Below are 61,203 nucleotides of genomic sequence, written 5' to 3'. Positions count from 1 at the left end.
CGAACCCAAGGACCAGCAAAAAGTCTGTTAGGGTGGACCACTTGTGTCCCGTCTTACGGGGCATTTTTGCATTTTTTTTGCTCCGATTTTTTAATACATTTCTCCCGTTTTTCCCTGTTTACTTGAATTTTTACTTTTTGCTGAAGTTGTGAATAAAAAGTGTTTTCGTAATATATATAAGGATATATTACGAATTATGGCAACATATGTAGTAAATATATTGCCATAATTTTATTATTATAGCAAAAAAATATAAATATTCATCTGATGTTTGTCAGGTTCAACGTTTTTTTTTCCGCAGTTTTTCAGCAATTTTGATAACAATTGGTGATTGTGCCTTCTTCTGACAGCGTTTTTGACAACAATTGGCGATGCCCTGTCCTGTTTAAAATCCCGTTGAATGCATTTTTCTGAATGTAATATAGTGATCTGATCATTTGAATATTTTTCCGTGAAATCAATTCTTTTGTCACTGCGATTTGTTGCAGACCTTTATTTCCCAACACCATTCGGTAATTTCAACAGTAGTAATTACCGAATTGCCTTTTGGGCAATAAATTTGCATTTTTGTGGTAAAATTTAGTAATATCCTGTATTTAAGATCGCATTACCCTCGATGATGTATGGTGAACCTAAGTAAAAAGGTGTAATTTTTTTTGAGCCCCTACCGTTACTACTAATATCAATTACAATGGTCGAATAATTTTTCATTTCGTTCGAATTAAATTATCAAGTGCCCCTTGCGGACCACCTATGACATCGCCGCAGACCACTTCTGGTTCACGGACCATAGGTTGAGAAACGTTGTGTTAGGTAAATGTGATATATCCATATAAGTTATGCATAATCACCAACCATTTTTTTAAGTTTGATCAATTTCCCCAAATTTATCACTTTTACCGATTATGTCATGCGTAGCCTAATACCATAAAAAAGCTCCGGTAGTATACATAAACATGACAAATCTAACTAAATTCATCGCATTTGTTGGTTATCATGCATAATCTCCATTTCGTATCGATGAATATGATAAATTGGTCTTTTATTGCAGTGATAAGATGAATCATTGAGATAGCCGATCTTGTGAGCCAGAATAGCGCCAGAGCGTCCGAACCGTACACAACGAACTCTTGTTAAACGAATTTTTCTGAACATAACTCCGGTTTGACGAATTGTGAAACCGGACCACGATATAACGAACTCCTATTTAACAAATTTCACTATTGTACCCCGAGATAATGAACTCCCATTCACAATAAAATCCGTGACCGTACCCCGATATTACGAACTCGTATTCAACAAATTCTTCGACTTAAATGAATTTTTACAATGGTTATTCAAAAGATTCGCACAGTGTTTCGAAAAACAAAATTGTTAAATATGAGTTCGTTACATCGGGGTCCGACTATATTTATCAAACATACTATCCAGGCTCATTTCGGAATTTTTTAATGTTTCAGAATTTATCAAATTTCCCAATTACACAACTTTATCGCACATTCTCGGTCACTCATTCTGCTGCTAGCCCGGACTAGAACGCCAATTCTATCACACGGTCATTCACATACTAGCCCTGATTCATTCTGTTACTAGCCCTGACTAGGTCACTGATTCTGTTGCTATCCCCGACTAGGTCACTGATTCTGTTGCTATCCCCGACTAGGCCACTCATTCTGTTGCTAGCCCTGGCTGGTCACTGATTCTGTTGCTATCCCCGACTAGGTCACTCATTCTGTTGCTAGCCCGGACTAGAACTCTCACTTTGTCACACGCTCATTCCCATACTTGGCCACTCATTATGTTGCTATCCCTCACTAGGTCACTCGTTCTATCACTAACTCACCAGTTCTTCCACTCTGTCAATCACTAACTCACCAGTTCTTCCACTCTGTCAATCACTAACTCACCAGTTCTTCCACTCTGTCAATCACTAACTCACCAGTTCTTCCACTCTGTCAATCACTAACCAAGTTGTCTGTCCGCTCACTATCTTGGTCACTAGGTCACTTACTCTATCTCTAGGTCCCTCACTTTGTCACTCCCTCAGTCATTAATTTGCTCACTCACCAACCGTAACCGGTCTGTCACTCACTCAACTAATTACTATATCATTACTGTTTCACTCACTTGGTCATTCCTCGCTCACTTACCGCCTCACGTGTCGAACTGTTCTCGGTGAATTCCCCAATTATTGCTAAACCAGTTAAGAAAGTTACCCGTCATAGAATGAAAAGCAGTGAGCGAAACGGTGAACCTCTCCGCTAATCCTACGAAGTACAGATGACTGGATACGATACCAAGCGAAGATAATTGGGAAGAAAAGTCACATTCTTCTGTGGGGGTAGAGCACGCGCCCGGAAAATGCAAGGTTGGTGGTTCGATTCCCCACAGAGGAATGTGACTTTTGGATTACCTTCGCTTGGTATCCAGTCATTCGTACTCCGTTAAAAGCAGTGACTTAGAATGTGCATTTTACGGAAAAAAAATGAACGTTGCAAATACCAGGCGATACAAAAGTAACAGAGAAAGTAAAAATTTAATAATTTTTCAAAAGCAAAGACGATGTAGTTTTCACAGAAATTCATAGAAAGACGAGATATTTTATTTATTTTTAATAATGTGAAACCTCCACTGCCAAAAAATAAAATAAAATTCATTAGAAAAAAAACAGTTATGAAACAATCACGAGGAAAATATTCGTCATAACGGGCCTCCCGTTATAAGCGAATTTCTATTATTTGCTCTCTGTCAGGTTATAAAATTGTAGGGAATGGCTGCTTTTTATCAGCATTAAACAAACTCGCATTTACGCCTGTGAATTTTGTCTCCCTTCTCTATTTTAGTCTAATTTTCTTGACTACTTTTTCCTTGAATTCGCCACCCGTTTTACTGTAACCCGTTTAGCCTTTCACCCCCCCTCCCCACACTCTTACAAGTTCAAATACAAATACCACGCCACAACAGGCAAAATGCCCAACAAGGTGGCTGAGAAAAAGATGCCCATAACAAATATGGATGTCATATATTATCAAAAATACAGCAACCCAATTAGAAATGCAATTAACAAAAATTATAAACAATATATACACATGATAAAATATTATACAATGCCCATAAAGAATACTTGTGGTTGTCTTATTCTAAGTATGGATCGAGCTTCTCGATTCACCCCAACATGTTTATCGTATTTCTTTTTAAACGTGTCAATTGTGTTACAATTTACTACCTCCGGGGGTAAGCTATTCCATTTATTAACAACCCTATTAGAGAAAAATTCCCTGCGATACCATAGCCTTGCATTGTCCCTCACCAATAGATACTGGTGTCCCCTTGTAAAAGCAGTCGATTGGCGGTGTACTAAAAGTTCATGGTCCATCCTATCCATCCCACTGAAAATTTTGAACACTTCGATCATATCTCCTCGACACCTACGTTCATCCAATGCAAACATATTCAAAAAATGAAGTGTCTCTTCATAACTCAAGCCCCGTGTGCCAATAAGGACACGCGTAGCTCTTCTCTGCACCCCTTCAACCAAGTCAAAGTCCCTCTGTAGGGGTACGCGAAGAGACCTTTTTGAAAATGAGACCAAGCATTCTATTCGATTTTTTGACCACCGCTGAACAATGTTCAGAAAACCTAAGCCGCTCGTCAATGAGAATTCCCAAATCGGTGACCCTAGTTGCATCCGGGATAGTGACACCATTCAACTCGTAAAAGAACCGTGGGTTGTTCGAACCAAAATGAGCGACCATGCATTTATCAACGATAAATGTCATGCTCCATTCATTTGCCCATGCTGCAATCCTGTTTAGATTGGTCTGGGGCAACTCCCTATCGCTTTCCTTCCCGATTACCCCCATTAGCTTCACATCATCTGCGAATTTGCTAGTAATCCCATCGATACCCTGATCGAGTTTATCGATAAAAAGTGAAAAAAGTATGGGGCCAAGGACACTTCCCTGAGGAACTCCACTTGTGACGTCTGTCCAACCAGAGAATTCCCCGTTCACCATAACTCGTTGCGACCTATCTCTTAACCACGATTCTATCCAATTCAGCAAGTTTCCCCCAATTCCAGTCTCGTGTAAACGCTGTTCACATGTGACTTTAAAATTACTTTTTTAGTCATTCACATGGTTTCCCACTGTTTTCGTCACTCATAGGCAGGCGCAGATCTATAGGGGGGAGGGCCATCGAAATGCGAATATGATAACATTGCACTCAATAAATCCGTGGCAAATTACTTGTATCAACGAAATTTTGATTAAATAACGAATTAAAGAAAACTTCGACTAAAAACAGAAAAAAAACCGGGACTGTCCGGGAAAATACAGGGCGAAATGAGGGACGTATGATCACTCGATCCACAGCAGTTTGTGAAATCACCCCTCCCAACAGCGAGCTCTACATTCGCCCCTGCTCACAGGCTCTAGAATTACCACAGTTATCCAAGTAACGTGGTACGATCTAAGGAACCATAACTGATTTAATGAGCCATTCGCGGTTTCACTTTGTTAAAGCCTGTACTTGGACATGCATGGCTTAATCTTTGAGACAAGCATATGACTACTGGCAGGATCAACCAGGTATCGGTACTCGGATTTTTCCTCCCCCGAGCGGCGCGCGATGGCCGCGTCGTGTTCGGCACATCTCCCTCCGGTCTTCTCGTTCCGATCACCACAACCAAAATCGTCCGCCACAACGGTCCGTGTTTCATTCTCTCCGGGGCTCCTAGGAATCCCGGGCTAGTTCGGTAGGGATGTTGGAATCCCCTACCTTGCGGCCACGCAACCCGTCACTTCGGTCCGCGTCCGCCTTGTTCGGCGCTTCGGTTACCCAAGCCGAGCACCGCGGGACCCGAAACCGACCATGGCCCCCGCTCTGTCCCCATAGGGGATATAAGCTGGTCACCCAGAGGGTTTGGGCCATGGTGGAAGAGCGATGCAATATCCGGAGTACTAAGCACCCAAAGACCACCAGCGGATAAGAAGACAAAAAGTTGAGGTTACATGGGCAGGTGCATACGCACGTCGCCAGCAGGCCACGAAGGGGGCCCACAAATAACTATAGACACACATATATAAGATACATAAACATATATATACAAGCATATAAACACTCATATATATATAATATATACAAGACAGGCGACATTGTCCATTGACAGCAACGGGAATCAAGGAACTTCATTGTCTATCAGAAGTCGCGCACAAAGACACCGTGAGACAATCCCAAAATATCGCATTTCATGCCAGAGGATCATAGTCTGAGTCTGATGAAGGGTTGTTATCAGCTTGTGAGGGAGCTGAAACATTCGTACTTTGGCACTGTTTCGTGACTGTTAATTTGTCTTCGTTTGAAATGACGTATCTAATAAGGCGCTTAATTCTTTCGATTCTGGATTGTTTTCTCAGTAACTGTTTCTTCCAAGTGGTGTAATTCTGTGGCGTAGTAGAGCCAAAATGAAAGTCCTTGGTATACTCGCATGCCGTAGCATAGTGAAAGACGGTTCCCTCCCCTCCACATTTACACATGCTTGAAAACCTACTCTTATGAAAACGATGAAGATAGGAGGGGAAGGGGCCATGCTCTGAAAAAAATAAAATAGCCTCTCTAGACCAGCCATAACTAGAGCATTTAACTTGTGGGAGAACTTCATATATCTTACGACCTGTTTTCGTGTCATTTGACCATCGCGATTGCCATTTCTGTAACAGATCATTTTGCAACTTCTTCATCGCCCACGACTTTGGAAGAAGGATAGAGAAATCTGTTCCTGGTCTTTCGGTCGCTCTTTTGGCTAACCGATCAGCTGCTTCATTCCCAGTATTTTCACTATGCGCTTTGATCCACGAGATATAGATATGTCTATTTGGCAGTAACAGGTCTCTAATTTTCCGAGCCATCATGTGGCGTGATAGGGGGTCTAGAACCGCATATAATGAAGAAAGTGAATCAGAAAGAATGTGTGTTTCTTTCTTGCTAGCGCTTGCCTGTTGCGTAGCTGTGAGCAGCGCAAACAGCTCCGCCTGAAATACCGTATTTAGATCATTGAGTTTATTGCTCCAGTTACTTATCTCCAAGTCATCCTGAAAGGTAACCATGGCCGAAGCCACTCCATGCTCAGTTTTGGAGCCATCAGTGTAGATCTTATATTCAGCCTGTGGGTGTATTTCTCCTTTTAGGTCAATGCGGCATTCCTCCACAGATTGTGAAGGATGCTGGGACCATCCTGTGATTTTCCTTTCCATCTGGACGTAGGAAAGTGTCTCGCCATTCCCCAGCGTAACAGGAGTTTTCAGACGGGTCAAGAGGCTAAATTTGGCTTCACATTCTACCAGGAGACTGAGTGGGGGCAATCCCAGTATGACTTGTAGTGCATTTGTGGGCGTAGTTGAGTAGGCCTTAGAGATATATAGCAGATATCCCCTCTGAATTGAGTCAAGGCGCTTCTGTAGGGATACGGTAGCATTGGCTCCCCATATGGCGGCTCCATACACCAAAATACGTTGTGCGACCGTGATGTAAAGAGTCCTGCGCATCCTAGTGTTGATTCCCCAATTCCTGCCTGCTATGCAGTGAAGCCTCGTGAGTAGTTGATTGGATCTTGTGTTCAGCTCTGTGATATGGTCTTTCCAGTCCAATTTGTCGTTAAAATGGATACCTAGAATTTTAATTTTGCGGAGTCTCTTGATGAAGTTGTTTGACGAACGAATTTGTGGCGGACGTTTCCCTTTGGGGGAGACCCATAGGAAGTTTGTTTTGTTGGTGGCTAATTTAAGGCCGTTCTCAGTTAGCCAGTTGCTGATATCAGCCAGGACGCTGGAGGCGTTTTTACCAACTCCCTCCACCGTGGGGCCCGAGACCAATACGATAATGTCATCCGCATAGGCCTGGACCAGCACGTTATTTGGCCACTTGAGCTGGAAGATGTTGTTAAGTACCAGATTCCAATATAGTGGGCCAGAGCAGGACCCCTGTGGGCAACCTTGAGTTAATTGTTTCGACACTGCTCCACTGCCAGTAACTATTGAAACTGTACGGTTAGAAAGGATGTCTTCGGCTATTTTCTTTAGCTGGGAGGAAATTGGAGCCTCATTTAATCTGCTGCGAATAACTGGATATTTAACAGAGTCGAAAGCCCCTTGAACGTCAAGAGTTATGATTGCCATGTCGTGCTTTTTCTTTTTCTGTGTATTAATTTCTTGCTGAATGGCAACCAGAGCGTGTTCAGTGGAGACACCATGTCTGAAACCAAATTGGTGGTCATTGATCCAATTAACTTTGTCTAACTCGAATACAATTCGTTGTGCAATTATCTTTTCAAATATTTTTCCTACAGTCGACAGGAGATGTATAGGCCTATATGACTCAGGTAGGCTAGGATTTTTATCTTTTTTCAAAAACAGTAATACTTTACTGTTTTTGAAGTGTGTAGGAAACAGCAGAAGTCGGAAGCATCGGTTGTACATTACGTACAAAAATTCAGGGAACGTCCTGTTGATTCTTTTGATCAGGATATTGTTGATCATGTCTATTCCAGGCGCTTTTTTGTCATTTAGATGACTAATGACTCTTTTGATTTCGCTAGAAGTAATTTCTGGTTCAACAAAACAAATGCGCTCGCAGTCAGCTGTCTGGGAAGACTGACCTATTTCATTTCCTTCATCAGGAAAAATGTCGGAAAGTAATTGCTGTGCTTGCACGCGTTGGCTTTCATTGTCTGGGTTATATGAGAATATTTGAGGCGTAATTTTTTTTTGCCTTATAGCTGCCTTGAAGACCTTGCCAAATGGATTAGTAGAAGCCTCACAAAATTGTTTCCACGCTTGGTGTTTGGTCTTTTTGATAAGCTTATTATGCAAAGCCCTTCTTCGATGGAAAATCTCTTTCAATACACCTCTATTCTGATCGGTGGCCGCGTAGAATTTTCGCTTGCTAGACCGTAGAGCTTTTCTCGACACCTCCAGTTCTTTGTTCCACCAGGGTGCAGCTTCTTTGGTGGTTGTGGTTATTTTGAGCCACCTATTGCCTATTGATGATATTAAATTAAATGAATTTGAAATAGAGTTGTCTAGCTCTTCTCTATTTCTCGCATGATGTAAGTCACTAATGATATCAGGCATTTGTCTACCGAGAGTTTGAAGAAAATTTCTAACTCTTCTTTCAGAATTTGAATACTTGGCGATGGTTTGTAAATTAGCTTTTTCGGTCAGAGCTAGATGTATATAGAAGTGGGGACTCAAGCTGTCTTCATCAGAAATGCTCCAGTGGGTTCTCCGAAAGATGTCTACATCGTTCGTTAGCGTGACGTCAGGGCTGCCCGAAGCATCCTCCCAACTATAGGTGCAGCTGCCATCATTGAGAAGTGAAAGATGTTGAGCCCTGAGTAGATCTAAAAGTTTACGTCCCCTGCTGTCGATGTTCTTGTAACCCCAATGTATATGGTGAGCATTCATATCGGCACCGATGATTGAAGAAGTTTTGCCAGTTGTCTGGGAAATAATATTAAGTTCAGTGATAGTGTCTTCTATTTTTTGGGATGGGGAGGCGTAAGCTGATGTCAGAACAAGCTCTTTATTTGTCAAACAAATTTTTACGGATACACTGTTTCTGAATGTCAAGAAACTTGATGCAATTATTCTGTTATTCGGAATTATTATAGCTGCTTTACAATTTTGTGAATTAAATTTCATCCACATACCAGGAAGGCCCTTAAGCATTCCTCTATACTGCCACGGTTCCTGGATTAAGGCTATATCTATTTTTTTCTCAGAAATATGGTGCACCATAGTATAAGTGGCAGTTTCACTCCTGTTCAAGTTAATCTGAAGTATTTTAAGGTTTGTGAACATTAGTACTGTTATAGGCTAGAATACGTAAGTTGCGGCACCCTTTGCCGATAGATGATATTTTAATTTGAAGTTATTTCCAACAGCGACACTGATGACCTTAGCCGCTAATGAGTGGGCGCATTTCACTACTATGTCGTTTTTCCTGGGTATAATATCATATATATAGTCAGATAGTTGCTCATATTCCATTTGTTCATAGAAGTCATTTAAGATGATTTTTCGATTGATGTAATCATCTTCAAAGAATTTCAAATGCAGAGGGAAATTGTTTATATTTTCCAATGCATCAGCATATGAGACCGTCCTCTTCGGATAGGAGAGTGTGGTGCCATTTGTCAGCTGACGTTTAGGTATCATCCCACCTGCAGTTTTTGACGATGAATAGGATGTTATCGTGCCACGGCCAGAAACTGACGTCCAAATTCTTGGTTGTTTCCTGCTGGCTTGACATCCTTGTTTTTCAAAGGATCCTTGATTTTGTTGTGTCGCTCTTCGACCCTGTTTCACTGAATTAGGTCGTGGCAGATGATCATCTGGAATTACGACAAAATAAAGTTGCCTCAGGATTTTGTCATTTAAAATCCACCGCTTAAGTTCCAGACGATCGTTCTGGTTTAAACAGTCTATTGCAGTTCCACCTTTGATATTCCTGATGTTACTGATTTTGCTGTTGAAAATATGAAGGGAAGTTATATTACTAGTGGCTTGTAGATTTTTCATAATTTTATTCCTATACAACAGCAGGGGGAAGGTTTTACCACTTGTGGTTTCATTTGCTGTGGTCCGTTGCTTTCGCTTTTGTCTTTTGTTCAGTACTTCGGTGAATGTACCACTCTCGAGGTCATCTTCTGTATCTTTGCCATGGTTTTCCAAATTTCTCCCGGTTTTTGATGTTTGTTGCAGGGACATGTTATACAGCCTTTTCTGTATATTAGTTCTATGTGGATGAGTCTTCTCATCCATAGTTTCTCTTGTATAATCCACTTCTTCGACGGTAACATACTGGCTAGTATCACTGTCATCTTCTGTATCCCTTCTTTGGTCCAATGCTTGTATTGACGTTGGCGTGTGGTTATTGGGAGTTGTCTTATGCGTGATATGCATTGGCACCTTATCCTCAGTGGTGTGTAGATAGTTGTTTTGTTTATTCGTTGAGCCGTCCTTACATTTCCACTGTTTTGTCTTGTTATTCATTTGCCTCAGTGGTTGGGACTTTTCCTTACTGCCTGTGAGTTCATTGTTTTTGTTAATGCCAAAGACTTCCTCGATCTCCCTCTGCGATTTCTTGTAACATTCTTCAGTTTGTGTGATTATGTCAACTCCAGTGGGATGATTCCAGTCATGCCTTTCGTCAGTTTGCTGTGTTTGGGTGGCTCTTGTTGTAAGAGTCTTCTCTTGGTCACCCAACCACAGTAATAGGATATCAAGCCTCTTCTTCGCTTTTTTCCGGTGCGTCGCTGGTATCCCATATTTGAAATTCTTACCCACTCCCGTAGTGTAATTTATGATTTGAAACAAGTCCTTGATGATGTCATCTACCTTGAAAGTTTTTCGTGCGTTAATAGGAAGCACTTGAGGATTCATTTTGGCGTTGCAGGATTTGTCAGTCCGTTCATGAATAGTTCTCCCAGCTGAGCTAGGTGATATCTCATTTGCTTCTGAGGATTCCTTTTCATCTGTGTTCCGATTTTTGGAAATATCCATCGGATCTCTCTTGGAGTCGGGAGGTTTATTCCACTTTGGTCTGTCTCCATGTGACGATTTATCCTTAAGAAAGGGACTGAGGCTGCTACATACGGCCTCCCTTTTCTTTTGAGAAATGTTCTTTGAATTTTTAGTTTCTCTACTGGGAGAAACGATATCATCCATATCTTCTTCCTCTAATGGAGCCCTGAAGAATTTGGAGCTCAAGGATTGGTCTTTGTAATCAGAAATTGTATGGCTTCCCCTATCGCCATTTGTCTCATAATTATTTAGGGAACTATCAGCTCCTTTTCTATCGAGTATGTTCATTTGTTCTTCGGGGATCAGATCTATTAATTCATCCAACAGCTGACGAATGGAAGTGTCAAGTTCCGAAACTGTATTAATTCGGATCATGCTGTTGATCATGTCGTGAATCGAATACAGTTGTTGATCCTTTGAACTCTTGCTTGATGTTGTCAATGGACTATGTGTTGCCGTTGATTCATTTTCCTCTCCTATAATTTCTTGTGAGACACCGTCTTTGTCATCATACTGAGTCTGCCAGTCCTCTGTAGATACAATTTGTTCATCATCGTTTAGTGGGGGTGTTAACTGTGTCGAGTTCAGAAAGCTCTCCGTATCCATATACGAGTCGATCTCTAAGCTATGAAAAGTTTCAGACCCGTTTGAAATCTCTACGGTGCTGTCGGCTTGTTCCTCGTCCGACGATGAAATCATTATTTGGAGGAATCTATCGACATTTTTGTTCTTATTTTTTACCCGGGGAGTTTTCTGTTTCTTATGATGTTGTAACTCAATGGAGTCGTTGATCTTTTTATTTCTGAAATAATAGCGTCCGTCCGCAGACCTCTTTGGGGTTGACAGCACTTTTTCCGTTGGTGGGGGTGTCTTTTCCATTCTCACACTCTCGGATATTTCAGTTTCAATGAATTTTGAGAAACCAAAACGGAACGTATGACCTCAACACAGTCTGCAGCATCAATTACACTATTCGAGGAGAAAACGGTACGAATACGGGACAATTGGTCAATGAGTCATTTTGATCGGGACACATGGTCTCAAATTACAAAATTCTAATCGATATACTATATCTTTATCGTTTGGCCGCAATGTTTACATAATTGACCAGGGACTCCTGGCACAAACAACATATTTTGAAAAATCATATAAAAACTTCAATTAATCGTAGAAATTCGGTTCTTGCGACGGAACAATGCAATCAAAACAGATTATCCAGGAAAAATATTGTGCTATTTTTAAGGACAATTCGAAAAAAATTGTGTCGCTATAAAGTTACACCATGTTATACTCTCGTAGGAACCATTACGAGAAAATTTTCAAACGATTGTAAATATTTAACAACTAAAGATATTTCGATGCGGTTTGAAGAGGAGAGAAAAATACAGGTCTCTTAATAGGAAATTTTCAAAATTATGGTCAAAATAAACATAGAAAGGATTCAAAAAAATTTTCTAATAGACCCCATAGACTTAACATGTGCAAATCAAAAATTCATATCTCTAGAACAAAGTCACCGAATTCAATTCAAGTTATCTCAAATTGTTCCTCTGGTTATTACCCTTCTTATTCGCAGATTTAATTGAAGACAGCTCACCGGGAAATTTCAGGAGACCATCTTTAAAAGTCACACTCGATCAGTGACGTCATCAACGTTGTAGCTCCATTAGAAGCCACGCCGCTTCCAGTGTCAAATTTAATCGTCCGTAACTTTTTAACGCGACGTCAAAGAAACACCCGGTAAGAAATAAAACGAACCGCGCACTTTATTAAATCCAACAGCACGTTACTCACAATCAAAAATACGCTGGCACATTTCGAAAGAGATACGAACCCATCGCGGGGACCCTGGTTCGAGCCCCACCGTCAGCACAGAGGTGGTCGGCTCTGCGGGACCAGGATGCCTTAGGAGCGGGCGAACCCGAGAATCGACCCCGCTACTAGAGGGTAGCCGCAGGCACTCCCGAGTCCCATACGATTGCCGGGAACTACCCGATCTTAGCCGAACAACGAACCTTCGCACATGTAACCACAGCTACAAGTTCCAATTGATCAGCGCCAACCGTGTCCCCACCTGCTCACAGGCTGGAACCTTCGGAGGGCTCCCAGGCTAGACTTACAGTCATACGGGTCTCTACGTAGACATACGGGTCTCTGTAATTAATTTATAGCGTGAGGAAAAAAAGAGTATCGTCCCGGACTGGACCCCAGTCAGTCCCGAATTCCAAAACTATTTAATTCGGAAACTATTTCTTTTGTAAATTCTGAAATTATTTCTTTCATTAATTCTACGACGTGTAATTTGTCGTTTTTCAATGTTTTTAACCATTTCCTGAAAATGACCTGCTAGCCACACCAAAAAAAAAAAAAGAAAAGAAAAGCTCCAAGGGCCAAATGTTGCCCCACGGGCCATGCTTTGCAGACCCCGGTCCCAGAGCTTGACTCATAGGTTGCGATGCCAACAGGCCACGATTTTCTCATCAGCCTATATGGAGCACTGTCAGCCTTCTTCCTTAGGCCATATATAATTTACCTACGTAATCGAAATAACCACGTTACCCGGAGCAGGAAACGGAAAATTATTTTACAAAGATCTACAACGAGGAAACTACAACAAGTCTTGAATTATCTGGTGAATACTAAAGAAACTGGAAGCAGTGAACAAACTACTAGTGATCACTCAGCGACCCTGTCGTAAACAACCGGAGGAATAACACAAATGTTTTAGGTACATACACTGACATGACATGATTATAATTTTGTAACCATGAATATATTGTATGAGCACATAACGATAGAGAGCACTGTAGGCGGAGGCTTTGTTTCCCGTCACAGTGGATGAACTGTATATACAGGGTGGGCAAAAAGTCCGTAGAAACGTTAAAAATGAATAAAAACCGGAAAAATCACCGAAATGAAAAACGGTTTGCAGGGTTAGCATCGCTAGGCCACGGGGATTTCTTCTACGACAGGGGGAAAAAAAGAGAAGAAAAACAGCCGATAGGTGGCGCTGGTACGAGCGACTTCTTTGGAAATATGCAAATGAGACGGTTATGAGAACTTGCGCTCCTAATCCACAAGCTGTTCACCGTTGTAAACTATGTATGTAGACCTCTCTCTGCCGTTGCTGGATTTGTGACTCGCCTGCAAATGTGTTATCCCTTGTGGTGGTGAACGCCCTATGAGCCTTTCTCGGGTGCGGTGGATCACATTGTTCCTCGATAACAACTTACACCGCATACATACCAAGAAGACTGGCAGTGCATTTATTACACTTCACTCACTATGAGTTGAGAAAGAACTCATAGTTTAAAAAATTGATTGCAGGTGACAGCACTACACATAACAAGCATTACACAGAAACAAACTTCATGGAAGGTTCACTTTACGTACACACACATTCCAACATGTACCAATTCATTAGATTTTCGCAGAGGAATATGGACGAGGTACACGTCTAGTTTAGTAGTAGTGGTAGCCCTTATGGGCCACTGGGCGCAAGTGCAATTTTTCTCCCTGGTTATTGGGTTCAGCAATCCATTTTTAGTCAAATGGCTTGTACGTTGCATCGACTTGATAGATGTCTTCATAGGGAGAACGACGCGAGTGATTTGATACTTGCGAGCACGAAGCAAGAGGAGGCCACTACTATCAATCTTCGCTAATTTTTCCGACATAACCCTGCCTCTTTTGAGATAACGGGAGTAAGGTGCTTTACATCAGTGGTTCTCAACTTTTGGAAGCCCGCGGCCCGATTTAATTTATTTTTGTAAGTGGAAGACCCGGTCAATCACATGATTAACGGAATATGAATGGGGGAGAAGGAAACGGCAGATCAGTCACGGCCCGGCGGTTGAGAAACACTGCTTTACATCACTCCGGGGTTGTGAGCAGCCCTTCCCCCGAGTTAAGGTAGACTGACATAATCTATTTTGCCAAAAAACTTTTATTTTTCTTTATTTTAATTCCAATAGAATTTTATATTACACATTATATTTCTTATGAAATATATTTACGTATTATGTACTTACACAGTACACATGCTTGATGTATCGCAATGCCGCCATAATTTTTTGATTATGGATAACATCGCCTTTAAACACGTGTGATAAATGGTGTGTGTGTGTATTGGTTAATGAGCTTTGTTGAATCTCTCGCGTATCTTTCCTCAACAGATAGCGCCACAACGATGGCTCAAACTACAATAGTGTCTCTTCCGAAACGTGATACAGTATAACCTAGATTCGAAAACTGAGAAAGGAGCGCCATCATACTGACCAGAAACTGGACACCACAATAATTTTTTTTCTCTACTGAATCAAACCTCCAAAAAAAACAAAAACCAAATAACGATCGGTCTCCCTTCACTTATAATGAATTGCTCCTCACGTCTGGTCAGTTTTATTGCTTTGCGGCTTTTGTCTCAAGCATGGCGAGGTTTTCGTTGGCCAGGTATCGTTTCTTTCATTACATTTTTTTGTCATTTCTGAAAGCTTGCCTAGCCTTTAGCTTCATGAGGTTTCTTTCGGTAGCGCTGATTTCGTTAAGGAATCAGCTTTGAATGTTGTTTGCATCCTGTTTCCTTTATTTCTGAATGGGAGAAGTAACAGCATTTTCCCGCCTTACTTCAGTAAACGGCATTAGCTGTTGGTGAGCAAACAATGGTATTATCCAAATGCAGAGGCGTATTTACGGTTTTGCCGGGCTACGCGAATTTTTCAGCCCCCCCCCCTTCTCACATTCTAGTTTAATTTTCTTGACCACTCATTCCTCGAATTCGCCACCCTGTGCTACAACCCGCATGAAGCCCCCGTCCCCGTATTGTGTCACACCCCTGCTTGTGTCTCCAAGTCCTTCTTTTGGTCATTCTAATGCTTGAGTGCTCTTTTCGTCTCTCGCATGCTGGCGTACTCTTTTGTAAACACTCTATGTTTACGCATTCAACCTAGGTCTTCCCATGTTCACACACTCTCTCTAGGTCACTTTTCGCCATTTACATGCTTGCACTGTTTCGATCACTCGCACGCTTGCACACTGTTTTGGTCGCTCACATGCTTGCACATGATCTAGGTCACTCTTGCAGCCATTCGCATGCTTGCACACTGTTTTGGTCGCTCACATGCTTGCACATGATCTAGGTCACTCTTGCAGCCATTCGCATGCTTGCACACTGTTTTGGTCGCTCACATGCTTGCACATGATCTAGGTCACTCTTGCAGCCATTCGCATGCTTGCGTTCTTTTGGTCACTACTCTTGCAGCCATTCGCATGCTTGCGTTCTTTTGGTCACTACTCTTGCAGCCATTCGCATGCTTGCATTGTTTCGGTCACTCTTGCAGCCATTCGCATGCTTGCATCGTTTTGGTCACTCTTGCAGCCACTCGCATGCTTGCACTGTTTTGGCCACTCACTCGCTTGCACTTGTTTGGTCGCTCATTCGCTTGCACACTGTTTTGGTCGCTCATCCGCTTGCACACTGTTTTTGTCATTCACATGCTTGCACACTGTTTTTGTCATTCACATGCTTGCACACTGTTTTTGTCATTCACATGCTTGCACACTGTTTTTGTCATTCACATGCTTGCACACTGTTTTTGTCATTCACATGCTTGCACACTGGTTTTGCTTACTCACGTGCACTGCAAACTCTCTAAGTCACACACAGAACTAGACACTCTCTCTGTGGGCAGAGGCGGATACGTGGTTATAAAATTTTGCCATCCTTTTCCCATTATGTGCTAGTTTTCTATAAGCCACTTATTCCTAAAATTTACCAACCCTCCGAGCTTGCTGCCCAGGACTTTTTAAGCCCCCCCCCCCCCCATGGGGGATACGCCAATGTCTAAATGGACGTTGCAATTTTGTTTTTCCAGAGCAGTTTCTGTTTTAGACTACCTTTTTCCATGTTATCCTGGAGCAAGCTGAGCCATAGTTGTAATAGCAACTGCCCTGGTTGGAGGCAATTGAGCTCTTGTATTCTGGGAATTTCGATGGCGATTGGTCAAAGGGTGTGAACATGTGTGGGGGTGGAAAAAATACACACACACACAAGCATTCATTTCATTGAAGAGAGGCTATACATGTACATTTCCCGGAAAAAAAAAGGAATGAAATGTAATTCGGGAAACCTGACGACAAAACATCGGATTTTCTTAAACGTAGGGAAACGCTTGGCATGTCCTCCTGAAAAAAAAGACACCTGGTAACCCTATATAACCCCGATTTCAAAGAATCAAATAAAACCGACAGTTTAATTCGTTGCATCGAAGAAAAACGTTGTATCGAGGATGAGATCAATTCCACAACAATTTTAAAACATAAATGTTCGTGAAATCAGAGCTCTTTATATCGGGGTCCTGCGGTAGATATGTATGTCGAGTCCGAAATATTGCCATTTCATGATTTGGTCAACATTCTTGGTTAAACTCTGAAACGTAAAAGAATTCTCAAAATTATTTTCCCAGTCAGTTCCGGATTTTTCGTTTAGACGTAAAATTTACGGGGGATCCCACTTATAACGATTTTTCACAAAAAAAACCGTCAATAAAAAACGTTGTAAGCGGAAAAACGGGAAATTTTGATAGATATTAGTAAGAATTGAGAATACGAAAATAAGTTGTACTAAGCGGCGAGACGTTATAAGTGGGAATATTCTAAACGAAATGCAGTTTAAATGTAGATCCTGCTGTGGCATCGATGCGGTTTTGAAGTAATTAATTAATTATTTAAAACTTCCCCCATAGGGTTCCCCAGACTGGAGCCCTTTTGGACCACGAAACATTTTCACTTGTATTCAGAAATTATAGGGCCCCACCAATCAAGGACCCGGGACCCAATTAGCAGAATTTTTGCGGCCCAGACTGGATTTATCACGGGCTTTCACTGTTGCAAACTTTACAGTGTTAAACAACAAAAAACAATGTGATTCATCCAGTGCCCCCGAAACGAAACCTTTCAACTTTCCCACGGGGGCCCTCAACTTGGAAACTTGTCGGACATCCCCACTATGAGGGACACAATAGGGACATATATAGGGACACTGGACGCTCGACGGACATCCTCCTCTTCTGAGGGCCAAGAAAAATTTTCACTTGTATTCTTTTTAACGACGGAATAATTACCCGGGACCCAATTCGCAGATTTTTATGGGGCCTCCAGACAGGATACATCTTGGGCTTCCGCTATTGCAAATTTTTCAATGTTAAAGCAGCAAAAAAAAAAACAATGAGATCCATCAAGGGTCCCTGGAAATGAAACCCATTAACTTCCTCATGATGGTACAGTCGAACCCCTTTTTAACGAATACCGTTATAACGAAAATTTCGTTTTAACGAACACTTTCCTAATCCCCCAGATAAGTTTACGCGGGAACCATGCGAAAACCTGGGATTCCTTTGTAACGAAATTTCGTTATAACGAATTGATTTCTTTGGTCTCTTGGAGTTCGTTATAACGGTATTCGACTGTATACGTGCAATGTCTCGCCCTGGGCACCTCCAATTTGCATTAATAATGCGGCTATTGTTAAGCTGTGAATTAAGAAAAAATAGGTATTGGCTATAATGTGTTACTCAGCTATTCTAATTTCATCAAAATTACTGTTGTCGCGTTATAAAATTAGTAGTGCAGTCGAATCTCGTTATAAAGAACTCCAAGAGACCTGAGAAAACACTTCGTAATTATGAAATTTCGTTATAAAGGAATTCCAGATTTTCACACTGTTCCTACGTAAACTTATTCGGAGAGATTAAAAAAGTTTTCGTTAAAACGAAATTTTTTGATCGTTAAAACGAGATCGCTAAAACGGTATTCGTTAAAACGGGAATCGACTGTACTACAGTTTCGGAATCTACTTTCTTATTCTTGGGGCTGATTCAACGGCTAGGCCTATTACAGTTAGCCTTGAGGCTGACTTTTTCCCAACCGGGGGGAAGGGAATATCACTGATCTTACCGCTATCTGGTACACAGATCTGTACGCAGTGCTACAACTAGCCATTCCTGTGCAAGAATTTGCATTTAGGTCCCCTTCTGGCCAATTCTTGGGCCCGGAATGGCCCATTTAGGCAAATTCTGGGTTCCCCTTCCAAGTGGGGCCCTGTGCGGATGCACCTGTTGCGCCTGCCTAGTTACGGCAATGTCTATAAGCATGCCACTCATTGCTCTCAAAATTTGGTCGCTGGATGCTCAGTTTTTTTTTTCCCCTTAATCGTTCCGAAAATTTTCAATAAAATTTCGCAAAGTTGAACTAATATTCCCTTTACAAAATTCTGTCGGAAACCTTCGCTCCTTCAGTAGTGTGGCACCCTTGCCGCGTAAGTTGCCCTCACTCTCATTTACCCGATTACTTTTTTCTATATACGTTGCCATTTCCTACTCATTTTTAATAAATCTGTATTAACCCATCTATACCAGTGGTTCCCAACCTTTGCAAGTTCGCGGCCCGGTAAATGTCTTTTGTGTAAGTCAAAGGTCCGGCCATACACGCAACAAACGAGAAGTTAAAGGAGAAATGAAACTTCGATCACATTCACGGCCTGGTGTGACTAGTGTTAGGGCCCGGTACTGAGCCGCGGCCCGGCGGTTGAGAAACACTGATCTATACCGTTCACGTCTTCGGTATATTGGCATTTAGGCGCTTTACCACAGTTTTACCTTTGAATATAATCGGAATCGTGCTTTTACAGACCGCAACGGAACATGTACATACTGCCATGAGTTTTACATGTTCGTGATGCTATCTTGCCACTAAAATGGAAACTGGAGATGAATGAATGTTTTTGGGAGTAATATAGGTGAATAACATGCACAGGTAATATAACATGCAAAAAAGAATGTGAGTCTCTTACAGGACAGTAACCCTTCGGGGGATGGGTACTCTTCATATTTTAGCGAGCGCGCACGCACGTGCACACACACACGCACAATAAATCTATTATATAAAATCAATATAATGGACACATTAAGAATGTTCACCCATTTTAACTCATTTTTGACGGCTCTTCAAATTATCGACACGGAATAGTGCACAATTTTTATGTACGGCGTGATCACTTAATTCCCCCTCGCAGCATTTTACTGGCGAATCGTTGATCCTAATGTGGCCTACTTCCAATTAGAAAAATTATCCAAATAACGCGTATATAGAACTCGGATATACGTCATTCATGTGTCGCAGGGGGGGGGGGATTGTATATTGACTTCATATTGCGTTGAGTCAGCAAATAATAAAGCTTAACATCGCCATAGGTGGGCGAAGACTCGAGAATCCCACTCTTTAGGATTTCTTAAAATGTCACAACAATAAGATCTTCTGGTTGTCATTTTGACTGCTATGCACCCTCTCAGTTAAGGGGTAAGATTGAAGATGAATACTGAAAACAAGGGGAAAAACACATCGGGTCACTGAATGAATCACGTTTTCAGGGGAATAGGAAAGTCTCCTCCGCGGTGTCATGTTACAGAATTCCACGCGTGCGTAAAACTTCAGGGGCGATGAGGAACCTCAAGAAGTTTGAATTTTGAGGGGGAAAAAAAAATTAGGAATGGTATTTCTTCACATAAAGGCGTATTTTAAATTCTATTACAATGGTAATTTCGAAATTTTTTTTTTTTTTCGTTCCACCCTAATATGCAAGACTCCTAAATTTTTCAAGGGACCTATACATTTCAAGAGGTAAGTAAAATTCTAGTGGATCACAGCGAATCTCCTACATATTTAGGGAAACTTGTACTCATTACCAGAGGTACGCTTCTCACTCATACTTAGGGATACGTAAACATCATTTTTGCGAACTTTCAGAGGATACTCGAAGTTCGAAAGATCTGGAATGGCCATTGAAATTGAATCAAATAGCGATAGACATGGTTGCGGATGAACACAAAAGATCTAATAAGCTCTAATTGGGTGATGCAACAAATGCGATTAAAATTCCGACATGGAAGACTGCAAATTAGCCCCCCGTAGCACTCACTGAGTCAATACGCGCAAGTACTAAGGTGTGTGTGTGTGCACTGCCATCATAATATACCGAAGAGAGAGACATGTCTCGCATGTAACTCAACTACTATATTAAGCTAAACGAAGAAGACCGCGTAATGGACGGTTATAGTCACTTAGGCGATGCTTCCCACGTTCATAGAAAAGAAGACAACCTTTTAATCACTAAGAGCCCTTTGAGCACACACTCTCATTATCATCATTATTTTTGATCTCCTTAAACTTCTTCATCATTATCTGTCCAAAGAATTCTATAACCATCCGTCGGCAATACTTCAGGAATAATAATAACAATAACAGCCGGTCCTGTCCAGTAAAATACCGTCGTCCAATGGTAAGGCTTCTCTGCGGCCGGCCATCCAACCGCACGTGACCGTGGCACGCACACTCTCGGGGGGCCCCCCGTCCACCGACGGGTGAGGTCTCCGGCATTAAATAAATACCTATAATTATCAATATATAAAACATCCTGATTAAGGCAGGTCTTGCTTCTTTACTTGTTCCCACGGTCACGTTCCAACGTTATAGGGCTGAGGTGAGGGGGCCTACAGACGGGAGGGGGGACCGGTTATTATACACGCTCACTGGCACTATTTTTCTTTTTCCCGGATAGTAATTAATACTAATAGAGACATATCTCGAACGGGGTTCCATACTGATATTACTTTACCAAGAAGGTGCTTCGGGTAAACCTGCCCCGGCAATTGAATGCAGAAGCTACTACTACTACCAGAAGGGGGCAATTATGTGAGACGAGATATATATATACACACATACATTATTCTCTCGTGGATTGTGACATCTTTCTGGGGGGCTCGGTGGGTAAGATTGGACAGTAAAGACATGATACGTTGGAATCATATCAAAATGACAAGCGGTTCACACAAGTGGTTTGGAGCCGGATCGATTTTGATCGAGTAAGAAAATGCAGCAAAGTAGTTCCCTTCGTAGGTGGTCCCTCCCCCTGGTATCGACCCCCCTGTGCGATGTTTTTTCTGGTTCTTGATGCGTCCCAATTTTATTCTATAAGCGTTCGCGTGCATGTGTGCTATTATGCTGTCGTTTCTTGAAGGGACGGTAACCGCAGGTTATGGGATATTCGAATATCCCCATCGCCTCTTTTTTTTTTTCCTTTGGTCTGTCTGTTGTCAAACATCCCGAATTGTCAGAAATCCTCATTAGTTGATGGTCGATGCGTTTCGTTACGGGACGATCCTTATTTGTGTGTGTAGGAAAAAAAAAAATTTTGTGTGCGTGGTGCGGCTTTTTTGGTGAGATTTCTTGGCGTCAGATCGGGTGTGGTCAGTGAAAATGACCACGAATTCGTGTCCTGTAGGTCTTAGTTCTTATTTCTAGTGATATGACCAATATTCTATAAAGCTTTTCTTTCTTTCTAGTTTTTTCCCCTGATCTGTCCGTTTTTTGAATGAATTCATCATCCGACTTGTATTCATCACCCTCACTGAAATTAGCGATTTGTATATAATTTGCAGAACCGCAGTACATTTACTCATGGTTCCCAACTTCGAGACGCTAATGCAAACTTATCTCTCCGTTATAGTCTCGCCAAAGAGAGCAGCAGGAATACAACGATAAAATCTTCAATCATTACATTTCACTCATGGCTAGAAAAGGTGATGGCAGCACTACACATAACAAGCATTACGCAGAAGCAAACTACACGTACACGCACATTCCAACGCGTACCAATTCGTTAGAAGTTCCACAGAGGAATATGGACGAGGTGCATGTCTGGTTTAGTAGAAGTACATTAACTCGGGTCATTCTTTGATGATGCATTCGTTTTCCGAACTAGTCCTCCCGTTCCGAACAATGCATTCTTCTTAATGACTTTCAATTTTTATGAACTAATTATCCAAGTCCGTAAAACAAGTTTCAACTATATTCGAGCAGCTAATTTTCGAAACGGAACATTTTCACAATTATTACTAAATTTACACTAGTTGTAAAAGAACCTTATGTCTCCTGAATGGACCGCTTTACAAAAGTGCAAAATAGCCCAACAGGTCACATGTAGAAATGATAGAAGAATATTTAAAATTCTATGTTTTCTGATCAACATTCAAGGGAGTTATTTACATCTAAATTTTGAAAATTTACCGATTTGGAAGAAAATTAGTAAAAATGTTACCTTTTGATCAAAATCGGAGTTGGTTAAGTCAGAGAAAATTTCTACGTCACCCATTGATTCCAGAAGGTTTCACCTAGCCAAGGAAGATTACCCTCACTACTACTCTCTTGTGTAGAGGCCTTCCTGTGTCACTCATTAAGTGGAGGTGCCCGCCAACAGGAGTGTCCGTTATGGGAGGAATGATCGTGTTTCCTGTGTTACTCATAAGAGCAGGCATCTTCAACACTTGCTCACCGACCGATTTAGTGCTCGCGAGCACTTGATCAACGTTCGAATTAAATTCCATGTACAAATTGCGTTTTAGGATTGAAATCATCTTGATTTCATGCATTTGTGTAGAGGCTTTCAGCCTTTTCCTAGCCGCGAGCACTGCCAGTATCCATTCTCAAAAGAAGAGCACACTTTTCGACGAGTCCGACGCACAAATGCATGAATGCCCCAAACACAATTTGTACATGGAATTTAATTCGAACGTTGATCAAGTGCTCGCGAGCGCGAAATCCGTCACAAGCATCGAACACTCTGGGTGCTTCAGGGAGCACCGTGGTGCTCGCGAGCAACGGGTTGAAGATGCCTGCTCTTATGAGTAACACAGGAAACACAATCATTCCTCCCATAATGGACACTCCTTTTGGCGGGCACCTCCACTTAATGGAATTTAAAAAAATTCAAAGCTATACACAGATTTCTGTCATAAAAAGTGGACTGTGGTCCGGGCCCCAAAAGTATCCCACAGTAACGGCTACAGAGTCCTCTACAAATGATTAGTTCAAATAAATTCAAGTTGTATTAAAGGGAACAGCTCATCGAGTTTATTTGCGGGTTAATCGATTTCAATGTGAGCACTTTTAGTGTCTCTCTGCAGATGCCCAAACGGTATTCGATCTCTCGCCAAATGTTTAATAGCATTTGAGATGTTGTCATCGCTGCAGACGCTGCTTCAAATCACGTGTGATTCTTCACATCTCACTAAGTTCGTACACGGCGTTCAACACGCGTCCCTAATTAGGGGGGGGGGGAAACGTCCCTTTTTTCAGGGGTGTTTAACATGCGTCCCTAAAACAGTCACTGTATCGACTCTCTCAAGTCCCGGATTGTCAAAAGAACTTAATTTCCTTTTCAAACACGCAATTCACTTTCATAGGAAAATTCACCGACAAACAATTCACTGTCGAAAAATCAATTCCGGGAAATTCACCGACAACAGTTTGTCTACAGTGAGTGATCGAGTAAATTAGTGAATGTGTGAGGGAATGAATTGGTGAATGAGCTAGTGAATGAGCGAGTGACTGTAATGTGTTCGAGTGAGTAACCATATGGGTGACCGGGTGAGTAACCACTTGAGTGACTCACTCCCTCGGTCAATCACTTGCTCATCCACTCTTTCATTTGTTCACCTGCTCATTCACTCGCTCATTTGCTCGGCTACGCATTCACTCACTCATCTCTCCATTCACTCACTCATCTCTCCATTCACTCAGCTCATTCGCTCACTCATTTTCTCACCTGCTCATTCACTTGTTCATCTGTTCACTCACTCAGCTCATTCACTTGCTCATCTCTCTGTTTACTCCTCAGCTAATTCACTCTTTCTCATCTCTTCATTCACTCAAATTATTCACTTGCTCATCTGTTCAGTCCTCAGCTCCTTCACTCTTGCGCATCTTTTAACTCACTAATCTCATTCACTTGCTCACTCACTCACTTGCTTCCTTACTCACTTGCTTCCTTCCTCACTCTCTTGTTCACTGGCTCACTCACCTGCTCATCCACTCACTCAATACGTCACTTTATCGATGAAATGAGCATTTGTGAATTTTTGCAGCGGTAAATTTTCCTTTCGGTGAACTACATGGCGTTGAATTTTTGGCGATGGGATTTTTTCCGTGCAATGCCCAATCACTATTTTCATAAATATATTCATCGAGACGAAATGTCACGTATCCGAAAATTGTATTCAATTAATGCAACTGATTAACGTAATTGAGGGCTTAAAGGCATGTGGCGGAGACCAAAGAGTTCCCTAGGATGCGCCTCGCCGTGGTATGCACCATTGACAAATGACCGCGATCAATTAATCTACATAATTAAATCATACTGAAACTAAGTATTACACTCATGTAATAAGCAAAGTAAAGTCTGGTAATTTTTGGTTTTTTTCCCTCCCTCGATGACATTGAAAGATGACGTACGCGGGGTCCCGATGCACTGGCCACAAGTAAAAACGTTATTGAATTTATAACGTCATTGGACTAAAAATGATAACGACAACGTCCTCCCTTTTGGTGCTCATTTTTATCTCTTCTTTCCGAGTCTCCAAACTTGATATATGCTCGCTTCAAATTGAGACTTAATCACACGTTTTTTTAAGAGGAACAATGATTGATAGTATGGTTACCGGTTGGCAGATGGCGCTTTGAGCGATGTCGTCCTCCATCCATCAAGCGTTGGAATTAAGACGGCCATTAAAGGGGCAGTAATTAAGCCGTTGCAGGACAGACTTCTTCTTTATTTAATGGGATGGCTCGGGTTCAGGGCACGTGGGGTGCCTCATTACTTAAAATATATTATCACGGGTGGCCGTAACGCCCCACTGTTTCCCCCCCCCCCTTCATCCCAGGAAGACTGGAATTATATGTATCAATAATGTTAATGGGGAGGGGGGATGAAAAATTATGAATCATGAAGGCGAATGATAGTAATTTTCTCACGGTAGTCTGTTGAGGAAAAATTTTTATCACGTAAATTACATGAATTTTCATGTTGAAATGAAGTTAAAATAGCAATTTCATTTCTCGAAAAGCTACTTTCTGACGATAACTCGCCTATTAGGACGATATGTAACAATGGGTGATGAAAAAGTGATGCTTAACAATCGCTAATTAATGAAGATTCGCAATTATGATTCGTGAAAAACATGCTCAACAATGTCTGGCAAATAAGATACAGCCAATGAAATAAATGATCGAAAAACAACAATGTTTATAAATGAATAAATGACCAAAATGGCGCTTGAAAAATTAGCGTAACAATGGCTTATGGAAAATGCTAATAACGGTAATGAAAAAAATATATATTCGACAATCGTTTCTGGGGAAATATATTTTCAACAATAGTCAAGGTAGAAAAATATTCTCCATCGTAAATCATGATACGTAAAAAACGTTCAACAGTGGCTAAATGACTAATAACTATGATTCGTGAAAGATACGCTCTACAATGTCTAGCAAATAAAAGACGGCAATGAAATTATTATTAAATAACAGAGACGTTAAAAAGATGACTAAACGACGAAAATGGTTTTAAGAAGAATTAGCTTAACCGTGGCTTGTTGAAAAATGCTAAGTTATAGATGATGAAAATAGATGTTCGACAATGGGTTCTGGGGAAATATATGCTCAACAATGGCCATCATGAATTCTTCATCATGAATCATGGTATGTAAAAAACGTTCGACAGTAGCTAATCAAAACAAATAGACACTCAATAATAGATGAAAAAATTCCTAATAATGACTGGTGAAAAGAAATCCTGATAATGATTAATTAAAAAATATGCTCGACATTAGCTGATGGAAGAATATGTTGAACATTAGTTGATGAAAAATAATTCCTAATGATGACTGATGAACAAATATGCTTAACAATAGCAAATGAAAAAAAAAAAAATAATACTATCTATATATATAAAATTGATTTTCTGTGTGTGTGTACGTTCTCTATACAAATCTACAATTTTAGATCGATCGTCGCCAAATTTTGCATATATACCAAATGAGACCCGACTTGAACGATAGGCTAATTTAAAATTTCGTCAGACCAGGGCAAATGCCCCAAATGGGCAAAAAAAACTGTCCGGCAACAATGGTTTTTGGGCCACAACAATCACTTTCCGAACGTTTACTTTGGTTACCGTGGTTCCCTAGCAATGCGTTTCAGACGTGTATATGCCTTTACAACGGTTTGTCACTTCTTTAATCCTGTTAGTATATGTATAATAGTTTATGCCTTTATAATGGTTTGCCACATTTTCAATATACTCTCAGTAATGAGGCTTTTTGAATAGACGTCATAATCATCATCAGCATCGCTTTGAGAGTCAGGAAAAGGGTGATCCTCATAGAAATCAGTGCTAAACTTGTCGATTTTAATGTAGAAATGCGGGAATTTGGTGGGGTTTTCCGCCCCCATCAATAATTTTAAAAATTGTATTGAATTCTCGATTTTTGAAATATTCAGTTCGCTTAGAGATATACGAAGCCCAGGAGATTAAATATGAAGTAATTAGCCAAACCTGTACTTTTGAGTTGGATATTCGAGCAATATCATTGATTTCATTTATATCTTCTCAAGTATGAAAATTAATGTCTCCATATTGTCTCTTTTGATATTTATTTGCATAAATTCATGTGGCTTAGGATATTTTAAAATTAGTTATGAGCCCGTGAAAAGTGCATCGAAAAAATTCCACAGCTTGAACTAAGGATTTTTTGAAGCTGGAACAGGCAGATGGATAACTTGAAGTTCAGGGGGGGATCGAAATACCTAGAGCCCCTTAAAAAAAGAAAAATATATATTCATTTCTACGTTTCTGTGTAAATCTATATTTGTTTATTTCATGAATCGCGCAGGTCGCCATATTGGTTAACTTGGACACGGTTTGTATGTCCCTCAAGAAAAAGAGAGGGAGATATCACGTGATCCAAAAAAGCCTCATTGAAGAAAACCCGGGCAGCGCCGGGTATTATAGCTAGTACTATGTATAAATATTAAAATAACCCCTTTTACGTAATTAATTGTTTGTAATGCATATGGTTTGTACTTTATTGTTATAAACTGATGAAATTGTTCACAGGTTACAAATTTGCATACAATTCGTTTCAAGGTATAAGAAACAGTAGCAATCAGAGTTTAACTTGAGTAATACATATATTCGACAATATACAGTATAATGGAACATAACATTTTATATTCTTTGAATAAAATTAAATTCCGGCTGTGAATTCGGACGGACAAAAACCGTCTCGATACTTAATCCTCGTAGCGAATCCGATGAAGAATAATATCGTTCAAAGACGGACTCCGACCCATGAACGTCCATAATAGCAACTGCCCTTAGGTCAGTGTCCCTCGAGCTCGAATATCCAAAGCAGTAGCGTTCGTACTAAAGGGATTAGGAAACGTGGCCGGATCGTCCGTTTGTTATTCGAAGAATAGGATCCCTCATTTAATCCTTTTTCGGTCCTATCTTTGTGGTTAAGACCACCTGCATCTTTTGGACCACTCTTCCGTAGGTAGTCCAACCTTTGCGAATTTTATAGTCTGTATGTATCTCACGTACCATCTTTTACGGCAAAGTGACCATTGTACGCTCTGTAGCTCTTTATATACGCCATTTTGCACTTAAATTATTCTTATTTTTGCAGTAAATACTGATTTAAAAATGGTTGCTTAGTCACTAGAAACAAGCGTGTAAAATTAGGAGTAAGTGTAATAAAAACATTTCGTCAATTTCACGATTCGAACGTCCCGTATTTCCTTAGAGAACACAATATAATTGACTTCATTAACAATTTTTTTGAACTAATTTATTACATTGCATACATTTCGTTGAAAATAATTTTGTTTGATTGAGTTTTTTGGGATGGCAATCTATATGAAGATAATTTTCATGATGATACCATGACTTAACATGCAGGAACAAAATTGCTTTTCGTTCACAGTTTTTCCTGGAAAGATAAAAATGCATGAGTGAAATACTTTCAGTATAAAATTACGTCATATGCTTGTACATACAGTCGGTTTCAAGGACCAAGGCCGTCTTAAGAGCATCATGGGCCCCCGGGCCAAATGATTATTTTTGAGACCCTACCTAAAGAATTCTCGAAAATTTCACCCAATTCTTGTTTTTGATAAGGCCCCCCTCTTTTCTTGAGGCCCTCGGGCTGTGCCCGGTTGGGGCCCGTGCGTTAAGGCGGCACTGTCGAGGACACCGTGGCTAAACGTCAATAATATTACGGCTCATTCTGATAACGAACAATATCAATATGACCCTTTGCTTATAACGTCGATGAAAACGAAACGACGTTGGATATAACGGAATATTTTCGTCGTTACGGCTTCCGTTTGTTTTTTAAGACGTTATTTTCTAAGAAGCTCCTAGAATTGATTCCTCTATCGATAATTATCGGCCGAGATTTCAGAATTAATGAAACTCAATATTTCATGAAAAAATAATTTCCGAATTAAAAAAATTCATATCCAATGAAAAAACTAATTCGAAAATTAATGAGGAAATAATTTAGGTATCAATGAAAATTCATATATTTGTGTGTGTGTGATGAAAACATTATCTCAGGATAAGTAAAATTCTCCATTAATGTAGGGCCTTCCAATTTGCCTCGGAGCACTGGGGCCCCATTGGGTTTACCCGTTAGACGCTACTGCGGGAATCAAGATACCGCAGTATAACTTATTGGCCATCGGGCTTCGTGGAGTTTTTTTTTTTTTGGGCCGCGCTGTGTCTTAAATATTGAAAGCTAATTTTTTAGACCAGCTAAAAGGCCTTTTCAGTTGCTGGGCTTCGTCCCTGTAGACTCTGAAACGACACAGGCTAATGTAAGGTTTCAGAAGAGCACATGGAGAATCTTTCCGAAGAAAAAATTTCGAGTTTTAACCTTAAAAAGAGTTTCATGTTCACAAGAAATAGATTGAAACAGCATTAAAGAATTTTTTGTCAATATTTTAACATTTTATAAAAAAAAATTTTGACATGAATGTGCCTTTTAAATAGCCTGGCGATACTGGTATCATTAGCAAAAAGTGGCCTGACGAAATTCTTTGAACACTCATAAGCACGCTACGCACGTCAAAAGCAATGGTGTCGTCATACGCACATGGCAAAGGTACTCCGGTTTCAATATCTCTTCCCCCGTCTAGGCATCAGGGATGCTGCCCTGATTCGTAACAAATAGTTTTCCGCTGTATCTCGAGAAGTTTACAAAGAAAATGGATGATATGGTATCGTTTTTAACTATTCAAAAGTCGAAGCCGATGATAATGACATAATCTCATTAACGGGGGTTGGAGCGCGTAAATTTTATTAAAAGGATATTTAAAAAATTTTCAATTTTCAAATACTGTGAAATTTTCTGCGTCTAACCGTGTTCAAGGTTTTGTTATACCTGTACTGGAAATATTTTAATACAAATTGCCGGCAGGCATTATACATACACTCATTGCCATAAAAATTTGCGCACCAAGAAATAATTGTGGGATCGAAACGAAAGTTGGCCTGAAGGTACATGTCGGGCAGATATGCAAATGATTAGAAATGCAGCATGATTGCGCATTGCGTAATGCCACCAGAGGGCGTTGAACTTCGTTCTCCTTGGAGGATAAAACAGGTAAGCAGAGCTTGCTGGAGTGTATTTAATCGTTTGCAAAGGAAATGCTGAGGTAGACATGCCGTTACGCCGCCGTCGAAGACCGTATGAGCAGTTGTCAGAGTTCGATAGGGGGAAGAATCATCGGGATGATGGAAGCTGGGTGGTCAGCTCGGCGAGTAGCTCGTCAACTAGGCCGTTCTGATTTTACTGTGAGGAGGTGGTGGGACCAGTGAACAGAAGAGACGTCATTTACACGGCGACCAGGTTCAGGACGCCCTCGACAGACCAGTCGTCGAGAAGACCGTCACATCATCCGAAACGCACGCGTAGAGCCAACTGCCTCATTGGCCGCTATTCAGACACAGGCAGCAGCTTCACTACGGGCCCCTGTGTCTTCCCGAACCATCGCAAGGCGCCTGGCTGAAGGACATCTGGTATCGCGGCGCCCATTACGTGTGCTGCCAATGACACCCACCCACCAACGCCTCCGTTTGGAGTGGTGTCGAGCACGACGGGATTGGACTGCAACGGAATGGAACCAGGTCGTCTTCAGCGAAGAATCGAGATTCAACTTGAGCAGTGATGACAATCGTGTTCGTGTGTGGAGGCCCCGTGATGAACGCTTCAATCCTGCCTTCGCTTTACAGCGACACACCGCTCCCACAGCTGGTGTCATGATATGGGGTGCCATTGCTTACGATACACGGTCACCCCTAATATTGATCCATGGCACAATGACAGCCCAGCGGTACGTCCATAACATCCTTCAGCCACATGTGTTGCCACTCATGGCAGGGCTCCCAGGAGCCATTTTTCAACAAGACAATGCTAGGCCACACACAGCAAGGATGTCACAAGACTGCCTCCGCCACATTACCACCCTTCCCTGGCCTGCTCTTTCCCCAGATTTGTCACCAATCGAGCATATCTGGGATCATTTGGGACGGCAAGTTGGACACCCTACGAGGTTGGTCGAACTAGAGGCGCATTTACAGCAACTGTGGAACGAGATGTCTCAGGACATCATACGGAACTTATATGCCTCAATGCCCGCTCGTATCGCATCGTGCATTCGCGCTAGGGGGGGGGGGGGGTCCAACAGAGTACTAAAACTTCTGTTCATCTGTACTTTTTTCTGCAATAAATGATCCTTTTTCTTGGATTTTCTAATCACTTACTTATATCAACGTAGTACTTACATGTGTAAAATTTCGTTTCATTTTGACGACTTCTTCTGGGTGCGCAAATTTTTATGGCAATGAGTGTATATCCTAATGTTTTCGACAAAAATGCCCTTTTCTCAAAACCAAGTTCTATGTTAAATAAGGAAATTTGTTTCGAACACCACTCGTTCAAATGTCTTGAAACTTTGTGTCTCTCAACACTATGGTGTTACATACTTTAACACGAGGATGTTTCATTAAAATTATTCAACAAAATTTTTGGCACAAAATATGCGTAAATTTTGATGATTTTTGGAGAAAAGTTACATGTGTGTTGAAGTAAAAATTCGATAAAAAAAATAACCAACAATTAAAATCTTTAGCGCTCGTGTAAAATTGCATAAAGATATCCATAGTATTAGAGGGGAAAAAATTGATTTCTTAACGTGACCAGGAAATTTTTAAATGTCCCTTAGAGGAAGTGGATTTTTCCCATAGCAAAGCATGGGAAGCCAAGATTGTGCACCACCAACCCCCTTTAAGTCAGTACTTATCACGCGATTCAAGACACAAAAAACGTACTCACGTCAGATCTTTGTGGTCGTGTCTATGACATGTTTCACACCAATTTTTTTTTTTTCAATTATCGATCATTTTAGGCCGCATACCCCTCCCCCCCCTCCACACTGTGTCTTTTATATGGAGCGATGACATCAGAATTTTACAAGATACTTAAGTGCACATGGCGAGAAAAAACGAGGGTAGGAAACACTGCTCTAGAGCGTAAGTACTATTACCACAACTTTTGCGGTAACTACTATAAGAAAATTTTCGTACGTTACATTAGACCAGGCATCTTCGACCCGTTGCTCGCGAGCACCACGGTGCTGCTCCCTGATGCATCTAGAGTGCTTGATACTTGTGTCCGATTTCGTGCTCGCGAGTCAAACTTGCCATAAGGGTGCTCTTCTTTTGATGATGGCTACAGGCAGTGCTCGCGAGTTGAAAAAGGTCGAAGACCTCTGCATTAGACAATTGTATCTGATAATCAAACGTTTACTCACCAGTACCACTAATGTAAAGTCTGAAATTGTAATCGTTACATTAATGATTCCAGAATTTTTCGATATTCGTTATAGATACCCTTGAGCCCCCCCCCCCCAACTATTATTTTCGCAAAGGCCCCCGCGTCTAGTAAGGGCGACCCTATCACCATGATTCAGAACGCGTAGTACAGCGTTATCCGTGATGGGAAATTCAGAAATATAAGTGCAAAGCTCCTACATGAAGTAGTTCAACTGCCAGTGCAATTAGTACCTTTCGCCATTTAACTGTGGATTCACATCTACAGACACGGGGCAAACATTCTTTAGCATAAAAACAATGAACGTTTTCGTATCTGTCTTATCGTGGATGCGCTGGTGCAGACAGATATTTATATGTTATGAATGTTTGCAGTGTCTGACACGACACGGTGAGTGTCTGTAGATGTGAATCCTCCTTAATACTGTACACAATAAATGATTGCTGGTAAAACACTAAGCTTTTATCTCCAGTTTCGTGTCGGTGCTGTTGTTTTTTGATAAGATAGTGAATCGGTACGAATCCATCACTACGGAAATTCGAAAAAAAACAGTCATCCCTAGGTTCGTGTGCGGAAAATACATCGAAAGGAAAATCCACCGCTTTGAATATTCGCCGACATGGCAATTCATCTACGAACTGACATAGTCAGTGAATGAATGAGCAGCGAGATTGTGAGCAAGTGAGCAAGTAAGTGAGCAGCTGAGTGGTTGACCAAGTGAGTCAGAAAGTTAGTGAATCAGCAAAAGATCGAGAAAGTGATTCATTTATTGTCACCCATCAACTTGGTCACTCATATGATCGATGACTCGCTCAATCACTGACTCAGTCGATCACTTAATAGCTCACTCACCCACCCCTTTGGTAACTCATACCGTCACTCATTCACTCACTCTTGTTAACTCACCCGCTTACTTGATTATTGAACTTATACGGTCGCTCACTTAATCGCACACTCACTCGGTCACCCATACGATCACTCATTCACTCACGCATACGGAAACTCACGTGGTCATTCATACGGAAACTCACTAAGTCATTCACTCAGTCACTCATAAAGTTATTCACTCAGTCACTCATAAAGTTATTCACTCCGTCACTCAAGCAGTCACTCATCAACTTTTCTTCGCTAACTCATTCTCAAACTTATTCGGTCACTCCCTCATTAACTATTTCGTTAGCTCATTCACAAATACATTCAGTCACTCACTCGTTCACACATTCATTCACTTGCTCAATCACTCTGTTACTAACTCACTGGTGACGAACTGTTGTCGCTGAATTCTTTAGCGGTGAATTTTCCGTAAATCGTCTAGACTAGTCCCCACCATTTAGAATATTGGGGAATACTCACTTCGACGTGAATAGCAATCATCGGATCGTCCCAGGTGTTGTCCACGAAGATATCGGCCATGCCAGAACCGTCAACCTGCACGGTCCTGCCAGTGCAGCGATTTCCGCTACCTTTGTTACCAGAAATCACGTCGCAGTATGTTCCGGAGGGGAGCCCGGTATTCAGCCTCTGTCTCAACTCGTGGTTCTCGTTATTGATGGCAACGAATCCTCTGCCGGTGCGGGAAAACGCTATCTGCTGGAAACCGTTGTCCCACCAGTTGGAGACGGCGGAAAATCCCGCCACGTTCCTGAATTTCACCATGTTGTACATTTGACGCCATCTGATGGGAGAAAGAAGAAGATTGATAATAATTGTAATAATTGATAATAATAATTAATTGCAACGATATTTCAACATAACACAGGGTCGCCCACCGACAAATTTCCAGGGGTGATTGCACACGTCAAAACAAATAACTTTCGTAACGGAACCTTGGGTCGAAACGCGATTATTTTGTCGGTAACGAGAGAACCGACAAGCAAGTGGAAAGTAGTCCCGGAGCCTACTAATCCACATATGACTACCAGTGTGAAACAGCAACAGAGGCCTGCTGTGGACGTCTGAGCTCGAATTATCAGCGACAGTGTGGTAGGATCCTTCCTTTACTAGCCTAAAACATCTTCAACGCGTTGCTCGTGAGCACCACGGTGCTCCTTGAAGCACCAAGAGTGCTCGATGCTCGTGTCCATTTCGTGCTTAAGAGCTGTTGATCAACGTTCCAATTAAACGCCTTGGGAGTATTGCAATTAAAAACCTTGTGCAAATTGCATTCAAGGATTAAAATCATCTTGATTTCGTGCTTTCGTACGTCAAACTTGCCGTAAGGGGGTGCTCTTCTTTTGATGATGATAGGTACAGGCAGTGCTCACGCGACCGGAAAAATGTTGAAGGTCTCTGCTCTAGCCAAATCATTTGACAGGACAAGCATACGAGTGAATTCACATCTACAGACACTCACCTTGTCGTATCAGACACGGCAGACATTCTTAACATAAAAATGTCTATCTGCGCCTGCGCAGTCACGATACGATAGATACAAACACTCTCATTGGTTTTGTGCTGAAGAATGTTTATCGTGTCTGACACGACACGGTGAGTGTCTGTAGGTAGATGTGAATCCACCCTACCTCTCGAACACGTTCTGCCAGATCTATCGAACAATACTCGACTCGCAAAACTGAGGGCAAAGGGGTTCATACATGATGGCCGCTGTGCGTGTCATGTAAGACTCTCATCATAGACTCTCATCGTCAGAATTAAGGTTCGAACCCCGTTGGCGTCACAGTGGTGGTCGGTTTTGCAACTTTGAGGCGTGAGTGCGAAACGGCCTCCTATTTGAGAAAGTCTCTCCGCAGGGAGTAGGCAGACCTTCAACGTGATACTTACATAACATGAAAATTCAAATATCTCTTGCGATTACTTCAAAATATGGAAGACGGATACCAGTACCAGCAATAAAACGAAACAAGCGGGATTCTGACAACATAAATAAGTTAGATCCATGCCTATGCATACTCGCACACAACCGATTCGTTAACAAGTGCGCACAGGAATGTGTACGAGATGCATGATGCTCGTCTGTCACTATGAAGGTTGCCGTCGAGTCCCAGGTTCGATCCCGGGGAATAATATAGGTGAAAAGTTATTTTTCTTATAGCAAGCTTGTTACCTATATTCTTGTTGGCCAAGTGGTTGCCTTAAGTTATTTTCCCTGACGAGCTTGAGGCAACCACCGATAGATGGAGCCTTCATTTCCAAACCAACTCGTTAACGACAGTAAATTGCAATAATCAGTAACGATATAGCCGGAGTTGTGTGTAGTTGATGGGGACCCCAGCGTACTTCTCTACGCCATTGCAACGATTTCTCCACGCAGCATATCCAGGGCGGTGGATTAGCTGTACTGGACCTGTGGCATAGGGCCACAGATTGGTTATTGCAATTTACTGCCGTTAACGAGTTGGTTTGGAAATGAAGGCTCCATCTATCGGTGGTTGCCTCAAGCTCGTCAGGGGAAATAACTTGTGACCTATATCCTTCCCCTGGTCGAACCTGGGACTCGACGCTCCCCGTACCTGGGGCCACCAGACTACGACACACCGAAAGTCACACAGGCTCGCGCCGGTGTCAGTTGTGTAACAGTAAACGCCACTTTGAGCAACTACTGTGAGCGTGAGTACTCGTATAGCCTGTTACATAGCCATGTTTTATTTTCTCTGATATCCTTGACCTACGGCTGTTTCTGTACTTGATTTTCCGATTGAATAAATGTATTTCAACCCTAGGTTCCATTGCAAAAAGCTGTTTGTCTTAATGAGTACAATCACCCCCATGAAGGTTTGTCGGCGGTTTTCCGGAGCTCCCTGTTCAATCAACATGGTTCAGGCGAAATTCACAGCACTGCATACCTGTGTTCGCATACCCAGCCGTTGCCGCAAGTGAGATCAGCGTTCCTGACGACGGACTTGATGGCGTAGTTCTCGTCGGATGGTGGCCCAATCCAATCGTTTTGATCCTTGCCATTCTGTATGTTCCTCTCCCACCTGAAACTGCTCATGACCCTCGGAGTACCGTACGGCCACGCCAACATGAACGCGGTAGCCATCTTGTACATCCTAGGCTCGAAATGTGTCAGGATGCTACCGTAGCCGCCGGCGCCGTGGCCCCTCTGGTTGTCGTGGTTGTCGATGAAGACAACGGCGTTGTTTCCAGACACGAACGACCAGCCCTCTCCGAAATTCTTCAGGAATTTGAGCATCTGGTTGGAATTTTTGCGGATCACGTCACCTAGGTAAGAGCGAGAAAATTTCAACATTTTGCCGTCAGTTATATTGTAAAAAGGGATAGTATCGTTTGCAAGTAATTCACGTCAGCAGATTTTTCGCTATTTCTAGCCCCCCCCCCCACCCCGTCAGCAAAAGTTCGTCAGCTCTGCCCCCCCCCCCCCCAATGCATATTGGGATCAGAAATGTACGCGGTGGGGCACGAGTTCCCCCCATGCCCGCCCAGACGATCAAAAATTTATTTTTTTGATGCAAAAAACATTTCTGAAAAATGAAATTGAGTGATCCGTGGCACATTTAGAGATCCCTTAAGTGACATGCAGCACAGTTTTAGAACACTCAAGCCGCCCGCAGTGCAGTTCTACGTCACACTCAAGTTACCCGCGGCACATTCCCATTATTTAAGTGATCTGTAGCACGTTCCCAGATTACTTACGTGATCCTCGGGATAATTACGGATCGTTTAAGTGCCCGGGACACGTTTCTAAGACACTTCAATGGTCCTGACACATTAATAAAGTGTCTCTATTCAATAGAGAGAATGTTAGTTCAGATGCCCACACAAACTAGGGAAAAGTTTTCTTTTCTTTTTCTTCATTGTTGGCGCACCGAGTAAGTTCAGTACCTCCTAGAGATAGAAGGCCTCCGCAGTATGCTTGTGACGTCAGTGAGTAGTCCATTTTCCCTCAGAATATTCAGGGGAAAAAATTCCCTGCTCGAGCCAGTATCATCGTTGTGAGGGAAAGAAATGATCGGGCTCAGAATTGGCGATTTCTATGCTCCACATGCAATCCCCATGCGGCTGCGGTATTTGTGAGCCAATCAGGAAGATTCTCCGCCAAAATAAGAAGAAACGAAAGAGGATGTGTATTTCAAAATGTGGCAAACTTGCTAGGTTGTCAGAATGACGTTTATGGCAAACACTGCAGAGGCCTTCTATCTCTAGGAGGTGCTGGTAAGATACTATCATATTTTTATAAAGCGTGGTTGATGATGTAAGCATCATTCAACCCCCTCCCGCCTGTATTAAAAGTCCGCACCCCCCGCCTGTATTAAAAGCCCTCACCTCCCCCCCCCCATCGATGCTGACGTAATACTTGAACGACCCCATACAGTATACCAGTGATGCCCCCCCCCGTGGTATTGAGATGCTATGCTGGGGGGGGGGGGAGCACGGGTGAAAATCCAAATGGAGTGGAAACTTTCAGAATGAAGCAGAACTGCCCATACAACTGTCCTTGGGCACGCATGGGGCCCAACCAGACATAGCACGTGGACCTCGAGTTCACAGAAGGTTGGCCCCATTATAGTGAGATCTGCTACTATGTGGAGATCTCGTACCATGATTTACGAACTGTTACCCCTAGCTAAGTACGTGGCCTGAAAACGTCATTTTATTTGGGGCGGGGGCTACAATGTTGAGACTGATGTTTGAACTGTCTAAAACCCTTACTTAGAGGTAACAGTTCGTAAATGATGGCACGAGATCTCAACATAGTAGCAGATTCATTATATGGGACTTTCTATGCACTCGAGGTCCCCGTTCTATATGCGGTTGGGCTCTTTACCGTTAATCCTCCCGGAATCAGGAGTCGTTCTTCTCATGAAATTTTTTTCACTATGCATTTGCTAGAAAATATATGAAGAAAGGGGTCTGGCTCCTTCTTCGGGGGGGAGGGGCTGGATAACGGTACAAAGGGAGCCACGAAATAGAAAAGGTTAAGAAACAATGCGGAACACTACACATAACGTTTCTTACCGAGCTGTTTCCCGTAGCGAAATTCGGTGACCCTCCCGAGGCCAGTGTATTCGCTGGCTCCAATAGACTCTCCGTAGCCCATGTCTATGACTTCTTGGAAGATGAATGGCTTCTTCCCTTCAGAGAAGAATTTCTCGTTGAGGTTGTTGAGGCGGCCAAAGATGGCGGCCAAGTCACCTGGCCACATGTGCTTGCAGGCGTCGACCCGGAACCCTGCCACGCCGAGTTCAATGAGATGATTCATGAAATCGACCAGTTTATTCCGGACGTATTCTTGACTGTGGTCTAGATCTGCTAGTCCACTTAAACGGCAGTTCCGGACCTATGCAAAATGTAAAAAAAAAACAGGCAGGTTTTCGAAAATTGAACCGCAGGCAGGTCTCAAATGAAGGTAGGAACTGAACTTACTTGGACAGCGTCGTTGTAACTTTCAATGTCACCGCTTCTAGTCGGACACTTCTTGTAGTCGTTGAAGTTGCCGCGACTGTAAGGGACCCCGTCGTATTGCATCGCCACCGGATCGAAGAAACTCCCGCCAGTGCCTCGTCCACGGCCGATGTTCCCGGTCATGTGGTTGATGACTGCATCTACGTATATCCTGGGGGAAATACCGAATTCGTGACGCTGAAAAACTTTTCAATATATAGAGAATTGCGAAGTAAGGGGGTAACTAAATCATAGCCTAACCATAAAAACCAAAAGGCAATTCATGTTTTCATTTCCACTGCAGCTGTGGTGCCCACACAACATTTTTGTACAGATTCTTCTACTTGTGACCCTAAAACACGACCAGGCTAAATTTTATGGGCTGCCTAAAAGCTCAGTTATTTCTTCCAGGGCAGCATGGAAGCTTAAACATTGTTTAGGGAGGCCTATGGAACTTAAATTAAATCTTCGAGGGCAATATAGAAGCTCAGGTATTGCTTGGAGAGGAGTATGGAAGCTGAATTATATCTTCAAGGACAGTTGTTTACCTTGATTTCCAGAAGGCATTCGATCGGGTCCAACATGGCAAACTCTTGAAGAGTTTACACGAGATTGGAATAGGGGGCAACTTGCTGAATTGGATAGAATCGTGGTTAAGAGATAGGTCGCAACGAGTTATGGTGAACGGGGAATTCTCTGGTTGGACAGACGTCACAAGTGGAGTTCCTCAGGGAAGTGTCCTTGGCCCCATACTTTTTTCACTTTTTATCGACAAACTCGATCAGGGTATCGATGGAATTACTAGCAAATTCGCAGATGATGTGAAGCTAATGGGGGTAATCGGGAATGAAAGCGATAGGGAGTTGCTCCAGACCAACTTAAACAAGATTGCAGCATGGGCAAATGAATGGAGCATGACGTTTAGCGTAGATAAGTGCATGGTCGCTCATTTTGGTTCGAACAACCCACGGTTCTCTTACGAGTTGAATGGTGTCACTATCCCGGATGCAACTAGAGTCACCGATTTGGGAATTCTCATTGACGAGCGACTTAAGTTTTCTGAACATTGTTCAGCGGTTGTCAAAAAATCGAATAGAATGCTTGGTCTCATTTTCAAAAAGGTCTCTTCGCGTTCTCCTAAAGTCATTCTTCCGCTTTTTCGAGGCTTAGTTCGTCCTGGACTGGAGTATGCTGTAAGGTTTTGGAGACCATACCTACAGAGGGACATAGACTTGGTTGAAGGGGTGCAGAGAAGAGCTACGCGTGTCCTTATTGGCACACAGGGCTTGAGTTATGAAGAAAGACTTCATTTTTTGAATATGTTTACATTGGATGAACGCAGGTGTCGAGGAGATATGATCGAAGTGTTCAAAATTTTCAATGGGATGGATAGGATGGACCATGAACATTTAGTACACCGCCAATCGACTGCTTTTACAAGGGGACACCAGTATCGATTGGTGAGGGACAATGCAAGGTTATGGTGTCGCAGGGAATTTTTCTCCAATAGGGTTGTTAATAAATGGAATAGCTTACCCCCGGAGGTAGTAAATTGTAACACAATTGACACGTTTAAAAAGAAATACGATAAACATATTGGGGTAAATCGAGAAGCTATCCATTCTTAGAATAAGACAACCATAAGTATTCTTTATGGGCATTGTATAATATTTTATCATGTGTATATATTGTTTGTAATTTGTGTTAATTGCATTTTTAATTGGGTTGCTGTATTTTTGAAACATATGACATCCATATTTTTATGGGCATCTTTTTATCAGCCGCCTCGTTGGGCGTTTTGCCTGTTGTGGCGTTGTATTTGTATTTGTTGTAGAAGCTTAAACACTGTTTGGAGCGAGGCATAGCAGCTGAAATATTGCTTGGAGAGCCTTATAAAAACTGAATTTCTTCACGTGTAGTGCTATAAAAGATTATTTCTTGAAAAGGCGTATGAAAGCCTAGTTGGTTCTTTTAGAGCCGTATAAAAGCTGAATTAGTTTTATCAGCAGTGCCGTCTTAAGGCCCACCCGGGCATGGCCCGGGGCCTCAAGAGAAAGGGGAGCCTCAGAAAAATGAGACTTGGTTGAAATGTTCAAGAATTTGCCAGGTAGGGCCTCAGAAATATCACTCGGCCCAGGGGCCCATGATGCTCTTAAGACGGCCCTGTTTGTCAGGCGTATAGAAGCTGATATTTTTCCTCCAAGGTACAAAAGTTAAATTAGGTCTTTGAGAGTCGTATATACAGGGTGTCTTGTAGGTGCTAGCACTGCCTTTATCTCATCAACCGTCCATCGCAGAGGTATGATTCAAATTTTAAAAATGCTTAACAGTCATTCAAAAATTTACCCTGTACCAGTGTTGAGAGTTAAAATACAGCGTTTCCCAGAATAATAAAAAAAAAACCTAAATTTTTATATATTCATCCTGTGTAAATTCAGCCTGTGCTCTGACTTCTAGTTAGAAAGTTGTTGCCCTATCTCTCCAAAACAAGCATTCCATACTTCTAAGTGCAATATTCATTTAACGCTGTGCCAAGTGATTTTTCTGAGGCCCCACCTGGTAAATTCTCTTTCAACCAGATCTCATTTTTGTGGGGGCCCCCCTTCTCTTGAGGCCCCCTAGATGGGCGCATGCGTTTAAGGCAGCACTGATTTAAAACCACTATTTAATTGCAAAACATCTGACCTCACACCGACGTTGTTGCATCTTCGCACCATGTCTTTGAACTCGGTCTCGTTTCCACTCCGCGTATGGATTTTGTAACTGACGGGCTGGTAGCGTTCGAACCAGGGTCTCCTGATGTTGCGGTTCCAGTCGGGCTCCCAGATGATGCCATTCTCGTTTGGCGGTGAAACCTGTTCAGTGATAATGAATGAGACATTACTGAAAGCATTAAAATATGGTCAAGTCTAGACTCGATAAAGTCTTTTCTGCCAACGATATCAATCAAGGTGGCCAACATTTGATACCGTCAACTCAAAACTCCAGTTTATAATTCATCTATTTTTCAGGTCTTTTCAATAATTTACCTAAATTTACCATAAAAAATATCAAAATTTACCTGCACGCCTCCGTAACCGTAAGGCCCCAGGAATTCCTCGCACTCAGTCGCTATATCAGACCATTTCCACTCGAACAGATGCACCAAAGTCGTCTTCCCAGTCACCATGTTGGGCTCGTGCGAGGCCCCGACGATGGCCACGAGAGCCCCGATCAGCACCATCACGCTTGCCATGTTTGCAGGGGGATCCGTTTCTGGGGGCTCTGAGCTCCTGTTAACAAAGGAGGAAATAGATGACAAGTATGGGGCCCGATTCACGCCTCTTTCTTGTTTCAGTAATATTTATCGATGATAATGTCCTACCTGCGTGGGAAAATATTTATCTGACGATGTCTGATTCCAAGGTCTGATCTGAATCGTGTCAGCTGTGCTGAATCGTGACAGAGCAGCTGTAAATGATGATTATAATCAGATTATTCAATGTATGTATATTGACGGAAAAAAAAAAGTCTTCTTTGACGGGTGTCTTTTCCTCTGATTATGCTCATATTGTCTTTGTTTAATAACAGGAATGATGAATAAATTAGCGTTCCTAAACCTTTTCTGCCCTCTACGGAACCCATGAAAAAATTTCCATGAACCAGGAACCCTCGAAATCATTTAAATGGACCGGGAACTCTTGAAATAATTTTCATGGGCCGGGTACCCTTGAAATAATTTTCATGCACCGGGAACCCTTGAAATAATTTGCATGGGCCGGGTACCCTTGAAATAATTTTTATGCACCGAGAACCCTTGAAATAATTTTTATGCACCGAGAACTCTTGAAATACTCTTCATGGGCCGCGGGGACCCTTGAAATAATTTCCATTGACCGGGAACCCTTGAAATAATTTCCATTGACCGGGAACCCTTGAAATAATTTCCATGGACCGGGAGCTCATGAAATAATTTCCATTGACCGGGAACCCTTGAAATAATTTCCATGGACCGGGAACTCTTGAAATAATTTTCATGGGCCGGGAACCCTTGAAATAATTTCCATGGACCGGGAACTCTTGAAATAATTTCCATTGACCGAGAACCCTTGAAATAATTTCCATTGACCGGGAACCCTTGAAATAATTTCCATGGACCGGGATCTCTTGAAATAATTTCCATTGACCGGGAACCCTTGAAATAATTTCCATGGACCGGGAACTCTTGAAATAATTTTCATGGGCCGGGAACCCTTGAAATAATTTTCATGGGCCGGGAACCCTTGAAATAATTTGCATGGGCCGAGAACCCTTGAAATAATTTTTATGCACCAAGAACTCTTGAAATACTCTTCATGGGCCGCGGGGACCCTTGAAATAATTTCCATTGACCGGGAACCCTTGAAATAATTTTCATGGACCGGGTACCCTTGAAATAATTTCCATGGACCGGGAGCTCTTGAAATAATTTCCATGGATCGGGAACTCTTGAAATAATTTTCATGGGTCGGGTACCCTTGAAATAATTTTCATGGGCCGGGTACCCTTGAAATAATTTCCATGGACCGGGAACTCTTGAAATAATTTCCATTGACCGAGAACCCTTGAAATAATTTCCATTGACCGGGAACCCTTGAAATAATTTCCATGGACCGGGATCTCTTGAAATAATTTCCATTGACCGGGAACCCTTGAAATAATTTCCATGGACCGGGAACTCTTGAAATAATTTTCATGGGCCGGGAACCCTTGAAATAATTTTCATGGGCCGGGAACCCTTGAAATAATTTGCATGGGCCGAGAACCCTTGAAATAATTTTTATGCACCAAGAACTCTTGAAATACTCTTCATGGGCCGCGGGGACCCTTGAAATAATTTCCATTGACCGGGAACCCTTGAAATAATTTTCATGGACCGGGTACCCTTGAAATAATTTCCATGGACCGGGAGCTCTTGAAATAATTTCCATGGATCGGGAACTCTTGAAATAATTTTCATGGGTCGGGTACCCTTGAAATAATTTTCATGGGCCGGGTACCCTTGAAATAATTTCCATGGACCGGGAACTCTTGAAATAATTTCCCGCCTTACAAACTTTAAATAGATTAGAACGATTAGATGGCAGCACCAACAGTATATTAATCAAGCGGGAACTTTGTTTTCGCCGAGTTATGTGATTTCTTAGGCTGACCATATTTCCTCGAGAGAAATATGGGAAATTAGAATTCCAAATACGGGGAAATACGGGACATCGCAAATTATCGCCATCTTTGTGAACTTTTGGCACAAGTTCACAAAGATGCCAAATATAGCTGAAATGACGGAAAGATCGCAATGGCGGGAAACGAAGCAAATTGCAGTGTATTAAAATGAATTCCCCGAAATAAAACTTTCAACAAGACAAATGTGGGAGATTAATGTTTTTATTTATAGTTGTAATTATCATAATATAATTTGAGATTAAAAATAATTTCAATCGTTCAATAAAGAATACAAACCCAAGTAGGCGTCATGTAAAAAACGGGAAAAACCGGGACACTTTTGCAAAAAAGTCGGGATGGGCAGAAAAAGAAAGAAAACCAGGACTGTCCCAGGAAATACGGGACGTATGGTCATAGTGTGATTTCCTTGCATTTGATGTCGCTGCCGTCGCGGCGGCTGGATGCGCTCTCTAGTAATATAAGCTCCATGCAAGCCTCAGAATGTCTGTCGTCTGCAGGTTACTTGTTGAGGATGTCTCCTTGTGTTCTAAAAAAATTACTGAACTGGCAGTTCAAACTTCCAGTTCTGTTTGTGAGCTTGCCTTGTGGGGAACCGAACAAACCGACTTCTTGTCTGTCGTCTGCTCATTAAGAGGTTCTTTGCTTTGGACGACTCCTTATGCTCATATAAAATAACCGAACTTTCAGTTTGAATTTCCAGTTCAGTTCACGAGCTTTGTTTATAAGGAATTCAGCCGAATAAAGAATATAGTTTTTTATTTTAAAATTCATCATCACCACACGAGTCACTTTTAAATTTGAGTTTAGAGGGCAGCACATTACTATAAAGTGGAGTGTGGAGATTCACTTCTTATGATCTTAAACTGTCGTGTGCTTGTTTGGAGGGCCTTTGTTTTGGATGTCTCCTTGGGTCTTGAAAACATAACTGAACTGAAGTTTTGATCTTCTCCAGGTGAGTTTATAAGCTTTGTTTATGAGGAGCAAAACTGAATGAAGAATTTTTAAAAATGGATGTCTTGAAGTATTGTAGAGTATTAAATTAATTTTAATTCCTTAAAATTGTTAGTGCTATTGTGAACTCGCTGCAAATGCTACAAGTAAAAAAAAAACTGCTATTAGCGGACGGCGTAACGTTTCGAGTCACCCGGTATATGGGGGGGACTCATTACTTCCTAGATACAATATCTATAGGACGTACTGCCTAGTCGGAAGACTGGATGCCTTTATCGCACCCACGTCCTGCAGCAGGGGTCGCTTGGCTCTTGGGGGCCTTAGAGGCCAAATGTTTCATAGGTCCGTCGATAAAGAAAATTTATAGTATGAAAAAAAAAAAAAAATTATAAGAAACTAGTCTGAAGCCTTTCAACCCCCACAGAGGCCGTGCGACTTGTGCAGCCACATGGGGCACCTCTCTAGGAAAGGGTGCCAAATCCGAGCTGGAAGGTAAAAAAAAAATTGTCGAGCAGAGAAACGTCATCGGGAGCACCAAAAAATAGATCCCGTACGGGCAGAGATTCCTTTCTCTTTTCTGCCCCTACCCATTGGTACATCAAGGCCACCTTAACACCATCGTAGACCCGGGGCCACAACTAGAGGTTTGGTCAGCTGTATCAAGCAAGCATTTTGTCACCCTCTTGTGATATTGAAGCAAAGATTAAACGGTGAAATTTGTTTCCCCCTCTAGTCCAGTACCCGATTCACCAAACTAGTCATCTCCACCCTAGTTGCGGCCCTGCATAAGCCCTGTGGCAAAGTGATTTTTCAGCCCCCCGCCCCTCCTATCTGGCTAGGAAAAAAATACCTGCCTACCAATTAGCGTATTTATTCTCAAATTTTTCTATCAGATCGTATATTCACGAGGCTCCCTTTCTACAGTTGAGGCCCTTGAGCAGTAGTGTTTTGTGTGTTTCTGGGCCGTAGAAGCTCCTATGGGCTAACCCTAATTTCTCTACTACAGTCACATCTCACTACTACTCTCCCATAGACGCTACTACGGCCCAGAAACGCACATATCGTACACCGCGATAGTGAGAGGATACCAACTCTTCATTCTGTTGTGTTCGGTACTCTGACCACGTTTCTCTCTCGGTCTTTTTCATAATCCAGTGATTCTTATAAAAGAACGGGGAAGTTAACCAAAAAAGTTTGGTTACGCGCTTACGCCTCCAAACTTTAATATAGATTGTCTGGTATAATATTACAAATTAAATTGTATTTTTCTGGATAAGATAATTTAATGTCAATCAGATTATCTTATCTAAGATAATTTGAAATGTAACGATAAGATAATCTAATATGTATCAATGTAAATTAGATTATCTTATCTAAGATTTTTATGTTTACTTGTATAATCATTCACGAAATGATTGTCTCAAGGACAATAACAATCATTTTTTTTCGCGCAATAAATTCATTACAGAAGGGGCCCATGAAAAATCTGGCTTGGGGCCCGCTAAAGATCTCAACCGGGGGGGGGGGGGCCCTGCTCCAGGATGTGGAATTCACAAAAATAAAGAAAAAAGTTCTGAAACACGTTAGAACTACATTTCAGAAAAAATGTAGATTAATTCAAAATTACTACAGCATATTTCGCTTAACGGTCCCATTTAAAAAGTTTTCTCGCTTATAACGATCGTGATCTCCTAACTTTTACTAACACTTATTGAAATTTCCCGTTTAAAACGTTTTCCCACCAACAACGTTTCTCATGAGTTTTTGTAAAACGCTATAAGTGGGATTCACTGTATATGAGCTCTTCAATGTTATTGCTTGTTTGAAACCAGGAATTTCTTGCCACAAACAAAATGCAAGGTTGCAATTTCAATATTTGAATATTCAAATTCGAAATTCAAAAAGACGCTCTGGAACAGGTTGTGTCGAATATTAACTACACTATCTACACAATCAGCCTCGGATGTAATTTATTTAATAGTAGGCAATGAACTACCGGGGCTGTGATCAACGTAGCCTACATCCTAAATGTTCGGAAATTTGTGCTCTTAAAAGTTTTCATTCATGAACTCTCTATTCATGAACAGGGTCGGTTCTGGACATTTTTCAAGTGTAAGCGAATGATGTTTCGGTGATAAAAGAAATCACCCCTTTCAGTCGAGGCCGCAACTAGATGCTTGGTCAGCCGGGACAAGCATGTAGTTTGGCGCCCCCTCATAATGTTGAAGAAGAGATTAAAGAGTGAAGTTTGTGCCCCCTCTAGTCCGGTGCCCGTTGCACCAGACCCGCCCGCAACCCCCTAGTTGCGGCCCTGATTTTGACGGCTATTGGTAAATGTGCGTGCAAAAAAACCCCCATAAAAACACTCATATTTCATTGAAGAGATACGTTTCAGAAAGGGAAAAAATTATCCTAAAAAAATAAAAGGGAAATAAGTCCGAAAACCGGCAAAGGAAGACAAAAAGGCGAATTTTCCGAAAAGTAGGAGGACAACCCTCATGAAGGAGGACGTCTGGTAACCCTATATACAGGGATTACGCGACCATAATAGCCGCATTTTCACGTGGTATTCGGTACTCCCCAACTTTTCGGTAAAAAATAATGACTAGTTTCTCCCCGTATTTTCAACGAAGCTGTTTTGAATTCTTTTTACTGAAATCAAGGATTAAAATGATTTTCCAAAATAATACGGCCGTAAGAACCTGGTGAATTCTTTTTGGAATTTTCAGCAGGCAAAAAGTACTTTCCAACAAGTTCTCACAGGCTCCAAGAGACAACCTGTCAGTCACCAGACAACCTGAACGCGTTAGAAAACCGTGGAAACAAAATTCTGGTCTGATAGATAAGATAATTCGTTCCAAAATCACATTCGTTAGCCGAAAAGTGATTTCCCATAGAAACCTATGGAAAATCGTTTAATTCGTTCTGGAAGCGGTCAAAAATTTGTAGTTAAGTGTAAGAAAAAACAAATTGCACCGCTGAGCAAAATACAAATACTGACGGGAGGACGAGATGAGCAACTTCACAATTGGATAAAGAAGAATTTTAAAAATTCTCCTTCATCCAATTATGAAACTACATATGTTATGACACTATGAACGCTATGCAATTGGGTTCGCGAGCCGGGCCATAGCGATAAGAAAAATTGGGAGGTGGTGCACTATGTGATATAGTCAGCTTATTATAGTCGCACAGCTACATGCAGATGGAAAAGATAAGTTCCTAGAATATCCAGAATGTTTGAGTTTGTATAATTAAGATTATTGTCGTATGAAAACCATTCAAGTAACCAACCCGACTCCATAAACTGCAACAAAGGCAACGAATATTTCATTCTTTCCTTGGAGCTTCTAGGGCGTTCACCCGGAAAGTAAAAGGACGTGGGTTCGATACCCCGCTAAGGCGCACGCTCTATCTCTCTCTCTCTCACACACACACACACACCCAGCCAGCCAGCCTAGTCATTCATTCGACATGAAATGCCTCGAAATATTTTTCTGAACGAGAGATGTATCTAGAAAACACAATTCCGAGTTGGAAACTAATTAATAATCTGGCCCGAATGGTTTTCTGGCTCGTTATACTCATAGGATTGATTTGGATTGTTACGAAAATTTAGCTCACAACGCGGCTGTTTCCATGTTGGCGCATGCGTCCATACCTAAAAAAAATGTTCGTTAACTGAATCCTTGTTCGTTATCGGAGGTAGAAAAACGTCGAAAGAAATCTGCGTTAGCCGAAAAATTCGTAAGCTGAAGTGTCACTGTATTATCAATACCCACCATTATTACAATCGGGGCATCTTTCCCCCAGACTTCCTAAATTTGAAACAACAAATATTGACTGACCCATCAAATTTTGACAGTACAGAAATGCATCCACCTCTAGAGTCCTACTTTGCCTGATGGTACTCTCATGTGAAATCTATGTCCTGGCTACAATGGTACTTTATTCCGAATTGCAATCGTTTAAGCATGCGCATTTGAGCTCGGTAACAATCAAACCGAAATCTCCGTATGCATTAAATCAAGAGAAAAATGTTTAAAAAAGGAGAAGTCTCTACTCACCCAACCTTCTGTAAGAGGAAAAAGCCAACGATTATTCAAATTTTCTGGAAGATGATGATGTCGCTGTCACAACTCCCATGTGCGTTCATTAAGATAGATGAAACGTGTCGCCGACTTCGCGAATGTGTCCCTGATCAAGTTTCATTTCGTATAACGTTTCCCAGAAAGGAGCTTTGAGACACATGTTGTGTCTTTCAACTTCTGTGTCTTCATTTCGTCGTTTGTGGTGCCTTTCCGAGTAACTTTGCTCTATGTGCAATTCCTTGGCCTATTGCGTAATATAGTTTTTGTTTTTTTTGCCACAAAGCAACCTTCTAAAAAAATCAGTGTTTCTTTACCTTTTTGTCCCATGGCTCTCAGTATAGAAATGTAATCTACTTCAACCGTATTCTTTTCTAGAGATCCGGGAAATGAGTTCAGATTCCCGGAAATTTCCCGGGTACATTTTATTTGCGGGATAACGGGAGAGGAAACCCATGTATATGAAAAACACATGTATGAAACTGTAGTCTATACATAACGAACCACTTTGAACCGTCTTTTGGCGCCCCCTCGACGTTTTTACACAAAACAAAATTTCTATCCAAACTTTCAATTTTCCTTTAATTTAGGAAAAAAATCAAATATTATTGCTCTTACGTGAATTTTCTGTACATTAAGATTTTTTGGATAAAACGAAGCGATTCTGTTATGCCAGGCGATTCACTATAAGCGTCCAAAAAAAAAAGGATTTATTGAATTAAAGAGTAAATGGCAGGGCCGTAAATAGGCTGGGACAACCGGGGCACTGCTCCTGGACCCCGAGCCGAATGGGGCCCCACAAATGTTTAGCATAATAATAAGGGGGACCTCCAAGGAAAAGTCTGCCCTGAGGCCCCCAGAAAGCGCAGTACGGCCTTGGTAAATGGAAATAATAATAATACTGAATAACTATTTTCATTGGACTTGGCCAAAGCATCGGCCTACAAAATAGAACTGAAATAATTCAAATATTTATGTTCAGTCTACCTATTCAACTAAACATTAGCTTCTTGACAATTCTATTAATTTGTAGATATGGCCTATTCAAAATAAACGTTTTACACTTCAAGAAACGCACAGGGTCGCAACTAGATGCTTGGTCAGCGGGGACAAGAACGCATTTTGGTGCTCCCTTAAAACGTTAAAGGTGAGATTAAAGTGTCAAATTTGCGCCTCCTTCGGACTACCACCAGGGACACCAGACCCCAACCGCTCATATAACCCCACAGTTGTGGCTCTGGAAAACACAATTCAACTCTCCAGCCGTAGATTTATTACAGTTAACTAGAGATGCTCAAAATGGAATTAATCAAAAATGTATGTTATTTTCAGTGTTGTGTTTACCGTTCCTTTGGGTTAGAAGGAAAACATGTTGAAAATTCATTTACGTCGAGGGAAAAAAAAAATCAGTCCTTTATGTACGCACTCCACGTACAACTAACTTACTAAAAGATTTCGAACAATCCAATAACTGTATTTTGTCAGATGCTTTTCGGTCCAACCCAGAAGTTTTGCGAAGAGATATGTTCTCAAGATAGTACGGCACCTAAAAAAACCCGATGCGGAATGTAGCCTCTTTTTTCGGAAGCGAGGAAAAGGAACCCCTTGATGTTTTCGGACGGGAGGGGGGTATTATTACACAAAAGCTTGTAGCAAAGCTTTCGTCCTCTCATGGTCCGCCTACGAGGGTGGGGTTGATGGAGCTCTAGCCCTGGGAGCCTAGACCATTCTCATAATTTTTTGTTTTTCCACACTGCGGATTCACTAGGGGGGGGGGGGAAAGAGCTATTCCAGGATGGATGGGGGGGGGGGGGTCATGTGCTTTATCGGCACCAACAGGTGTGAGTCAATTTCACTGTGGACATCCGTGTTCATGGAAATTTTCATTTCATTCAGACATTATGATTTTCTACGCATTGAAACACCAGAGGTCACATTATAGCCCTGAGGTCACACACCCAATGCTGGTGTAGGCTCTATTTGCTGATAAGGCAACTGATGAACTATATATATATGCATTATTCTGTTTATAAGAGCGTCAGATGTGTTTCTAATCTGCGGGTATTCTTCTCGAGTTTCATGTAGGAAATTCAGATTTCTCAATCAATTCTGTTGGTGCACGAGCCCTGCAAACTTCCGTGGGCGACTCGCTATTTGATTATGCGTGTAGGCTAATCATTCCATAGCCTGTTAACGATGTGCAGCAAGAATCTGCGGATGTTAATGTATAATTAAAATCAGTTGAAAACATATAAAATAATATTTTTTACTAATGTTAATGTTTTACATTTTTCTACTTAACGTTATTAATTTTTATGGATTGGTGAAATTAAAAAACGTCAATCAATCGTTTCCATTTTTAACTGAAATCGTACAACGAATCACATTCGATATTTTTTCGTAAGTTATATTTACGATCATAGGTAGCAGCACATATATAAATAGATTGAGATCCTTAAACTTTAAGTTAAAGTGCTAAATTTTTTGTCCTGAAATGATGTGACCATATTACCCGTATTTTCGAGTGCTATTTTGTATACTTCCTTCTCCCTCCGCTCTGTTTCAACGAAGATATATAAGCAGGTGTGTTTGTGCTTTCCGAATTTTGCATAAGAATGACCCGTTCCTTTCCGTATTTTCAACAAAGCGTTTTTGAGTTCTTTACTGAAATCGAGGATAAAAATTATATTTGCAAGTTATACAGCCGCGAAAACCTGGTGAGTTCTTTATAGAATTTTCAGCAGGCAGTGTTTTTCGAACCCCACCGGCGCCACAGTGGTGGTCGGCTGAAGTTGGTTTTCTGTGGTTTCCAACTTCAAGGCGCGAATGCGAGCCGATCTCCCCGTTAAAAAGTCTCGCCACAGAGAGCAACAGGCCTACAACGTAACAAATATTCAATCATTACACTTCACTCACAATTTGAAGTATAGATGGCAGCACTGAAATATCAAGCACAACACTAGCTACACACTCAGACTGTTAGGTGCACTCACTTTGTTCCAGACTCTGTCACGAAGCTGGGCTGGAAGAGATCTCAGCAACGGGATAAGTCCGGTGGCAGAGCCCCTGGCGTTCATTCATTCATTCATTCAGCAGGCAGTATTTTTGAAGAAGTCCGTTCTCACAGATCGGAACAAGGGCTGCTAAAACGAGGGTGAAAGGGGTGGGGTGCTGTGCATCCGGGAGGCAGGTCGCAAGGGGCGACGGCAGTCTGAGCTTTTGTTGATTGGAAACATGAGTTTGATTGAAAACGGAACAATAAAAAGTTACGACAACACGCGCTATCACTCTTTCCAACCATACCTTGACTATGAAAATGTCGAGAAAACTTAAGGGAACAGGCAGGCCCTGGGGCTGTAATACCAGAAACAAGAATGGACTCGATATCTATACGCCCGCGTCTCTAAGTTACTATTTCGGTCACTCACATGCTTGCGTACTGTTTTGGTCACTCCCATGTTCACAGACTCTCTAGGTCACTCTTTTTGTCGCTCACTGACCTAGCCCCCGCTCACTCTGTAGGCAGAAACGTGTTCGTAGTTTTACAACCTGGAAAGGCTACGAAAATTTTGCCGCCCATCTCTGTTCAACAAATTTTCTTGATCCACTCATTCCACAAATTTTCTGTTCCATCGAATTTGTCGCCCTTGGCTATAGACCACTAAAAAACCCCCTCCTTTAAAAACCAGTGATTTTTCTGGAGCACTCAAATAAAGGCGAAGAAAGAATTTGGGTTCTCACTTGTCCAGGACCTGGAGCACCAGAAACCCCATGAGACTTCCTCCCTCCCCTTTCCGCCCTGGGAACCTTGGAGTAGATATTTTGGCTTTAACAAGGTTCAACACTGCTACCAAAATTTAGGTTGATTAAAAAACTCAATCTATCTCGGAAGGAAGATACGAGGGTTCATTAGTAATAAGAGCTGTAATGAGGAAAAAGTTATCTGGCGTAATATAAAGAATGGTGAAATAATTCTACACCAGAGAAACGGGACAGTTTCTTTAAAAGCGAGACGTATGGGCAAGTACATTTTACGGCCTAAGCAATATTCGTGGCTTCGGACGGGTAAAAGTCAGTTTCATCATTGAATCAGCCTCCCACCAGGGTTGCCTATTAAGGGGCGACACAAAAGATTTCGCACCCGGCGGCAGGTAACGTAGTGCCGCCCCTGCCTGTGTCATAAGACAACCTGGACGGATTAGGACAGAGCCGCAGCTTAAAGGTATACGACAGGTTCAGTCGCATCATGCCCCGCGTTTTGGGATGCGCCCCCCCCCCCCAGCACTTTTGGTAATAATAATTTCATGTACAGTCGAATCCCGTTTTAACGAATACCGTTATAGCGAAAATTCTGTTGTAACGAATACCGTTATAGCGAAAATTCCGTTGTAACGAACACTTTTCTAACCCGCCAGATAAGATTACATAGGAACAATGGAATTCCTTTACAGCGAAATATTTCATTATAACGAAGTGATTTCTCCGGTCTCTTGGTGTTCGTTATAACGGGATTCGACTGTATATAAATTCTGAATGTACCATCATTTTTAGCATTCTGAATCTTAATGTAGAAAGAAATAGTTCTGGTGCCGCTGTGGTGGTCGAGTGGTTATAGTGCCGGACTCGTGATGCGAGGATCCGGGTTCGAACCCCACAGTGGTGGTCGGCTGAAGTTGGTTTTCTGTGGTTCCCAACTTCAAGGCGCAAATGCGAGCCGATCTCCCCGTTAAAAAGTCTCGCCACAGAGAGCAACAGTCCTACAACGGTAAATCATTCAACCATAACACTTCACGCATAGTTCGTAAAACTGGGGGCAGATGACAGCACTACACATAACAAGCATTACACAGAAACAAACTATACGTCAGGTTGCACTACACGTACACGCACTTTCCCGCATTTACCGATTCGTTGGGGGGTTCCGCAGGGGGGGGGGTGGGTGCATGTGTGGTGTAGCAGTAGTAGGTAGGGGCTCGGGGATCCATGATGTTCTTAAGTCAGCCACCTCGTTGGGCAATTTGCCTGTTGTGGCGTTGTATTTGTATTTGTATTTGTTTGATTCCTTTCATAAATTCTGAATTTTCATTCATCCTGGAATTCTGGAATTCTGAATTTTTTTTTTTTATCCATTCTAGAGTTTTCATGAATTCTGAAATTTCGAAATTCTGAATTTTTACCAATTCTGAAATTACTTCTTTCATTTATTCTGAATTGTCTTGAATGTACTGGAATTAACTGGATGGAGAGAAAAAATTCATGGATTCTAATTTTTCATTAGCTCTCAGACAATTTCTTTCATTAGCTCCTGATTTCGATTCGCTTCGGAATTATTTCTTTCATCAATTTAAAATTTTCTTCCATTCCAAATTTTCATTATTGTTATTTTTTTTTGTTAATTTACATAAAATGTCTCTCTATATATGTACATACTTTTTTTTATGGATGCTTTTCAGCATTCTTGTATATTTTGTCGTGTATGAATTTTTGGATGTTCGATTCCCCTCTCCTAACACGCAACTGGAGCATAGGGGGGGCCTCAGAATTGTAAGACGCCTTTGGCCCCCGCTATTATTTCGCCATGCATCGGGTATTCGCAGAAACGGGCTTAAGTATTTTGTAGCCCTGTGCAAAAATAGCTTTGCGGCCCTTTGAAGCAGGTTCTGCCAAAACCCTAGGCCAGAGGGTTCCATGTCTGAATTTTGTCTTAGATGTTTCAATTTCAGGTCTTAGATGTTTCAATTTCAGGTCTAAGATGTTTCAATTTCAGGTCTCTTAGATGTTTCAATTTCAGGTCTCTTAGATATTTCAATTTCAGGTCTTAGATGTTTCAATTTCAGGTCTTAGATGTTTCAATTTCAGGTCTCTTAGATATTTCAATTTCAGGTCTTAGATGTTTCAATTTCAGGTCTTAGATGTTTGAATTATAGGCTTTAAATGACTGAATTTTGAGTTTTGGACAATATTTTAAGCTATTCTTTGATAAGTCAAAATGTAAGTTAAAGTAATTTTTTAAATGTAATCAAATCAGTTTTATACCGTTTTCCGGGTAATAGAATTGAACGGCTCAGAGAGGTCACTCCCTTCGCACCTACTAAAGTCCGGCCCCTGAGTATGGGCGGTCCCTATAACATACAATTTCTGTGTGGTACCTTCAAAGATCGGATATGAATACTCTCAATATCCATCACCATTTTAATCGGGATATCTTCCCAAGCTCCCAAAATTTAAACAATAAACATTCATTGACCCACTAAACTTCGACATTACAGTTCAGCCATCTCCAAAGTCCCACTTTGCCTGATACCGTCTTCACGTGGAAGCAGTGCAATACTAAAAATTTTGCTTTACTCAAAGTTAGAATGATTTTAAAATGTATATCAAGCTTAATTACAGTCGAATCCTTTTTTACCGAATACCGTTATAGCGAAAATCTCGTTTAAACGAACACTTTTCCAGTTCTCCCAGAAAAATTTACATAGGAACAATGCAAAAAGCTAGAATTCCTTTATAACGAAGTGATTTCTCCGGTCTCTTAAAGTTCGTTATAACGGGATTCGACTGTATAATTAAATCCAAATCTCCGTATCCATTAAATCAGAAGAAAATGCTTATGTAAAGTCTCTACTCACCGTCCTTCGGTCATAGAAATCGAATTCAAAATGTCAAGTAGCTATATCGCAGTGACAATGTCGTTATAACGGTTCATTAAAGAACGATGAAACGCGTCACACAGACTTCGTGAATGTGCCATTGATCAAGTTTCTAGCCGTTCCCTGGAAAAAAAAAAAAATCAGACACGTGTCTTTCAATGCCATCTGTCTGTGCCTTCATTTATTCAGAACCACCCTTAAGGGTGTGCGACAGGTGCGTTCCCACCGGACCGCATATTTCGCATGTGCACCGCTATTCCACGATTGTACGATTTTTTTTTTCCAGTGAATAGCTCTATTCAGCTAATCAAGTCGCTTCGTGGTTTACGATAACTCCCATTATCGTAATATCGTACAATCTGTTGCACTTTCGGTCACAAGGCTTAGTTATTAACATTATAATTTTTATTAACACGCTGTATATGCCCTACACTGTTTATTTTAATTCGCGAAAGAGAAAATTAAAAATTCACGGTTAATTGATAGCTAATGACGAGAACGTAGTAATGCACTTGGAAAAGGGCGAAAAAATTACAAGGAGAAATAATAATAATTGGGTTCCCTATCATGCGATCCTGAAGCACCCCTGGTCATGTATGCGTATTCATATACAATTACAAGAACACATTTGCGAGATCAGACACATAACGAAGATAATCAGATTATACAATGAGTTGGGTGTGGGAGGGGGAGCTTTTTATGGTACCTAGACAATATTCATTCAAATACGACATTCAAAGTAACATGCACTAGTATAAATATATGCTCAAAAGTGCGAGACTGTACAAAACAAAAATAAATCGAGGCCCTGGCGTGGGACCTAAAGAACCACGAATCATATAAATGTACATTCAGGTACAATTTCAAAAGCTATGTGCGAGGTCAGGCATAATGGAAATATAATCAGGTTATACAAGGAGTTCCGGGTCCCCTTTGGCAATATGCATTCAAATACGAGATTCGACCCAGGAGACAGAGAAACGTTTATTGAATTTTTTTTTTCCCCACTCACTGGGGGACAAAAATAAAATTCAGGTCGATCTTTGGACCCCTGGGATAGAGTTTGGTGGGTTCTCCTCTTGTCTTCGTTGTATGCTCTTCAACACCATAGACCTCCAAGGAATGTAGTGTTCTCGAGGTCCCGCACTCAGGAACTGATTTTCGAATGGGAAAGGGAGGCACATGTCCAGGGGAAACCAATTTTCATGGCCACGAAATTGACTGTCTTTTGTATTTTAGGGTAAGCTCATGAGTTTACGCGACCCGCCCCTAAAGGCATGCGCCAGTTCTGAAGGTCGGACGCTGCGAATGGCGGATGCCAGCAGGAGAGAAATTGGGCTGGCACCACTCACACCAGCGTCATAAAATTAATTAATGTATATATCATTTAATTTTAATCATTTTAATCTATCCCTGTCTGGGGCTCCCATTCCACCCCGTGACTGGAAAAATTTAAATTTTATTAAAACAAAGTACAAATTGCACTTATTTTAAAATCAAAATAGTTTAGTTCATTATTTACACATTTCTACATTTCACCACACAGTTTAACAGTTTTATGGGATTTACAACATTAATTATTCACACTATTCGAATTAACAACAGTAATTCGTTCTTTCTCTAAGTTTATCAATTTCTCTTTGATATAACCTGCAGTTCACTGACGTACTGAGATGCAAAGTATCCCATTTAACTCTTTTCTGTCTATTACATTCTTCACAGTTACCACACTTCACTTCTTTTACACAATCGACCTTTATATGTCCAAGTTCACCACAGTTTTTACATTTACTATCTCATTTACATGTTTTGGCCATATGGCCAAGCCTCCAACAGTTGAAACATTGTAAAGACTTAAGGAATTTTTTCACTCTATAACTCTTCCATCCACAAGATATAGTTGCTTTATACATAATTTTCTTGAATGCGCCACTATTTACTTGCAATATCCAATTCGTACCTCTTCTCAGATCTACTTAAATACTATGCGTATTTGTCCTTGGCCTGTCTCACCTATTTTATTCTTTACAGCTTCCAACAATTCTTCTTCTTTAACAGACTTATCCACTGAATATATTATAATTTTTGGATCCCTTCCTTGTATTTGGTCAACTTTATATCTTTCACTTAAATCGTTTTTTCCCAAACATTCTTGCATTTTCACTATGTCCTAATTCAGGGGCGGGGGACCACTTTCATTTCGGGGGGGACCAAAGTGACAGAACAATGGATTTGGCCATCTTTTTCCCTTCTGTGGGTCATTTTCTCACATTTCGGGGGGGGGGGACAGACCCTCAAGTCCCCCCCCCCCCCGCTACGCCCTTGTCCTGATTACTCTCTACTTCCACCATAACTGCTCCTTGCTTGGTGATCCAGTGATCTTTTATATTAATTTTATCTCTTACTGGATTAACATCCTTTTTCAAAGTTTGTATTATATCTTCTGTTTGCTCCAAAGTTTTATCCGAATTATATTTCTCTTCTTGTCTCTTCCACCCTTTCCAATTACTGGAATATCTTCTTTAGTTTGTTCCTCTTTTTGTTTAACTTGTCTTTCTTCTATTAACTTCGGACTACTTTCCCTCTGCATTCTAAAATCTTTATCTCTTACAATCCTTAGTATTTCTCCTATGTTCTTAACTACTAACATAAGTGTATCATCTATTCCTTGTCTAATTTTCTTTATCATTTCTATTCCTTTTTCACCTATTTTTCCCATGCAAAGGAGTTCTTCAATAGCGTGCTGTGTTGTTACCCTTCTACTATAAAGTTCAGCCATATTTATTTCTTGACTTTCTACTCCGAAATTAGTAAATTGTTCAATTTCTTCCCTCACAGATTTTTCTAATGATTCTTCTAACCTGTCTGTCATACCTCTCCTTATCTGAATTTCTTCTAAATACAGGTCCTGTATTTCCTTCAAATGACCCAATTCTTCAACCTTTTTTGTTAATTCCTTAACTTATTTTTCTTTATTCTTCAACTCATTTCTTGTCTTTATATTTTCTTCCCTTTCTCTATGTAATAACATTTTCATTTCCTTGTCAACTTTCGCTAAATCTATAGCTTTTTTCATGTTATCCAAATTATCTTCATATTCTAACCTCATTTGCTCCTTTTCCTCGTTATGTTCCTGTATAACTTTATTATGTTGATCTTTACTAACATAATCAATTTCAATGTGAAGTACCTGTATTTTACTTTCGTCCAATTGATTTTGTATTTCACTAATTTCTCTACTTCTTTCTTCTAGAAGAATCTCAAATTCTGCAATTTGTCTTTCATGATCTGTTTTCATGTCACTTTTTTTCTTATTTTCTTTTATAGTATTTTCTAATTCTACTATTTGTTTTTCATATTCTTTTCTCATATCGCTTTTTTCTATAGATTCCACTTTTAAGATGTTTTCTAAGTCTGTAATCTGACTTTTCATCTTAATTTGCTCTTCTGTTTGTTTCTGAAAACTTTCTTCCACATTTGATTTCAATAATCGTCCACTTGTCTCAAATTCTTTCAATTCATTTACTTGTTGGATTAAGTGACTTTGCACTTTCCGCAATTCCCTTATCTCCTTAGTCTGCCCATCATAGTTCTTGGCAACTTTTCGAAATTCGACCAAAATTTCATCAATCTTTCCTTTCATAGCATCCTTCGTCACCTTAGATATATGTCCCAGAGATTGAATTCCCTCTTCTAATTTCCTAACTTTACTTATTGCTCTGATTCGAGTTCTAGGTTCAGAGACCTCACTACTCATACTACTTCCTGCGTCTGACATTTCTTCAGTTTCGTCGGGTGAACTGTTGTTTCGACTATGCCAACCTCCCTTGCTTGCCGACACAAGGTCGCCCGGCGTGAACCACGAGGAGGTGGGGGTAGGCTTCCCTAGAAGAGTTGATCCACTTTGCCCAAGAATATTTAGAAGACACCAACGAATAAGGCAAATACACAAAAAATAATAAAAGTCCTAATGCATTTCAACACCAATGGGTGCGGTCTTCAGAGGAAAAATTCAACCACTAGTTTCGCTGACCGAGTTTCCCATTTGGGTTGAATACCAAATCTTCACGCTCGGTTGCTCAGCGGGTCACTTCAAACGTCGTGGTCAGATACCACTGAGATCATTCTGAGATCATGAAGTGAGATACTGCGTGAGATACTAATGAAGGCTCACAGCTTCATTCTGACCACGACGTTTGAAGTGAACAGACGTACTTCTTCCGCTGAGCAACCGAGCGTGAAGATTTGGTATTCAACCCAAATGGGAAACTCGGTCAGCGAAACTAGTGGTTAAATTTTTCCTCTGAAGACGGCACCCATTGGTGTTGAAATGCATTAGGACTTTTATTATTTTTTGTGTATTTGTCTTATTCGTTGGTGTCTTCTAAATAGGCTTCCCTAATTGTTATCAGATTTATATATTCTTCAACTTCAAAATATAAATCTTCTTAAATATCTTTCAATATCACTTTTTCATAACTTCTTTGCGATTATTTCTGATAACATATGGCGCGAGCCATATGTTATCAGAATCTCACATATTTTAGGGTAAACTGGATGCAACCGGAGTTTGTCACCGAAGTGATTTTTTTAGCACTGGGTCCCGAAGGACGCGGTACGGTCTCGGGAAAATTTCCGGTCGACAACCCAGAGGGACGAGAGCCCCCCCCCCACACCAGTCCAGTATCCCCCCAACATGATACGAGACAGAAAATTTTTATTACTGTACATATAGGAACGAGCCCCCCCCCCTCTCTCACTACGCTCACTTCGGAGAATACTATACCCAAAATTCATATTTGCCCAGGACCCAAACTTATGAGAAACAGGCCCAGCTGGTGTTACTCATCTCGCATATTTGCCAGACGTAGTGCTGTTTTTTTCAATGGAAAACCCTGAGCACGTGCCCAGAACCCCATAAATTTTCTGGGGCCTCAGTTGGTGTTGTAGGTCTGCCTGCTCTCGGCGGAGAAAATTTTTCGTAACTACATTCAAAATAGGGCTATACTAACCGTCCTCCTTTTTGACGTCATTTTCAAGCATCCTCCTACGTTTCGGAAAATTTGCCCCTTTGTCCTCTTTTTCAAAAGTTTCCGGAATTATTTTTCTTTCTTTTCCGGGGAAAATTTGTTTTTTGTTTTTCCTCCACTTTGAAACATGTATTTCCTCACTGATATGAGTGTTTTTTCTTCCCACATGCATTTACCAATGGCCGCCGAAATTTCCAGTTTTTTTTCTGTTTCCGCTTTTTTTTTAGTGGTTCTGTTTTAGAGTTGGGAAAAATATTGTTGTGGCCGGTTTTATATATTGGTCGGAATAGTGACGCCATCTAGTGAGGAAATTGGTATAAGTGACGTCACTGTGAAGGTGCCTTTCAGGTTTCGAATCTGGTAATCCTACATCAAAAGTACAAAATTTTTATTCAGATAGAATTTGACCATATTGCCAGTATTTTTACGTAATTTTGTACTTCCTACTCCCCGCCGTAGAAGAATGACATGTAAATTAATTATTTTTACGGGTCATTTAAAATTTCACTTATTTCCATGAGAATGACCAGTTTCTTCCCGTATTTTCAGCA

General features: G+C 41.3%; 1 protein-coding gene across 3 annotated transcripts; it reads right to left on the bottom strand.

Moving 5' to 3' along the window:
- Nucleotides 1-28,299: 28,299 nt before the first annotated feature.
- Nucleotides 28,300-55,740, bottom strand: LOC149077880 (pancreatic alpha-amylase 2a5-like). Of its 3 annotated transcripts, none has more exons than XM_089241486.1 (9): nt 55,602-55,740; nt 42,096-42,181; nt 41,793-42,003; nt 41,417-41,586; nt 38,714-38,903; nt 38,306-38,627; nt 36,172-36,550; nt 33,722-34,043; nt 28,300-28,462 (listed from the first exon to the last, which is right to left on the bottom strand). In XM_089241486.1, exons 3-9 carry the CDS (start codon nt 41,964-41,966, stop codon nt 28,451-28,453), a joined length of 1,569 nt encoding a protein of 522 aa, XP_089097612.1. In that variant the 5' UTR covers nt 41,967-42,003; nt 42,096-42,181; nt 55,602-55,740; the 3' UTR covers nt 28,300-28,450. The 3 variants fall into 3 exon arrangements, with proteins under 3 accessions (XP_089097612.1, XP_089097611.1, XP_089097610.1); XM_089241485.1 differs by lacking the exon at nt 55,602-55,740 and adding an exon at nt 48,952-49,094; XM_089241484.1 differs by lacking the exon at nt 42,096-42,181 and having other exon boundaries at nt 55,602-55,702.
- Nucleotides 55,741-61,203: the final 5,463 nt, after the last annotated feature.

The sequence above is a fragment of the Pholcus phalangioides genome, unplaced genomic scaffold, assembly GCF_987345545.1.
Source record: "Pholcus phalangioides strain wild (caught in Gottingen) unplaced genomic scaffold, Ppha-v1.0 ptg000014l_1, whole genome shotgun sequence".
NCBI lineage: Eukaryota > Metazoa > Arthropoda > Arachnida > Araneae > Pholcidae > Pholcus > Pholcus phalangioides.
The sequence above is the reverse complement of the archived record's forward strand: the minus strand, read 5'-3'. Positions and strand labels throughout refer to the sequence as shown.

Excerpts from the sequence above, each read along its gene's own strand:
- LOC149077880 (XM_089241484.1), bottom strand. Across the intron at positions 36,551-38,305 it reads TCGCTACGGGAAACAGCTCG|GTGACGTGATCCGCAAAAAT; the intron begins GTAAGAAACGTT and ends GCTCTTACCTAG. Across the intron at positions 34,044-36,171 it reads GGCTGGGTATGCGAACACAG|ATGGCGTCAAATGTACAACA; the intron begins GTATGCAGTGCT and ends TTCTCCCATCAG.